The 71,465-nt window shown below is 37.1% G+C and overlaps 3 protein-coding genes and 2 pseudogenes across 3 annotated transcripts; 3 read left to right on the top strand and 2 right to left on the bottom strand.

Moving 5' to 3' along the window:
* Positions 24,126-27,462, top strand: Gm13722 (predicted gene 13722; annotated as a pseudogene).
* Positions 27,463-31,755: 4,293 nt separating this feature from the next.
* Olfr1037 (olfactory receptor 1037) lies at positions 31,756-32,880 on the top strand. Its single transcript, NM_001011532.2, has one exon. The coding sequence runs from the start codon at positions 31,835-31,837 to the stop codon at positions 32,798-32,800; it is 966 nt and encodes a 321-aa protein (NP_001011532.1). The 5' UTR covers positions 31,756-31,834; the 3' UTR covers positions 32,801-32,880.
* A 9,011-nt stretch (positions 32,881-41,891) lies between these two features.
* Positions 41,892-42,906, bottom strand: Olfr1036 (olfactory receptor 1036). The gene has a single exon (NM_207142.2). The coding sequence runs from the start codon at positions 42,866-42,868 to the stop codon at positions 41,936-41,938; it is 933 nt and encodes a 310-aa protein (NP_997025.1). The 5' UTR covers positions 42,869-42,906; the 3' UTR covers positions 41,892-41,935.
* On the top strand, positions 60,646-61,611 carry Olfr1035-ps1 (olfactory receptor 1035, pseudogene 1; annotated as a pseudogene).
* Positions 70,144-71,166, bottom strand: Olfr1034 (olfactory receptor 1034). The gene has a single exon (NM_001011872.2). It carries the CDS (start codon positions 71,124-71,126, stop codon positions 70,194-70,196), a length of 933 nt encoding a protein of 310 aa, NP_001011872.2. The 5' UTR covers positions 71,127-71,166; the 3' UTR covers positions 70,144-70,193.
* Positions 71,167-71,465: the final 299 nt, after the last annotated feature.

Genomic DNA, 71,465 nt, shown 5'->3' with positions numbered 1-71,465 from the left:
AACAATTAAATAGTTCCTTTAGACCTAAGGAGCTGAAGGGGTTTGCAGCCCCATAGGAGGAACAATATGAACCAACCAGACCCTCTAGAGCTCCCAGGAACAAAATCACCAACCAAAGAGTACACATAGTGGACTCATGGCTCCCCCTGCATATGTAGCAGAGGATGGCCTTGTCTGGTATCAATGGGAGGAGAGGCCCTTGGTCCTGTGAAGACTTGATGCCCCAATGTAGGGGAATGTCAGGAAAGGAAGTGGGAGTGGGTGGGTTGGTGAGCAGGGGGAGGGGAGATGGGATAGGGTGTTTTCACAGGGGAAACCAGGAAAGGGTATAACATTTGAAATGTAAATAAAGAAAATATCTAATAAAAATTGTCTTTACACAATGATTCAATTTATTTTGGATTTAATTCCAGCCATGGTTCAGAGAAGAATACTCTTGAGTATTACCTTCCACTATGTATACATGGTTCTTCAAATTTTTAATAAAAATGTGTTTTAAAAACAAAAAATATAGTACATTTAAAGCAAATGTAAATGTTACAAATGAAGAAATCATAATAAAATGAACTGTTTTACTCATGATCACTATGAATTCTAGCTTTGTAAAATCAGAAGTAATTATTAGATTTTGGACAAAATGCACAAAGCCATTCATGACTACGTTAAAACATTCTATTGAGAAACAGAATACTTTGCATTACTAGCTGAATCACATCTGAAATATAAAAACATCATATAATGTTTCATTCTTTGTCTTTCATGACTTTGTGATACTATTGAATAGTCTATTTTTCTCCCATCTCACTAATTTTAAATTTGGACTCATTCTTTTCTTTTTAAGTATCTACACACACACACACACACACACACACACACACACACACACACACACACACACACACATACTGGGAGCCAAAATCAGGATTTCTGGGAGAGCCATAAACAATCATTTCACCCCAACTCTCCTCTTTTGAGCTATGTCTCCATTTATCATTTTATAATCAATTTTGCTAGCAACCACAATTAAAATAACTACTAGTAATGTATTCATATTTTTATTAACTTATTTATTTACTTTACACCCCAATCATAGCTTCTCCTCCCAGTCCCGTCTTGTCACCTGTCTTCTTATACTAAACTCTTTCCTTTCTCCTCAGAGGAGAGGCTTCCAGTGTCCTGAGAGTTAGAGTTTTCTTTTTTCTTTTTTGGCTTGTTGGGTGAGTAGCAACAAAGGAAAGGCCTAAGTATAGGCACATACAGTATTTTGGTTTATTTCATTTGTTTTAGATTGCTTTAATTTTCAAAGTAGGTGTGATGTTGAGTTTTGTGTTTATATTATGTCTCTGGGAGAGAGGTCAAACTGAAGGTTTTTGTGGTTACTGGCTCAAGGATATGCTGATTTGGGAAAAAAGATTTTGTCTTTGTGTTTTTAGGAAAGGTAATTAGGTTGAGCAGTGGTGGCACACGCCTTTAATCCCAGCACTTGGGAGGCAGAGGCAGGCAGCTTTCTGAGTTTGAGGCCACCTTGGTCTACAGAAATAGTTCCAGGGCAGCCAGGGCTACACAGAGAAACCCTGTCTTGAAAAAAACAAAGGAGGAGGAAGATGATGATGATGATGAGGAGGAGGGGGGTGGAGAAGGAGGAGGAGGTAGAGGAGGAGGATGGGGAGGAGGAGGAGGAGGAGGAGGAAGAAGAAGAAGAAGAAGAAGAAGAAGAAGAAGAAGAAGAAGAAGAAGAAGAAGAAGAAGAAGAAGAAGAAGAAGAAGAAGAGATTAGAAGAAAAAAGAAAAGAAAAGAAAAGAAAAGAAAAGAAAAGAAAAGAAAAGGAAAGGAAAGGAAAGGAAAGAAAAGATAATTAAGGTATTGTTGGAGTTCGCCAAAACACCCTCACTCACAAAGACCACAGAGACCAAGATCACTGCAAACTGCAAGAGGTATTTTTTATTAGGTATTTTCCTCATTTACATTTTCAATGCTATCCCAAAGGTCCCCCATACCCACCCCCCCAATCCCCTAACCACCCACTGCCCCTTTTTGGCCCTGGCGTTCCCCTGTACTGGGGCATATAAAGTTTGCAAGTCCAATGGGCCTCTCTTTGCAGTGATGACCGACTAGGCCATCTTTTGATACATATGCAGCTAAAAACAAGAGCTCCCGGGTACTGGTTAGTTCATATTGTTGTTCCACCTATAGGGTTGCAGTTCCCTTTAGCTCCTTGGGTAATTTCTCTAGCTCCTCCATTAGGCGCCATGTGACCCATCCAATAGCTGACTGTGATCATCCACTTCGGTGTTTGCTAGGCCCCGGCATAGTCTCACAAGAGAGAGCTATATCTGGGTCCTTTCAGCAAAATCTTGCTAGTGTATGCAATGGTGTCAGCATTTGGAAGCTGATTATGGGATGGATCCCTGCATATGGCAATCACTAGATGGTCCATCCTTTCGTCACAGCTCCAAATTTTGCCTCTGTAACTCCTTCTATGGGTGTTTTGTTCCCATTTCTAAGAAAGGGTAAAGTGCCCACACTTTGGTCTTCGTTCTTCTTGAATTTCATGCGTTTGGCAAGTTGTATCTTATACCTTGGGTATCCTAAGTTTCTGGGCTAATATCCACTTATCACTGAGTACATATCGTGCGAGTTCCTTTGAGATTGGGTTACTTCACTCAGGATGATACCCTCCAGGTCCATCCATTTGCCTAGGAATTTCATTAATTCATTTTTTTAAATAGCTGAGTAGTATTCCATTGTGTAAATGTACCACATTTTCTGTATCCATTCCTCTGTTGAGGGGCATCTGGGTTCTTTCCAGCTCCTGGCTATTATAAACAAGGCTGCTATGAACATAGTGGAGCATGTGTTCTTCTTATCGGTTGGGACATCTTCTGGATATATGCCCAGGAGAGGTATTGCAGGATCCTCCGGTAGTACTATGTCCAATTTTCTGAGGAACCGCCAGACTGATTTCCAGAGTGGTTGTAAAAGCTTGCAATCCCACCAACAATGGAGGAGTGTTCCCCTTTCTCCACATCCTCGCCAGCATCTGCTGTCACCTGAGTTTTTGATCTTAGCCATTCTGACTGGAGTGAAGTGGAATCTCAGTGTTGTTTTGAGTTGCATTTCCCTGATGATTAAGGATGTTGAACATTTTTTCAGGTGCTTCTCTGCCATTCGGTATTCCTCAGGTGAGAATTCTTTGTTCAGCTCTGAGCCCCATTTTTTAATGGGGTTATTTGATTTTCTGGAGTCCACCTTCTTGAGTTCTTTATATATATTGGATATTAGTCCCCTATCCGATTTGGGATAGGTAAAGATCCTTTCCCAATCTGTTGGTGGCCTTTTTGTCTTATTGACGGTGTCTTTTGCTTTGCAGAAGCTTTGCAATTTTATGAGGTCCCATTTATCAATTCTTGATCTTACAGCACAAGCCATTGCTGTTCTATTCAGGAATTTTTCCCCTGTACCCATATCTTCAAGGCTTTTCCCTACTTTCTCCTCTATAAGTTTCAGTGTCTCTGGTTTTATGTGAAGTTCCTTAATCCACTTAGATTTGACCTTAGTACAAGGAGATAGAAATGGATCAATTCGCATTCTTCTACATGATAACCGCCAGTTGTGCCAGCACCATTTGTTGAAAATGCTGTCTTTTTTCCACTGGATGGTTTTAGCTTCCTTGTCGAAGATCAAGTGACCATAGGTGTGTGGGTTCATTTCTGGGTCTTCAATTCTATTCCATTGGTCTACTTGTCTGTCACTATCCCAGTACCATGCAGTTTTTATCACAATTGCTCTGTAGTAAAGCTTTAGGTCAGGCATGGTGATTCCACCAGAGGTACTTTTATCCTTGAGAAGAGCTTTTGCTATCCTAGGTTTTTTGTTATTCCAGATGAATTTGCAGATTGCTCTTTCTAATTCGTTGAAGAATTGAGTTGTAATTTTGATGGGGATTGCATTGAATCTGTAGATTGCTTTTGGCAAGATAGCCATTTTTACAATGTTGATCCTGCCAATCCATTAGCATGGGAGATCTTTCCATCTTCTGAGATCTTCTTTAATTTCTTTCTTCAGGGACTTGAAGTTTTTATCATACAGATATTTCACTTCCTTAGTTAGAGTCACGCCAAGATATTTTATATTATTTGTGACTATTGAGAAGGGTGTTGTTTCCCTGATTTCTTTCTCAGGCTGTTTATTCTTTGTGTACAGAAAGGCCATTGACTTGTTTGAGTTAATTTTATATCCAGCTACTTCATTGAAGCTGTTTATCAGGTTTAGGAGTTCTCTGGTGGAATTTTTAGGGTCACTTATATATACTATCATATCATCTGCAAAAAGTGATATTTTGACTTCCTCTTTTCCAATTTGTATCCCCTTGATCTCCTTTTGTTGTCTAATTGCTCTGGCTAGGACTTCAAGTACAATGTTGAATAGGTAGGGCGAGAGTGGACAGCCTTGTCTAGTCCCTGATTTTAGTGGGATTGCTTCCAGCTTCTCACAATTTACTTTGATGTTGGCTATTGGTTTGCTGTAGATTGCTTTCATCATGTTTAGGTATGGGCCTTGAATTCCTGATCTTTCCAAGACTTTTATCATGAATGGATGTTGGATTTTGTCAAATGCTTTCTCAGCATCTAACGAGACAATCATGTGGTTTTTGTCTTTGAGTTTGTTTATATACTGGATTACATTGATGGATTTCCGTATATTGAAACATCCCTGCATCCCTGGGATGAAACCTACTTGGTCAGGATGGATGATTGTTTTGATGTGTTCTTGGATTCCGTTAGCAAGAACTTTATTGAGGATTTTTGCATCGATATTCATAAGGAAAATTGGTCTGAAGTTCTCTATCTTTGTTGGGTCTTTTTGTGGTTTAGGTATCAGAGTAATTGTGGCTTCATAGAATGAGTTGGGTAGAGTACCTTCCATTTCTATTTTGTGGAATAGTTTGTGAAGAACTGGAATTAGGTCTTCTTTGAAGGTCTGATAGAACTCTGCACTAAACCCGTCTGGTCCTGGGCTTTTTTTGGCTGGGAGACTATTAATGACTGCTTCTATTTCTTTAGGGGATATAGGGCTGTTGAGATCATTAACATGATCTTGATTTAGCTTTGGTACCTGGTATCTGTCTAGAAACTTGTCCATTTCATCCAGGTTTTCCAGTTTTGTGGAGTATAGCCTTTTGTAGAAGGATCTGATGGTGTTTTGGATTTCTTCAGGATCTGTTGTTATGTCTCCCTTTTCATTTCTGATTTTGTTAATTAGGATGCTTTCCCTGTGCCCTCTAGTGAGTCTGGCTAAGGGTTTATCTATCTTGTTGATTTTCTCAAAGAATCAGCTCCTTGATTGGTTGATTCTTTGAACAGTTATTCTTGTTTCCACTTGGTTGATTTCACCCCTGAGTTTGATTATTTCCTGCCTTCTACTCCTCTTGGGTGAATTTGCTTCCTTTTCTTCTAGACCTTTTAGGTGTGTTGTCAAGCTGCTAATGTGTGCTCTCTCTAGTTTCTTTTTGGAGGCACTCAGAGCTATGAGTTTTCCTCTTAGGAATGCTTTCATTGTGTCCCATAAGTTTGGGTATGTTGTGGCTTCATTTTTATTAAACTCCAAAAAGTCCTTAATTTCTTTCTTTATTCCTTCCTTGACCAAGGTATCATTGAGAAGAGTGTTGTTCAGTTTCCACGTGAATGTTGCCTTTCTATTATTTTTTTTGTTATTGAAGATCAGCCTTAGTCCATGGTGATCTGATAGGATGCATGGGACAATTTCAATATTTTTGTATATGTTGAGGCTTGTTTTGTGACCAATTATGTGGTCAATTTTAGAGAAGGTACCATGAGGTGCTGAGAAGAAGGTATATCCTTTTGTTTTAGGAAAAAATGTTCTGTAGATATCTGTTAAGTCCATATGTTTCATCACTTCTGTTAGTTTCACTGTGTCCCTGTTTAGTTTCTGTTTCCATGATCTGTCCATTGGTGAAAGTGGTGTGTTGAAGTCTCCCACTATTATTGTGTGAGGTGCAATGTGTGCTTTGAGCTTTACTAAAGTTTCTTTAATGAATGTGGCTGCCCTTGTATTTGGAGCATAGATATTCAGAATTGAGAGTTCGTCTTGGAGGATTTTACCTTTGATGAGTATGAAGTGCCCCTCCTTGTCTTTTTTGATGACTTTGGGTTGGAAGTCAATCTTATCAGATATTAGGATGGCTACTCCAGCTTGTTACTTCATACCATTTGCTTGAAAAATTGTTTTCCAGCCTTTCATTCTGAGGTAGTGTCTATCTTTTTCTCTGAGATGAGTTTTCTGTAAGCAGCAAAATGTTTGGTCTTGTTTGGGTAGCCAGTTTGTTAGTCTATGTCATTTTTTGGGGGAGTTGAGACCATTGATATTAAGAGATATTAAGGAAAAGTAATTGTTGCTTCCTGTTATTTTTGTTGTTAAAGTTGGCATTCTGTTCTTGTGGCTGTCTTCTTTTAGTTTTGTTGAGGGATTATCTTCTTGTTTTTTCTAGGGCGTGGCTCCCGTCCTTGTATTTTTTTTTTTTTTTCTGTTATTATCCTTTGAGGGGCTGGATTCGTGGAGAGATAATGGGTGAATTTAGTTTTGTCGTGGAATACTTTGGTTTCTCCATCTATGGTAATTGAGAGTTTGGCTGGGTATAGTAGCCTGGGCTGGAATTTGTGTTCTCTTAGTGTCTGTATAACATCTGTCCAGGCTCTTCTGGCTTTCATAGTCTCTGGTGAAAAATCTGATGTAATTCTGATAGGCTTGCCTTTATATGTTACTTGACCTTTTTCCCTTACTGCTTTTAGTATTCTATCTTTATTTAGTGCATTTGATGTTCTGATTATTATGTGTCCGGAGGAATTTCTTTTCTGGTCCAGTCTATTTGGAATTCTGTAGGCTTCTTGTATGTTCATGGGCATCTCTTTCTTTAGATTTGGGAAGTTTTCTTCAATAATTTTGTTGAAGATGTTTGCTGGTCCTTTGAGTTGAAAATCTTCATTCTCATCCACTCCTATTATCCGTAGGTTTGGTCTTCTCATTGTGTCCTGGATTTCCTGGATGTTTTGAGTTAGGATCTTTTTGCATTTTCCATTTTCTTTGATTGTTGTGCCAATGTTCTCTATGGAATCTTCTGCACCTGAGATTCTCTCTTTCATCTCTTGTATTCTGTTGCTGATGCTGGCATCTATGGTTCCAGATTTCTTTCCTAGGGTTTCTATCTCCAGCGTTGCCTCACTTTGGGTTTTCTTCATTGTGTCTACTTCCCTTTTTAGGTCTAGTATGGTTTTTTTCATTTCCATCATCTGTTTGGATGTGTTTTCCTATTTTTCTATAAGGACTTCTACCTGTTTGTTTGTGTTTTCCTGTTTTTCTTTAAGGACTTGTAACTCTTTAGCAGTGTTCTCCTGTATTTCTTTAAGTGAGTTATTAAATTCCTTCTTTATGTCCTCTACCATCATCATGAGATATGCTTTTAAATCCAGGTCTACCTTTTTAGGTGTGTTAGGATGCCCTGGACTGGGCGAAGTGGGCGTTCTGGCTTATGATGATGGTGAGTGGTCCTGGTTTCTGTTAGTAGGAATCTTACATTTACCTTTCGCCATCTGGCAATCTCTGGAGTTAGTTGTTATAGTTGTCTTTGTTTAGAGATTGTTCCTCTGTTGATTTTGTTACCCTCTATCAGCAGACGTGGGAGACTAGCTCTCTCCTCTGAGTTTCAGTGGTCAGAGCAGTCTCTGCAGGCAAGCTCTCCTCTTTCAGGGAAGGTGCACAGTTATCTGGTGTTTGGACCTCCTCCTGGTTTAAGATGAAGGCCCAAAACAGGATCTTTCCCAGAAGCTGTGTTGCTTTGGCCAGGAAGGTGGCCGGTTGTCTGGAGCTGAAGATGGCGCTGCCTCAGAAGCTCTGCGGCTCTCGCCTGTCCCAGAAATGGCTGGCCTCTGTATTCCACACAGTCACCCGTGCAGCCTGCCCTCCTTGGAGTCCCGGAGCCAAGGAGGCTCCCACCGGGGCCTGAGGCAGAAACCATTCGGGCGGGCGGACCCCTGTGCTCTCACCAGGAAGGTGGCCTGTTGTCTGGAGCCGAAGATGGCGCCGCCTCTCTGTCTTGGATTCAAAGAAGAAATTGAGCATCTATGAGTTACTCCTGTTATGGTGAGACAACTAGACAAGAATTGCCTCTTTTCATCTACAGACCTAATATTGTCCAAAGATAGGACACAATTACAAGTTTAGGATAGATTAATTCTGCTGAGACAGAGTAGGCTAGTCCTTAATATTCCTGTTTCTCTAGGTCTGTCAGATGACCCTGGCCAGAAGCTAAATACCAATGCTTCAATGTTTTGAAGTAAAGGACTGTCCAGGTGTTCAGCAGTCTCTATCAATTGGCTAAGTTTTGGAAGCTGTGTTAGACTTTTTACTTTGAGAGGAACAGATTTGAAAGGATGGAAATATTTACATTCTTCTGCATACGAATAGCCAGTTAGACCATCACCAGTTGTTGAAGATGATGTCTTTCTTTTTTTGTTCTACAGTTTTGCCTTCCTTTTCATAAATCAAGTGTACATACACACACACACACACACACACACACACACACACACACACACACACACACATATATATATATATGTAAGTTTATTTCCGGTTTTATTATTCTATTCCATTTATCAACATGTCTGTTTCTATACGAATACAATGCAGTTTTTATTACTATCTCTATAGACTCACTTGAGGTCAGAGATGGTAATACTTCCAGATGTTCTTTTAGTAGTCAGAATTGTTTTAGCTGTCTTGGGTTTTTGTTTTTCAATATGACATTGAGAATTGCTCTTCCAAGGTCTGTAAAAAAAATGTGTTGGATTTTGATGGGAATTGTATTGAATCTGTAGGTTGCTTTTGGTAAGATCACCATTTTTACTATCTTAATCCTATTAACCAATGATCATGGGTGATCTATCTTTTGATGTCATCTCCAATTTCTTTATTCAGACACTTGAAGTTCTTGACATCTAGGTCTTTAACTTGACTGATTAGAGTTACACCAAGGTATTTTGCATTCTTTGTGGCTATTTTGAAGGGTGCTGTTTCTCTAACTTTTAATTATAAAAAGGAGGGTTATTGATTTTTTTTTATAAAATTGGGTATCCAGCCTCTTGCTGAAAGTGTTTATCAGCTGGAGGAATTCTCTGGTAAAATTTTGGTGGTCACTTATATATACTGTCATATCATATGCAAATACCAATACATTGACTTTTTCTTTTTGATTTGTATCCCCTTAATCTCAATTTGTTGTCGTATTGGTCTAGCTAGAACTGCAAGTCCCATACTGAATAGTGAGGGAGAGAATGGGAAGCTTTTTCTTGTCCCTGAGTTGCTTTAAGTTTCTCTCCATTTAATTTTATGTTCTCTATTTGCTTGCTCTGTATTATTTTCATTATGTTTAGGTTATGTGCCTTGTATCCCTGATCTCTCCAAGACTTTTAGCATTAAACATTGTTGTATTTTGTCGAAGATTTTTCAACATCTAATGAGCTTATTATGTGATTTTTTTCTTTCTATTTGTATATATGGTGGATTATGTTGTTGGATTTTTGTGTATATAACCATTCTCTCATAGTGAATAAAGTTTTTGATGTGTTCTTGGATTTGGATGTGAGTACTTTATTGATTATTTCTTACATCTGTGTTTATGACAGAAATTGGTCTGAAATCCTCTCTCTCTCTCTCTCTCTCTCTCTCTCTCTCTCTCTCTCTCTCTCTCTCTTTATTGCGTTCAGGCTGACTATGGCTTTGTAGAATGAGTTTAACACTGTTCCTTCTGTTTCTATTCTGTGGATTAGTTTGAGAAGTATTGGAATTAGCTCTTCATTGAATGTCTGGTAGAATTCTGCACTAAAATCATGTGGCCCTATGATTTTTTTTTCTGGGGGGAGAGGGGAGGAGAGACTTGAATGACTGTTACTTGATCTTGAATTAAGTTTGGTATGTGGTATATGTCTAGAAATTCATCCATTTCATTTAGATTTTCCAGTTTTGTGGATTACAAATTTTTGGAGTACAAGTAAGATCTTATGATTTTTTTTTAATTTCCTCAGTTCCTGTGGTCTCCCCTTTTGTTTCTGATTTTGTTAATTTGGATAATGTCTCTTTGCTTCTTAGTTAATTTGGTTAAGTTTTGTATATCTTTTTTATTTTCTCAAAAATATCTACTCTAGGTTTAGTGATTTTTTTTTATATTGTTCTCTTTGTTTCTAACAGATTGATTTCAGACCTGAGTTTGGTTATATCCTTCCCTCTACTCTTCTTGGGTATGTTTGCATCTTTTTTTCTAGTTTTCATGTTAGCTTATTGTTGCTAGTATGATGCCTCTCTTATTTCTTCATGAAGTCATTTAGTGTTATGAAATTTCCTCTTAGCACTGCTTTCATTTTTTCCCATAAGTTGTGCCTTCATTTTCATTTAATTTCAGAATGTTTTTGATTTCTTTGTTTACTTCTCTTTTTTGACTTAGTGATCATTGAACAAGAATGTTCAGTTTTTATTAGTTTGTACATTTTGTGTTGTTTCTGTTGTTTTTTAATTCAAGCTTTAACACATGGTGGTCTGATAAGATACAGTGGGTTATTTCAATTTTCCTGTATCTGTTGTGAGTTGCTTTGTTGGAGAAAGTTCTGTGAGTACCTCAGAAAATGATATATTCTCTTGTGTTTGTGTGAAATGTTCTGTATATATCTGGTAAGTCCATTTGATTTGTAACATCCTTTAGTTTTATTATTTCTCTGTTATTTTCTGTTTTGATGACCTGTCCATTTGTGAGAGTAGGGTATTGAAGTCTCCCACTATTACTGTGTGGAGTTCAGTCAGTCATTTAAGCTTTGGTTATATTTCTTTTATGAATGTAGTACCCTTGTATTTGGGGCATAGGTGTTCAGAATTGAGACATTATCTTGGTGAATTTCTATTTTAGTAAATATGAAGTATCCTTGTCCATTTCATTTGATTAATTTTGGCTGAGAGTCTATTTTATTAGCTCTTAGAGTGAATAGTCTAGCTTGATTCTTGGGTACACTTACTTTAAAACTCTACTCCAGCCTTTTACTCTGAGGTAATACCTATCTTTGATGCTGAGGTATGTTTCTTGTATGCAGTAGAATGATGGGTCCTCTCTGCATTCATTCTGTTTCCAGTACCAAGAAGGGGTTTTACATCTGTAAACAAGTTTTAGCAAAAGAAACTTCATGGGAACCCTCAGACAACTCAGGCTTTTGTCAAGGTTATACATTGTTCTCCAAAAACTGTCAGTAAGGTCTTATTGAACATGGAGAAAACTACTTTATTTCTACTTAGGACTTTTTCACCCTTATTGACTATTGTTCAAGATACTGGAAGGTTCTTTTAATATTAACAAAGAAGAAAGGTATTAACCAACACAGCTAATATTTTGATCTACTGGCTGCTTTTCTGTGACAACTTGACACAAGCTGGAGTTATCACAGAGAAAGGAGTCTCCCTTGAGAAAATGACTGTATAGGCATTTTCTCAATTAGTGATCAACAGTAGGAGGGCACATTGTGGGTGGTGCCATCCCTGGGCTGGTAGTCTTGGGTTCTATAAGAAAACAAACTGATCCAGCCAGGGGAAGCAAGCCAGTAAAGAATATCCCTTCATGGCCTTTGCATCAGCTCCTGCTTCCTGACCTGCTTGAGTTCCAGTCCTGACTTTCTTTGGTGATGAACAGCAATGTGGAAGTATAAGCTGAATAAACCCTTTCCTCCCCAACTTGCTTCTTGTTCATGATGTTTTGTGCAGGAATAAAATGCTGCTTAAGGCAATCTACAATAGTAAACTCTGGCAGAAAGCATGTGGGAATGACAGATGTCTGATTTGATTTCACATACATTCCTTGAGATCAAGCCTATTCCTGTCACTACTTGGGTGTTTAAGGACCTGAGATAAGATAGTCCAGAGACCTAAGAGAAAACAAAACAAAACAAACAAACAACAACAACAACAACAACAACAACAACAACAACAACAAAACCTTCCCATTCTGGTCAAGGAACAAGGCAAGAAGATGACTCCTAATGCTATTCTACTATACTCATAGATAAGTGTCTCACTCAGGCATCACTGGAGAAGCTTCCTTCTGATGTAGATGATAATAAAACAGAGACCCATAGCTCCATAATGTGCAGAGAGTGAAATACCTTAGAACACTCCGTCCTCAATTGGATTTACCCATCAAATCTCTTCTCACAGCTCAGGAAGCCTTGTGGAAGTGGAAGCAGAAAGAATGTAAGGGCCAAGGGCATGCAGACCACCATGATAACAAGGTACTTCAAAGATAATTGGACCAATGAATACCTGAATTCACTGTGCAAGGTATAAATGATCTTCATAGCTCTGGGCCTGATGTGGTCCCAACACTAGAGGCAAATAGTCCTTCATCCCTAGCCCAGAAGGTATCTCCAATTGATAACCACTTGCAAGTGAAAAATTAATTTTATATAATAGAGTTTCACTCAGCATACAAATGACTTTTAAGGCTAAGCCCCATGCCCTGGAGTAGATAGGTAAAACAATGTAAACTCAATGTAATTTTGGGAGTTGTTAATTATTATTATTTTATCATCATCATCATCATTCAGTTTACAAGCCAATTGCAGTCCCACTCCCTCTTCTCCTCCCAATCTCACCTCACACAGATCGTCCTTCCATTCCCTCTGCCCTTCTCCTCTGAGAAGGGGAAGACCCCTGCCCCCTGGTATCAACCCTCCATTCCCCAGAACATTAAGTTGTGGCAGAACTAGCTGCATCCTCTCCCACTGAGGCCAGACAAGGCAGCCCAGCTAGGGGAAAGTGATCCAAAAGCAGACAACAGAATCAGAGATTGCCCCTGCTTCAATTGTTAGGGGACCCACATAAACACCAAGCTGCATGTCTGTTGCCTATGGATAAAGGGACCTAGGTACAGCCCAAGATGCATTTTAGTTGCTGGATCAGTCTCAATGAGCCCCCATGATGGATTTTTCTTATATATTATGATTTATGATTTTGTTTTATTAGGGAATTGCTCTGTGTGCCAATATGTGTCTCTGTGACTGTATTGTTTCTTGCGTCTCCTCTTTCCATCATTGTATGTTTGCTTTGTCCTGTTCTGTTTTGTTTTTATTTTACCTTACTTTATCATCAGTTATTTTTTATTTTTTCTTATGTATCTGTTCTTTTAAAAAATCTATTCTTCTTTATTTTAAAAAATATTTTATTTACTTTTTTATTCATATGAGTACACTGTACCTGTTTTCAGACACACCAGCAAAGCAGATCATATCTCATTACAGATGGTTGTGAGCCACCATGTGATTGCTGGGAATTGAACTCAGGACCTCTTGAAGAGCAGTCAGTGCTCTTCACTGCTGAGCCATCTCTCCAGCACTATATCTTTTCTTTTTATATTAAGAGATCAAGAGAGGGTGTGGGTTAGTAGGTGAGAAACCCCACTTTCAATAAAAATCAAATAAATATAACAAAATTTTTATATCTACCTTTAATTAAATATTTTAGTCTATATAAAATATAAAAAGCACCTTCAAAATTCATAACACATAGGAGAAATTTGTGTTTTACTCTTTCATATGGAATTCTTAGTGTCTCATGAATCATTATTTTTATTATGTTTTCTCTGGTATATTATTTTAGTTATTTCATTATAAGTAATATAACTTTTGTTTATTAAATGTCTATATTCTGTTAAAGAAGCATTGACTCTTCAAATTGACTCAATTACCTGTTAGGCTGCAAAAACAATCAGTGTGGAATAAAATAAAATCATGTTATTAATTGCAACAATATTTATAGTTTACTATGTCACTCATATTGTGACAGACAACATTTCAAGATCTATTGAGATTACAGCATTTGGTCTTGTTAATGGATTATAAATATTGTATTTATTACTATTTTTAGGGGACAAAGCTGAAACATAGATGTTCCAAGAACCTTTTTGAAGTCACATCCCAACAAATGAGTAAAGCCTGAACTTTAAGTCAAAAAAACATAATCACATCTCAATCTTCTTCCTTGATTTCTAATTGTAGAACTGACTCCCATAGACTGCATCTGCCAGGGATGTGTGATACCTGAGTTACATTGAGTGTGGCCACTAAGAAATATCAGAGCCAAGGACACCAGGAAGAGAACACAGGGTACTTTATCTTCTTTCTCACCCTAATATTAGAGTGAGAAAGAAGATATATATATATATATATATATATATACATATATATATATATATATATATATATATATTTTATATGTATAAGTATATATATATATATATATATATATATATATATATATATATACTTATACATATAAGAATTCCATATATAGACTTGGCAGGTGTTTCTAGCCAAGTCTGCCTTCACAGAACTCCTTTCAGCTGTATTTTAGTCATGAGACAATTCTTATCAGTTTTCTCCATTCTCTGCATCCCCTTTACCCACTGAGCTGGTGATAAGTTAAGGATGTATTTATGATTCCACTTGCTCACAACTCTTTGTTTGAGGAGTAGTATTCATCGATCCTTCTCGAAAATCTGATAATTCTCCAAGTGCATTAAATTTCTTTACATTTTTCTTGATAATAATATACTATGACAATTTATGGGAAGGAAAATTCTCTCCTAATCCTTTGGTGAAGATCTAAAACCTTTTATGAAATGTGACATTTTAATATTTTTAAAAGTTGTTGGGACTGGGTGCTTGAGAGTTGGCTGTGGTTAAGAAAATGGGCTGTTCTTCCAGAGGATCAGGGTTTGATTCCAAGCACCCACACCCACAAGGGCCCATAGTCGTCTGTAACTTCAATTCCATAGAATCTGAAGCCATCTTCTGGGCCTCACATGCACCACATGCACATTGAAATATATACATGCAGGGGAAAAAAACCCAGATTTATAAAATAATAAAACAAAAATGTTCTTAAAGTTTGTAAAAACTGATAGAATTTCTCAAGAAATGATAGATACTTTGAACAGTGCTTTGATAATTACACTTTAGTATGTTTAATCTTCATTTTGTCTTCATATGGGCAAACATATAAACTTGATATGAAACAGATTTAGATGTGCAAGAGAAAAAGTGTAGGAACTATATTTATGTTTTAGTTAGTAATCATCTTCATAGCATTATAATGTAGTACCTGAAATAGCGAAAATCTATAAGAGAAATGTTTATTTTAGCTCATGGTCCTGGATGCTCCAGTAGCCTGACTGATCTGGGCCTCCTAACATTGCAGGGGAACATGGTTCAGCAACTGCTTATTGTATAATTCAGAATAAAACAAGAGTAAGGATTTCTGAGGACCTACAAGTTTCTTAGGTGACTTAAGGACTTGAAATAAGGCTCTATTTCCTAAATATCCAGGTTTTACCTGGTGACCATATCTCTCAATGACTATGTAAGAGCTACCATATGTGGCATTTTTTCTTTTTTATTAGTTATTTAATTTATTTACATTTTAAATGTCATCTCCCTTCCCAGTCACGCCCCCACGAGCCTCCCACCTCATCCTCCCTCCCCTTCAACTTTGAGAGGGTGTTTCCCCACCCACACATCCTCTCCCACCTCACCCCTCTAGCATCCCCCTTCTCTGGGGCATCAAGCCTCCATTGAACGAAGCACATCCCCTCTCAGTGAGGTCAGACAAGGCAGTCCTCTACTATATATGTAGCAGGGGCCACAGCCCAGCCCCTGTATGCTCTTTGGTTGGTGGCTTAGTCTCTGGGAGCTTTGAAGTGTCTGGTTAGTTAATACTGTTTTTATTCCTATGTCCCCTTCAGCTCTTTCAGTCCTTCAGATTATTGCACAGGGTTCCCTGAGCTCAGTGGTTAGCTGTAAGTGTCTGGATCTGTCTCAGTGAGGTGCTGGTAGAGAGATCTCCCATACTCATGGATCAGTAGGATTAACATAGTAAAAATGTCCATCTTACTAAAAGCAATCTATAGATTCACTACAAATTCCCACTAAAATCTTTGTAGGCAATTCTCAACTTTATATAAAGTAACAACAACAAACAAAAAATAAAAAAAATAATAAAACAGGCTAGTGAAAACAATTTTCAACAATGAAAGAATTTCTGAGGAAATCACCCAAGCTGTACTACAGAGCAATAGTGATAAAAAACCATATGGTATTGATATAGAGACAGACAGGTTGATCAATGGAATAAAATAGAAGATAGAGAAATAAACCTACACACCTTTCTAAACATTTTCTAAACAATGAGATTTTCTTAAAACAGACAAACAAACAAACAAACAAACAAAACCCATGTAAAGTGTTGACCAACTTTTCTTCCTAGGGCTGATGTTTGAACATGTGTCCTATCACATATTTGCAATTACATCAAACCAAACTGTATCTCATGCCCTTGTATTTTTTTCCTACTAGTAATCTAGTAAGGGAAAAATGATTAAATAAAGTAACTTATCCCCTAGGTGTGAACTTAACATCTTGAATCTCAATGTTAGTACCATAGACATTGAAAACCACTTTAGACTGTATACTCAAATTAATAGTTTTAGAACTAGGATTTACAAGTAAGAGAGAGAACATAGGAGCACTTGTCTTTTTATACTGGAGATACTCAATTTAATATAATATTTTCAGTTTTTCTGTGGCATTAAATAGAATCTCACTATGTATATGTAGCATACCTTCAGTGATATGTTAAAGGATATTTGGTGTGTGTGTGTGTGTGTGTGTGTGTGTGTGTGTGTGTGTATGTGTGTGTGTGAGTGTATAACAAGAATAGTTAAATAAAAAGAGATCATAAATATGACAACAGCATATGTAAGAATTGGGGAATAGAGAGATGGAAATGATATAAATTTAATAGCAAATTCTCAAAACCTAAAAAAAAAACCATAATGTAAATTATAAATTAAAAGCAATATAATTATGTGGCCAACAGGAAAATAAAAAGAATTTCAGTGACATAGTTGAGGAAAAGACACAAGTCCAGGTGCCTCCAATGAATGACAAAGGAGGGGGAAATAGCAGAGAGGAACAGGCCATGGGATTCATACAGCCATATAAGTCATATACATCTTATGTAACGCCTGTACTGGAGAAAAACAATGCAAATGCATTGTAAGAATGTTATCAGAAACGTTTTCAAAATGTCCTTTAAATTTTTAAGTAGGAAGCCTAACTTTGTGTAATGCTATGCCAAGATTTGAAAAACTAAATGGGAACAGTAACATGGAATTAATAAAATGACAAATTAAAGAAAAAAATTCTGGTGTCTATGTGAGAAACTAAAAGAAACAAGAAAAGGAGTTTGTTGTCTGGGTGATTAAGAGCACTTGTTACTCTTGCAGAAGACACAAAATTTAATTCTTTGTACCCATATGGCAGCTCAAATCATTTAGTTTTGGGTGATCCAGTGTCCTCTACTTGCCTCCATAGGCACCAGACACACATTTGGTGCATATAAGTATATTCAGATAAAACATCCATATACATAAAATAAAATAATAAAAAATACAATTGAAAGACTGGCCTGTTTCACTATATTGGTAGGTTGAAAAATGGAAATCTTAGTTAAAATTAAAGTTGCCTTGGCTAAGATATTTGATCTTAATAATTATATGGTAGAAAGAAAGATATATCAAGCCACCATAGTAGATACAGGGGAGATACCATAGCTTATTCCAATGTGGGTAAATATCATGCTCCACTCTGAAATAATATGGAGAAGTGGTGCTCTAATCCTAAGGATAGAGGGAATATTAATCGATTTAAAATGACTGTAAGAAAACAGGAGGAATAAAGTGGATTCTGGCTAAACAGAACAGACTGAACTGTTAATAAAAACAGGCTATGCTGATCACCTGGGGTGAAGGATGAATAAGCTGCTTGTATATTAAGAGTGGGTAGGGAGGAGTGTTCAGAGGTCCTTGATAAACTGACTAGGCAAGGTTGTTTCTAACATAGATTTTTAAGAACATAGACGGGCTTATAAAGAAGCTTGATGTACGAAGTAAAATGCCCTCAAGTAAATAATCTTACCCTATCTTTTATCTATACTTCTATCCTTCCATCTATCTATTTAAACAATACAATACTCATTATTTCTTTATTTATACTGGTTTGCTATTGTTACTAAACATATAATATAGTGTGTGTTTAATTATAATTTAATAAGTAAATACATATAATTTTTCCTATATTTGTATGTAATACAGTGACTAAAAGCATCAATCTTGCACGTAGGCAAATTATATACATAATTTGGGCCTTCCTTTTCTTAACTGAAATATTAAAAAATTTAGCAAAACTTATATAGTACTTGTGAGAATCAATGATAGAGTGTATGGGTATGCTTTTAAGAAGATACTTAGGACATACCATAAGCACTCTTATTATTAATGTTGACATTAAATAGTCCTGTGCTGCAAATAGTATTTTCATTTTGCAATTGAGGCTTGAACTTTATAATCTTCCCAAGAGTGCCCAGGTAAATTGTGAAAGACTCTAGGCACAAACTAAGTGAAAGTCAGCTCAAAAATTTCCCACTAAACTGTTCTGTTTCCCAGAGGAATAGGTTTCAACATAGAAGAAAGAACCATCCTTGGAGAATCACAATTATCTCAGTATATTCAAACTAAATTCATTAATCTTAATGAAAAAGTTGAAACTTTATGTTTGCTGAGACTGTTTTCAGTTAATATGTCCCCATGAAAAAGCTAAAGAAACCTCCACTTTAATAAGGCCCCTGGAAACTGATTAGCAAGTAAACTATAGTTACAGTATAGGGAACTCTCTTTGCTATGAGTAGTTTTATAATAGGACCCAGAGAGAGTATTTCATCATCAAAACTATACAAACTATGGCTTCAGTTTCGTTCCCCAAATGACCAGTAATTATTAATTAGAATCAAGAAATGAAAATCAGCACTTAACGAAAACAGCACTTTGCTTACTATCTTAGATCCTCTGAAGTTTTGACATCTGATGAGAATTAGAATTACTAAACTCTCTGTTTTCCTATTTTACAATATAGTCAGCAGCTGCAGGAATTCAGGAACCCCTAAACTTTGAGATATTAAAATGCACCACATAATTAGAGAATACACTCACTCGCTAAAACTTTTCAAAATCACCTAACTAAAATGTTTGACATTTCTGCTGGACATAATACGTTCAGGGAAACTAAGAGACAGATCCTCCTTTTCTCAATAGAGTAATACAGGTATCAAGCAGTCAAGCATAAAACTCAAATATGCACCTGCACATCTTAACACTGAACAGTGTTTTATTGTGTATGTGCAGCTTAAATAAGTGTGATAGTCTGTAAGCTTCAATAATTAAATAGATCACTATTTTCTGCTTATGCATAACATGCATTTTGAGCTGTGCTCAAATAAGATGCTTATGACTATGATCATTTCCTACAGGACCAATCAGCCTCAAATACTAATTTTTTAATAGCTCTTCCTGGTTGAAAACCCCTCACATAAATTTGCTTAAGTGGGAAGTATGAAAATTTTGGTATAGAACACTAAGAAATAATATCATGCATACTTGTTTACAAGGGGAATCATCACAGAGGATATCTGCACACAGGCATTAGGCCCTTGAATTTCACAAGGAACCCTGAAAGTCGTCATTGTGAGAATTAAGTGAAGAAAGTCTATGCTCAATGGAATTTGGATTAAAATGAAAGGGGAAGTGAATAAACAGAAATCATTATGGTATACACTGAATAAATTCATATTTGTCAGTTTTTAGATAAGAGAAAAATGCTATCTTGTTTTCTAATTTTGTTTACTATACTATACAAAGTTGCAAACACAAAATTGAAACAGAAGTCATAGCTTGTCAGTATTGAAACCTAAGTCAAGAATTGTTTGTGTTCATTGACCCAATTCATAAACAGACCTCCAAAAGAGAGCTTGCTACCTTGCTGTGTATAGTGTAGCAGAAGTTCAAATTAGAAATTGTGATTTCATGTTCAGCAGTGTTTATAAGTTATAAAGAAAAGGTATGGCCACAGACAAAATGGGCACTACAAATACAATGTGTAGAATTAGTGGACAGCTTAAACTTTTTGTCAGGATAATGTGTCCATTTGCATTACAATTTTAAGTTATAAAGATGATTCTGATGAGTTTTTTACAGCTTGTGGTTATTAGTTTGAGTCAATACATTAAGGAAAAGAAAGAGGGGGGGGGGGCTGAGCATTTGCTCATCTTGCAGATGATCAGAATTAGCGTTTTGGAATCCACTTCAGGGGTGGGTCACTGTAGCTAAGCTCCAGGAGATGTGACACCCACTTCTGGCCTTTGTAGATCCCTGCACATGTATGCACACATAGACACAGACACAAGCACATATACATACATAAAAATAGAAAATTAATCTTAAAATATAAAAAAGAAAGACTTTCTTTAAATTTAAGCTTTTAAGTATTTATTAAAAATAAAAATAAATTCAGGATTAGGAAAGCAACAATTAGAAAATACAACATAATAAAGCTTCCATATTTTGAATCACCTTTAATTATCATATAAGTGAAATAGAGAAATAGAAATCTCTTTTGTCATCATTACTTCCTCCAAAATACCTTGTGTAGAGGGATCTTTGGTAGGGTGACAGATAATGGGACACATAGTAGATATAGAAAGCTATCAAAACCTGAGATGAAAATCTAAAGTATTAGCAAGAGGAGAGAGTCCTATTATTTCTGAAGATTGTGCAAGAAGTACCTGTGGAAAATGTTTGAGTAATGACATGGTATTAGTGAGGTCAGTTACAAATATTCATGTGTACAAATAAATGCACCTATGCTTAATGGTTTAACCATACATCACATCAATCACAAAATCCTACTGACTATAACACAGAAAGGAAAGAGCAGGTTCTAGGGAAAAGCTAAGTGGCTGAAGTAATTGCTGCATAGTATGAGGATCTAAGTTCAAATTCCCAACACTCATGTAAAGCTAGTGGGCATGGTGGCACTAAAATCTCAGAACAGAGTAGGCAGAGACAACTGGTACCGAACACATGCTGGCTAGCAAGATCAGCTAAATGTGTGAGTTTAGAGAGACTCTGCTTCAGTACATAATGTGGAGAATAATCAATGAAGACACTGGATATCAATTTCTGAGCTCTATACTGAAATGCACACACATGTTCATGCAATCACATATAAAGCACACATACATGAAACATGTGCATACTCTCATATATACCACACACATGTATTGTCATAAAAAGAAAAGGTTTAGAGAATGGCTATAAAATATAAATACTTGATAAAATTCAATATAGGGCATTTTAATTTCATAAATAAAAGTTACTCCTAATATTTCAAAAAAGTCAATTCTCCCTTCAAACTAAATTACAAATATAATGCATTAAAGTCAAATGGACAGTGGCTTTTCTTAATATATATTCTAAATGTATGTGTACAGATACAAATGTACATAGATATGTAATATATATGTATAAGTTATAAAATGTGTGCATTATGAAATATGAATAATTTCACAGTATTTTTTAAGAATACATAATATAAGAAAATAGTTTGTCTTATGATAAGATTTGTTAAATATATAATAATCTTAACAACACAATACAAAATGGTGTATAAAAACTCCATTAATCAACCCATGCAGAAACTAGAGAAATTCACTAGGTTTATACTAGTATTAGATAGTATTTAATTATTAGTATTTAAAACCATCTATACTGGACTAGTATTAGATAATATTTACATATTCTTTTAATCTTTCCTATATATAATTTCAATAAATTAATGACAAATTCTATTTAGAGCAGGTTCCTATGCTACAACTTCTCATATAGTCATAGATTTTCTTCCTAGTGGAGTATAGTTTTGGAAAACATGTTTTGCTCTGCATTTATATCACACTCCTCCACCATAGCATACTCCTTAAAATCATGAATTTTATCTACATTTACTCACTACTGTGTCTCAAGTGCATTGGACAATATTTTTAAATTAGGTATTTTCTTCATTTACATTTCAAATGCTATCCCATAAGTTCCCCAGACCCTCCCTCCCCCACTCCCCTACCTGCCCACTCCCACTTCTTGGCCCTGGCATTTCCCCGTACTAAGGCATATAAAGTTTGAAACTTGTAATTTCTTGGTGTTCTCCATTCCCTCTGGCTCCCACACTCTTTCTGCTTCATCTTCTAGAGGGTTCCCTGAGGTCTGAGAGAAGAGTTTGATAGAGAAATCCCACTTAGGGATATGGGTTCCAAGGCTTGTATTGTTATATTTTTTAAAATGAATGAATGAGTGAGTGAATAAATGAATGAATGAATGCATAAATGCATGAATGAATGGAAACCTAGCTACTGGAATAATAGCTCTCAACTTAAGTGCCACTTATACCTGCTGGAATAGGAAGAACAGTTTTCTCCAATAGAGTGACAGCAAGTATGTTAACAATCCAGGATAGTCCTCATGTTCAGTAGTAGTTGATGGACATATAATGTACACCACAGTTTTTTGTTTGCTATTATATTATTACACGTTGACCGGGAGAGGATCTATAAGGACTTGGAGGAGAGAAAGGATATTTACCAAAATACACTTGAATTTTTAAATTCTTTTAAATAATAAAAATATAAGTACCATAAAAAATGTAAATGTCATAATTTTAATTAGTGACAAAAACAAGCTGCCCAGCTATAAAGCAAAAAGGGGATGACATGACACTTTAGGCTCTGGTTCTTCAGAATCTACTGCTGAGATCAGTGAAGAATCTCTGACAGCATAATTGACACAAAAGCCAAGTTATCTGTAACTTTAAAAGTAGCTAGAAAGAGTAGATGATTTATTTTGTTTTATGAGTATAAACATGCAAGAATACATATACTTTATTTTTACACATACACTTTATGTCATGAAAGATTTTTTTGCAAAATCAAAGATTACAGTGAAATATCTCATATCTATTATTTTTTTAAAACAATAATAAAGCAAACACAGAAGAGGATGCTCACAGTCAGCTATTGGACGGATCACCGGGCCCCCAATGGAGGAACTAGAGAAAGTACCCAAGGAGCTAAAGAGATCTGGAACCCTGTAGGTGGAACAACATGATGAACTAACCAGTACCCTGGAGCTCTTGTCTCTAGCTGCATATTTATCAAAAAATGGCCTAGTCGGCCATCACTGGAAAGAGAGGCCCATTGGACTTGCGATCTTTATATGCCCCAGTACAGGGGAACGCCAAGGCCAAAAAGTGGGAGTGGGTGGGTAGGGGAGTAGGGGGGAGGGTATGGGGGACTTTTGGGATAGCATTGGAAATGTAAATGAGGAAAATACCTAATAAAAATAAAAAAATTTTAAAAATTATAAATTTTTTAACCTTATAGGGTAACTAGCTGATTTTTAGGTTCTTTTATGAGATTATAACTACGTATTTTCTCACATCCATTTCCTTACTACAAACCCTCTCATGAGCTCTTATTTAAAATCTGGGCCTCACCTTTTATTAATTAATTGCATATATATATGAATGAATAAAACAGATAATTTATTCAATTCCCTAGTTGATAAATTGTTTAGACAACCAGTTTAAGCTTGCCTTGACCTTATTCCACTTATGAGGAATTTAAATTTCTCAAAGTAAATGCTTAAATGTATGCACATGTTTACTTGTATTCATATCCATATATATGTAATAAAAAATAGGGCATGGATTTGTGAGGGAGATTACATGAAAGAGTATGAAATGCATTAGATGGGTGGAAAGGATATAAATATAGTGCTAATATATGAAGTTCTCAAAAAATATTTCTAGAGCCGGGCAGTGGTGGCACACGCCTTTAATCCCAGCACTTGGGAGGCAGAGGCAGGCAGATTTCTGAGTTCGAGGCCAGCCTGGTCTACAGAGTGAGTTCCAGGAGGGCCAGGGCTACACAGAGAAACCCTGTCTTGAAAAAACAACAACAACAACAACAAAATAAAACAAAAACCAAAAAACCAAAAAATTTTAGAGGGGTTCCTGAGTCCAGTTTGTATATTGGAATAGGGATTTCATCTTAACCCCAGTCTGGGGCCTCAATTAACAGAATGAGCAGCTCTCAAAAAAGGCACAAAATCAGAAGCATGGATACAGTCTCATCTGTTAGAAGAAAAATAAGGAAACTAGAAGTCTCAGTATAAATTCATCTAGATCTGGAGGACTGTGAGTCAAACAAACCTGAACAGTGGCGTGTTCGGGTTTAGCTTGAAGATCCACATAAACCCTGACAACAGAGGGTCTGAATTGCATGGAGCAGACTCTATGGACATTCCTCTGTCAGGTGTTAGAGAGCACCGACAGCAAAGACCATCAAGTCCTATGGCTAGGCGAACCCGAAGCCAGACCTGTGTGAGTTCCAGTGGTAGAGTCTCCAGTGTTCCTGTGGGGAGCAGGCGTGGTGTGAGGAGGCAGGGTTCTGTGCAAGGATTGTTCACAGCACTGGGAAGGTTAAGGAATAGAATTAGAGCAGCATTTGGCATTCCCAGAGTTAGTGTCCCTCGCACTAATGTTCTTAACACCCACACAAACTAGTCACTTTACTCTCAGGCAAAGTGAATGGCAGCGGTTTGGAGCAGCACATATTTGGGAAAATGGGGCTAGAAGTAATGTTACAGTGAGGAACACAAACCAAAGATTAGAGCCAATAAGAATACGTCCTGCTTTCAGAAGTCAAAGCCTGCTCCCTATTCAGAGATCCAATGGTACTGTTCATTATAATTTCCAAAGGCAGGGTGGACAGATACAGCAAACAGGAAGAAACAGGTCTGTTAGGCAAGGAGTGTAACTCGGGTCTTTTTAGAACAAGGTAGAGAACACAGAGGTACCGATTATACCCCGATGTCAAACTCAAGACTTCTCTCAAGAATAACTGCAAATTGTATCTTATATCTTGGTTTTCCTAGGTTTTAGGCTAATATCCACTTATCAGTGAGTACATATTGTGTGAGTTCCTTTGTGAATGTGTTACCTCACTCAGGATGATGCCCTCCAGGTCCATCCATTTGGCTAGGAATTTCATAAATTCATTCTTTTTAATAGCTGAGTAGTATTCCATTGTGTAAATGTACCACATTTTCTGTATCCATTCCTCTGTTGAGGGGCATCTGGGTTCTTTCCAGCTTCTGGCTATTATAAATAAGGCTGCTATGAATATAGTAGAGCATGTGTCCTTCTTACCGGTTGGGACATCTTCTGGATATATGCCATGAAACTCAAGAAGAATGAAGACTGAATGCCCCTCCTTAGAATTGGGAACAAAACACCCATGGAAGGAGTTACAGAGACAAAGTTTGGAGCTGAGACGAAAGGATGGACCATGTAGAGACTGTCATATCCAGGGATCCACCCCATAATCAGCTTCCAAACGCTGACACCATTGCATACACTAGCAAGATTTTATCGAAAGGACCCAGATGTAGCTGTCTCTTGTGAGACTATGCCGGGGCCTAGCAAACACAGAAGTGGATGCTCACAGTCAGCTATTGGATGGATCACAGGGCTCCCAATGGAGGAGCTAGAGAAAGTACCCAAGGAGCTAAAGGGATCTGCAACCCTATAGGTGGAACAACATTATGAACTAACCAGTACCCCGGAGCTCTTGACTCTAGCTGCATATGTATCAAAAGATGGCCTAGTTGGCCATCACTGGAAAGAGAGGCCCATTGGACATGCAAACTGTATATGCTCCAGTACAGGGGAACTCCAGGGCCAAAAAAAAATGGGAATGAGTGGGTAGGGAAGTGGGGGGGAGGGTATGGGGGACTTTTGGGATAGCATTGGAAATGTAATTGAGGAAAATATGTAATAAAAAAAATAAATAAAAAAAATAAAATACAAAAAAAAAAAGAATAACTGCAGAATTCTATTCTATTGACTTCCCTGCCAGTCTCTGTAACAAAACTTTTTTCCCCCTCCCACTATTGCTCTGTGATACAGCTTGAGGTCATGGATAAAGACTCCCCCAGAATTTCTTTTATTGTTGAGAATAGTTTTCACTATTCTGTTTTTTTTTATTCCAAATGAATTTGTAAATTGCTTTCTAACTCTGAAAAATTGAGGTGGAATTTTGATATGGATTTCATTGAATCTGTAGATTGCTTTTGGCAAGATGGCCATTTTTACTATATTAATCCTACCAATCCATGAGCATGGGAAATCTTTCCATCTTCTGAGATCTTTGATTTCTTTCTTCAGAGACTTGAAGTTCTTGTCATACAGATCTTTCTTGGTCCTGTGAAGGCTGGATGCCCCAGTGTAGGGGAATTCAAGGGTGGGGAGGTGGGAGTGGGTGGGTGGGGGAACACTCACATAGAAGCAGAGGGAAGGGGGAATAGAGATTTAAGGTGGGTAATGGGGAAAGGGGATAACATTTGAAATGTAAATAAAGAGAATATTCAATAAAATGCAGAAATCTCAAAAAAAAAATAGCAGTAGAACAAAGAGAATCCAGCAGGTACTCAGCTGCCACACAGTGCTGCCATCCAGCAATCATACTAGACCTGCAAGTCAGAAGAATTCTTTCTGGAGAAACTAGAGTTTATCTTCGTAGGATTTCTGTGAATGAGGTGGTTGAGTCATCCTCCATGGCTCTTCGTTCAATTTTAAGGCAGATCATGACTGGGTTTGGAGAGCTGAGTTCTCTAATGGAGTTAGCGCCAGCATCAGATCATCAAAGCAATGATCAGAGTTTACCAGAGGTGTACCTAGAACTGAGTAATGGAGATGCAGCTAATGACAGTGGTCAGCATGGTTCCTCACAGGCCAGGCAGGCCCAGGAGGACAGTACTGAAATGCTAGCTGTGAGTGAGCCCACCCTGCCCCAGGCTTGCACCAGTGGCCATAGAAGTAGAAGGCAGTTATGAAGGAAAGACAATGTAGTCGAGGCTGGAACATTACCCATTCTGCACTGTGCTCATTTCTTCTTACTGTGTGAAGGCACTGATGATCCAATTCATGGTTTAACCAAAAGGTAGACTGACAATCTTTCTACCAGGAGTTAGGAGCAAAACGGGGTTGACAGTGAGTTAGGTCAAGTATGTGGCATGTGCATCAGTGACTATGTGGCTGGGAACAAGCTCCGGAAGCTGCCTTATCTGCTTGAGTTTCATATTCACTGGATTGATTGCTGGTTGTCAGAGAACTGCACCTGCCCCATCTATCAATGGCCTGTCTTAGAATTCAGGGCCACAAACAATGGGTGACATATACGAGGTGTTTAGTGCTGTGTGTTACTGGAGCCACATAGTCAAACAATTTTCTGGAGTTACTTGTGATGAGGTAAACAAAACAAAACACCTATCAGATTATAGTTAGCACTATTTTTTGTGTGCTCTTTATTTTAAACTTGTTACAAAGAGTTTGTTTATACAGAAATTTAAAATGCAGATTTTAAATTATCCAAAAGTAAATAATAGTTAATATTGCTAGAACCAAATAACCTTTAAAATGTTTTAATTCTGGTAATTTTATCATGTTAAGCACTTTTGTATCTGCACAACTCAATATGTTAGGGATCTTGATTCTTTCTCCTAATACTGCAGTAGGTTTTTCTGGGAATTCCACTTTCAGCTCAGTGCTTCATTTAGACACTACAGTCTGTGTTTTTGTAGACGGTCAGGCTGAATGTCTGCTAGATATACTTGAAGTTACTATAAATCATAATTTAACATGTGATAGACTGTGTGTATGTATGCAGGTGTGTAACTGTGGGAACACATCCAGGCTAAGAGACACAAGCTTGAGACTTAAGCTTTGAGGCTTAGACTGTACACGGCACAGTATTAACACTGACAAGATTATTAGATTATTAGATTGTACATGGCACAGTATTAACAGTGACAAGATCATTTCTAAGAGGAAGTGAATTAAGATACAGTTTTAAGATAGAGATTGCTTACTGAAGCGTTTTTGACAATCGTACTAGAGATGGAGCAATGTATAATAATGAACCTAGCGATTTTTATTCATGGAATGTGGAAATTTTATGACAGATAGTTTAAGTTCGTCTTTTTTGTGATTTTTCTTTTAGAAGTACAAATACTTCTTGGGTTAGGTAGGGTTTACAACATGCTTGATTTTTCAAATTTAGTTTTAAAATTTAAAATACTTTAAAGTCTGTAAAGTAGTAAAATACATAGAAAATAAGTAAATTTGGATGCCAAAAAGCACCAAAGATGATAAAATCCTTTTAAATAACACAGTTTATATAAACACAAAGTATGTATTAAAGTCTATTTCTACCAGTATATATATGCATATACCCACACATGGATAAGTATTTTAAAATACTTATGCATAGTATAAATTAAGATAATTTTAATAATTTTCACTTTTATACTTGAAAAGATGAGGTAAACTGTCTATTTAAAAATTCATAGATGAAAAAGCACAAAGCTAAGATCTAAGAAAAGAAATGATTCATTTTGGAAACCTTCCAGGTAGACTGGAAAGTAAATAAGAGACAAAGAAAAACACAAAGTTACTACATTACAAAGGGATGTGTTCTTCCATGGTTTACTACTTATTCAGGCCTAGTCTTTTACTATTTGCACAGATTATAATTTATCCATATGAGCAAATCTTGTTAATCTATGGTAGTGAGATGATTCTGATTCAAATATGATCTCATTGCTACCCCCAGTTCCCCATCCCAGATGCCAGGAAAGCAAAAGCATCCCAGTACATCATGGAGATGACATTAGCTGAAATACCCCACAAAGGGGAAGGAGAACATTTCAAGACCATATCCAGAGGTTAGGCATGGCCCCTCGTTGAGGGATGGACCCACCCACCCACATCCAAAATTTTAACTCAGAATTGCTCCTGTCTAAATGAAAACCAGGGACAAAGAGGGGAGCAGAGGCTGGAGGAAAGGCCATCCAAAGACTTCCCCACCTGGGGATCTATCCCACATGCAGACACCAAATCTATACTCTATTGTAGATGCCAAGAAGTGCTTGCTGACAGGAGCCTAATACAGCTGTTTCCTGAGAGGCTCTGCTAGATCCTGTCTAATAAAATGGGGATGCTCACAGCCAACCATCAGACTGAACACAGGGATCCCAACGGAGGAGTTAAAGGAAGAACTGAAGGAGCTGAAGGGGCCTTATCTGGCATCAATGGGAGGAGAGGCCCTTGGTCCTGTGAAGGCTTGATGTCCCAGTGCAGAAGAATGCTAGGGCAGTGAGGTAGGAGTGGGTAGGTGGCTGTGGGAGCATCCTCATAGAAGCAGGGTAAGGAGGGATGGGATAGGAGGTTTTCAGGGGAAAGGGAATAACATTTGAAATGTAAATAAATAAAATTTCCAATGTAATATCCAAAATGAATTCAAGACTACCCAGTACTTTCCCCCCTCAAAAAGGACTTTCCAAACTGTACTAGTAGGCCAAGTGCAGAGCCAGATAAGGAAGCTGGCTGACTAAACAAGTATAAAAACATAGTTTTAGCAGTCAAAATGCTTAAGCCTGCAGCTACCAAAATAATATTATCTGTTCTCAGATACACAACCATAACAAGATTGGCAATTATCCTGCCACCCAGCCCACAGTGAATTCTGAAAAGACCACAAACCACCCTGACCTTGTCGCTAGAACCCCCATAAAGTTGATAGCTGTGATGTTAATAGCTAATCCATGAGTTCAAAATGTACTATTACTTTGCTGACCAAATCATAATAAGCCACCATGGCGCCTGGCAAAGTGAGTCATTATGCCAAAGGGTTACTTAGTCACTATACAAACCAACCAATGTCTGAAAGGGTTATTTGGTATACCAATGAGAACCCTGTTGTTCAAATCTGCCCATTACAAAGGTATAAAAAGTGTGTTCTTTCTTTGTTCTTGGTCTCTCCTCTGGCCTGCTTGCTGAGAAGGGAGTCCCCAACATGTTGGATCAATAAACATCCTCATGCTTTTGCAGTGATGGCGCCGGGCTCTGTAGTCTTTGTGAGTAAGGGTCTTTTGATGAACTCCAACACCAATTAAAAAATATATGATCTCATGATACCTTTTCCTTTGGTGAGCAGTCATTTTCTCTTTAGCATTTCCACATGGCAGTTAGACCCTGGAGAGCCAGTGACCTTAGAGACTACTATGCAAAGAATACTAGGAATTAAAACTGACTAAGAAACATCCCAGTAGCATATATACTCTATCTTCACTCACAAACTTAGAAAAGAGACTTGTAGAGAATTGCAGCATTTATGCTAAGATTTCTTCTGTAATCAGGTAAGAAGAGAAATTCTGCTGATTGTTAGCAATAGAAGTCGTCTTCAAGCCTTCCATTAATTTTTCTACTAAGAAGTCCAACTGTGCTGAAATTACACAACACTGATGTCTACAAACATAATATGTCAATAATCATATGCATAAAGTAAGTATTCCCTTGTAACTGTTCCAAGTAACTGTTCCTTGGTTCTTAAAAATGGTAGAGAAAAAAATAAGATTAATAAAAGAAGCAGATCTTGTGCAAGAATGGATATTTGTTTGACTAAGAATTCTTTGTATTATAGGAGGAAAACTGAATGAATTAAAATAAAGTATAAATCAAATACAGACTTGTGGGTGGAAGCAACACACAAAAATGAGAACAATCTTTTTAAGATGTGAAATTCAGAAACCATATATAATTTGAAGAGATTTCATCCAAGTGTTTTGAAACTTTTCCTTTTACTATGAATACATCAGGAAAGAAATTGTCTTATCTTGGTAATCTTCTAAAGGAAAGTAGCTTACGCTAGTAAAGCCCCGATTGTTTCCTTCACAGCATCTCAGGAGAGTTTTGTGACAGAGATCTGGAAATGGTAGTGCAGTCTCTACATTCTCATATTGGAAAGTGGATCAGTATTCATTTAGTCTGATTGTTCTCTTCCATTTGACACCTGAAATGTGAATCTGAGTTATTAACATTTTTCTAAATACCAGGTGAGTTCACAAGCTTAATTCTAACACCATTCTTTCAAAATGGGCTTTGGTCTACCAATTACAAATTAGATGGTTGATAGAGTAAATTTATGGTAGCATAGATGTATGGATAGATGAATGGGTAGATAGATAGACAGAAACATAGTTAGATAGATGATAGATGGATGATGGGTAGATGATAGATATAACTACATATAGAAATATATCATATATATGAATGTACAAACTTATATCTGCATAACTGCATGTGTGTGTGTGTGTGCGTGCGTGCGTGCGTGCGTGCGTGTGTGTGTGTGTGTGTGTGTGTGTGTGTGTGTGTGCATGTACCAAAATAGTAGTAAATGTATATGACTGGTATCTAGGTGCATGTACCAAAATAGTAGCAAATGTATATGATTGGTATCTAGGTTTTCAATAACACATAGAGTAAAAATATAGTATTAAGTTTAGGTTAAAACGAAGGACAGTAAATTAAAATGATAAATTTTCAGACTACACACACAAAACTATTAGAAAAATTCTGTCTACAAAAGATATAAGTAGTACTCTTTCTGTTTCTAAGACTGTTTGCTAGGCAAATAATCAACCATTAAACAAAACCACACAGCCCAATAGGTTTCTATTTCTAATATTTGAAATTAATTGCTTGCTTTAGAAAATTAGAATCCACTAGAGGAGTGAAAATTTTATTTTCTTGCTAGGCTACTGTATTGACATCAACTCATAAACCATAACACATAAGAGCAGCATTTAATTACAATGCCTTTGCCTCACTGATAATTTCTATTAGTCTTATCTTATTTCATTTTACTTTGCAGCTGTTAAGACTTGATGAAATGGCTGGAAGCAATGCCACTGGTGTGACAGAATTCATTCTCTTGGGGTTTGCAGTCCAGAGAGAGGTAGAAATCATTCTCTTTCTGCTCATTCTAGTGGTCTACAGTCTGACTTTAGTGGGAAATGTAGGGATGATTTCACTAATCAGGATGGATTCTAGACTTCACACTCCCATGTACTTTTTCCTCAGTAATCTGGCCTTTGTAGACCTTTGCTATTCCTCTTCGGTAGCCCCCAAGTTTCTGGAGACTCTCCTCAGTAACAGAAGGTCTATATCTTTCTACGCCTGTGCAACCCAACTCGGTTTTTTTCTGAACTTTTTGATTTCAGAGATGTTTCTCCTTGCAGTAATGGCTTATGACCGCTATGTGGCCATTTGTAATCCTCTTCTGTATATGGTGGTCATGTCCCAGAAGGTATGCCTACGACTTGTAATGGGCCCTTATTTTTACAGCTTTGCTGTTGCTTTGCTCCACACAGTAGTTACTTTCAAACTGATTTACTGTGGCCCCAATATAATCAATCACTTTTATTGTGATGATGTCCCTTTGATGGCTCTTGCCTGCTCAGACACCAGCCTCAAGGAGATTTTAATATTCATTTTTGCTGGATTCAACATGATCAGTTCTTTGACCACTGTCCTGATTTCTTACTTATACATTGTGGCTGCTATCTTAAGAATCCAGTCCACAGAAGGAAGGTGCAAAGCCTTCTCAACATGTGCTTCCCATCTGACTGCTGTGACTATATTCTATGGGACACTCATTTTCATGTATCTGCAGCCAAAATCAAGCCACTCTCTCGACACAGACAAAATGGCCTCAGTATTCTACACGATTGTAATTCCAATGCTCAATCCTATGATCTATAGCTTAAGAAATCAGGAGGTAAAGAGTGCTCTCAGGAAAGCTCTTGAAAAATGCTACTTGTTACCTCTAATGCACCTCAAGAAAGGAATTTCTTGACTTTAAATCTTTGAAATAAATTCATTTTTATCGTACTCCTGACGAGAAAAGTGCTTTCATTCACGTTTTGCATGCTAGCGTTCTCTAGCAAGACAAGAATAATGAAAGATAGGTAAAAAATAGATCAGATCATAGATAGATAGATGATAGATAGATAGATAGATAGATAGATAGATAGATAGATAGATAGATAGATAGAAGATAGATAGATAGATTATAAATAGATTTGCATCTAGGAGATGATTTAGTGAATAAAACACCATACAAGCCTGATTTTATGACCTTGAGTTCCAGTATTTCTGGGTAAGATGGGATTCTGAGATAGAAAAATCCCTGAAGCTCATTGGCCAACTAACATGTCATAAGTGATGACTAACAGTAAGAAAACTTGTCTCAAACATGTCTCATAACAGACTGCACCTGTATCTTTGACCTCCACATAAATGTCATGGAACAGGCTTACCTTTGCTTACACATGAACACAAACATGAACACATACGTACAGGCACCCCCCATACACACCAGAGAGAGAGAGAGAGAGAGAGAGAGAGAGAGAGAGAGAGAGAGAGAGATCAGATTTTTTTCAAAAGAAACTATATTAAGATTTTAAAAGTATTATTTACTGCATAGGTAGCTCTGGTGTCATTAATTTTCAGCTCCTATACAGCTGAAATAATATATCTTTTGGTTTTCTATTTTTCTGTTTATTATATTTAAAAGGTAATGGATGAAGCAAAAATGTGATCTTCCAGGAAACTCTTCTAAAATTTGCTTATTTTGCTTTATGCAAATGAGTGGTTTGCTTGTTCGTATGTAAGAGCATCATGTGCATGTGTAGTATGCTTTTTGCTAGAAGAATAATGATGACAGATTCTCAGACCAATTATTTGGTACTGAATCTCTAACCCAGCCCCTATGTAAAAGAAGTAAGTGCTCTTAACTACTGAGGTGTCTCTTCAAACCCATGGATATCTTATGATCCTATGTAACTCCTTGCTTGTCTATAGCAGATATGTTTATCATTTCTTTTAACTATACCTCTAACAACCACAATAGTGTTTAATTTCTGAAGTTACTTGATGTAGCAATTAATTTTATGTGCCAAGTGGACTATGCAATATCTACATAGCTGGCAATACTTTATTTCTAAGTGTGTCCATGAAGATACTTCAAGAATTGGTTAGCATTTATAGTCAGCAAAGTAACCCATATTAATGGGTGCAAGCATAACATGAACTATTGAAGACAAAACCAGAACAAATAATGTAGTAAAAGTTTGGTTTTCTCTTGATTCTTTAAACTGAGGCATCAGTTTTTCTTCCCTCTTATGTATCAGTGTAAAAGTCACTTTTATGTTTCTGATATAATTGTCATCTCCGAGGCCTCTTTTATGTTTCTGGTGTAATGGTCATTTCCAAGGCATACTGTTCAATAAGCTCACCCTTTCTTGTTTTCTCTGAACTCTTGCTGGCTGGTTCTACTCAAGTATTCTAGCTGAAACTTATGTCCAAGCTGACTGATTCAAACTGGTTTCTCTCAGCTTCTCACTGAATTGTTCTGCCTGGCCACAAACTAATTTACCAATCTGTTCTAATCTTCTAACTCCTTCTCATTCTCTGTTTCATTCTCTCTTTACCTGTGTTTATCTTGTTTTTTTTGTAACCTGTCTGATGCCAGGAGCCTTCCTGGCTAGAGATGGTAGTAACAGGGGGCAGAGTGGGATAATTTGTGTACCCGAATATCCACTAGAAGTAATTGTCTGACTAAACATCCATCATCTGTCACAGCTCCACAGGTTCAAACCATAGCTAAGTTAAAAACCTTAACTAAGTTATTAGTGAAGTTTTGCATAGATAAACCCAGTCAATATTTCATCTTCTGTCCTAACACCTATAATAAATCATTAGTTCTCTTTTTATGACCTTTGGTTAATTGTTCTACAATCTCTTGGAATGTGATCTGAGTAGTATAAAGTCTGGTTCCTATCTAGAAGCAAGTAACTGATGACTCATGGGAGACTGGCAGAGTTCTCATTGCAGATTTGACTATCAGAAAAGGATCTCATAGTAGTCACACTATAAAAGAGCTTATCTTGTTTTGTTTGGTTGGTTGGTTTTTAAATGTAATTTTAGTTGTAATTCATTTTTTATACTCCATATTCCATTTCGCCCCTCCGCATCTATCCTCCAACTGCTCCACATCCCACACCTCCTTCCCACCACACCCCTCTCCATGTGGATGTCCACATTCCCCACCACACCTGACTTCTAAACTCCTTGGGGCCTTCAATCTCTGGAGGTGTGACTGTGAGAAGGCAACCCCATCCCACACTTGATGTCCTGTCTTCCTGCTGGAGGTGGGCTCTATAAGTTCTCCCTTCCTACTGTTGAGCATTTCATCAAAGGTCCCTCCCTATGAGTCCTGGGAATCTCTCACCTTCCAGGTCTTTGGTGCATTCTGGGGGTCCCCCCCAACCTCCTATTTCCTGAGGTTACCTATTTACATTCTTTCTGCCCTCAAGGCTTCAGTCCTTTTCCCTCTTCCAGTACCAGATTAGGTTCCCCTCTACTCCCCACTGGGCCTGTCCACTTTCCCTCCCAAGTCTCTCCCTCACTCCTCAATTCTGATTGCTTTCTTCTCTCTCCCAAGTGGGACTGAGGCATCCTCACTTGGGAACTTCAGGTGTTGAGCCTTTTGAATTCTGTCGACTGTATGTTTTAGTTTTTTTCTTTTTTCTTTTTTTTTTCTTTTTGGCTAATATTTACTTATTAGTGAGTACATGTCATTCATATCCTTTTGGGTCTGAGTTACCTCAATCAGGTTGATATTTTCTTGTTCTATCCATTTGCCTGCAAAACTCAGGAAGTCCTCGTTCTTAATACCTGAGTATTATTCCATTGTGTAAATGAACCAAATTTTCTGTACACATTCTTCTATCCTGGGACATCTAGGTTGTTTCCAACTTCTGGCTATCACAAATAAGATTGTTATGAACATAGTAGGTGCCCTGTGGTATGGTGTGGTATATTTTGGGTATATTCACAGAAGTGGTATAGCTGGGTCTTCAGGTATCTATTTCCAATTTTCTATGGAACCTCCAGATTGATTTCCATAGTGATGGTACCAGTTTGCAATCTCACCAGCAATGGAAGAATGTTTCTCTTTCTCCACATCTTCCCCAACATGTGTTGTTACCTGAGGTTTTGTTCTTAGCCATTCTGACTGGTATAAGGTGGACTCTCAGGATCATTTTGATTTGTATTTCTCTGATCACTAAGGACTTTGAACATTTCTTTAGGTGTTTCTCAGACATTCAATATTCCTCAGTTCGGAATTCTCGGTTTAGTTTTATACCCCATTTTTTGATTGGGTTGTTTGGCTTTTTGGTGATTAACTTCTTGAGTTCTTTATATATTTTGGATATTTGCCCTCTATCTGATGTGGGGTTAGTGAAGATTTGTGATGTAACTCAGAGCCAGAAGGACATGCATGATATGTACTCACTAATAAGTGGATATTAGCCAAAAAAGAGAGTTTAACAATCACTGATATAATTTTAGAAACTCTTAAAGGATCATCATTAAGAATTAAGAAGGAAATAGGGACCGCCACTAAAGGGTCACAGACACCAGGGAAAAGAGAGGCTTTCAGGACCCAACAGGGATGACTCTAGTGAAAATGTGCAGGGAAGGGGGACCTAGAACCTGTACAGACCATTCCACCTTATAGGCATGACCCCCAGTTGAGAGATGGGGCCACACATCCATCTCAAAATTTTTAACCCATAAATGTTCCTATCCAAAGGAAGATAAGGGACAAAAAATGGAGCAGAGACTGGTTGGAGGAATCATCTGGGATAGCCCCACTTAGGTATCCTTCCTGCCTGCATACACTAAACCTTGCACATTTGTTGTGGTCAAGAGGGCTTAGAAACAGTAACCTGGTGTGGTTGCTCCTTGAGAGGTCCTATGATGGCTCCTTGTGGGACTGGGTACTAGAGGTTTTCCATAGAGATCTCTGGCCAGGCCTGGTGAGAGGGTTCCAGTGAAGGGAAGTGAATGAGGGCAGGGAGAGGAAGTCACTTCCCCCACTTCTGCTGTGCCAGTTGGCTCCACCTCTATCTCTATGGTGCCTTAATTCTGTGCTGCCCTGCACTGAGTCTGGTCTGGCTGGGCTGATAAGAAGCCAAATAGCCAGTGAGGAGTGTGGCATGGCCTCAGGTGGCACTTTGGGAGAGCTGATCTCTCCCCAAGTGTTACAGCTCTTAGGACATAGGCTCAGATGAAGGTGTAGTTCTAGCACACCTTTATTCCCTGGATCGAACTTATATATAGTTTTGGTGGATGATTCAGAGTTTGACAGCAGGTACTTCTCATTTGCTTGGACTGAGAGTTTGGGGAAATTTTATTTGCATGTGGGAGGGCTTGGTGCAGCTACTATGTGATTGATGCCACATACCTCTCTGCAGGGGGGGCTGTGGGAAGTTGTAGCAATGACAAGAGCCAGATGCCCAGGAGTCCTGGCCTAACTCTTGCTGTCACATTCATGTGGAAATCTCAGCCCACCAGGGCTCCAGGGTTCAAGACCTATGGACTGGAGACCAGGCTGTCTGTGTGCTGCCTATTGCCCTACAGCTCCTGACAGTCTGTAAACTTTCTTCTAAAACAAACAAACAAACAAACAAACCGGAAAAAAACAAAAAACAAAAAACAAAACAAAAAAACAACAAAACACCTTCCTTTTTCTTTCCCTGCTCATAGCTAGACTTTTCCCTGTTTCTTCTCATGAGAGTTGGATATATCCTATCTCTGATTCTTTCTGTCAAATCCTTCTCTGATTCATCACTTTGCTTGCCTTTCAATTATAAGTCACTTTTAAACATGGCAACTTCCTTCTACCAGATAATTTTACCGATGTTGTTTGAGACTAAGGTGTGTTCTATCCATATCATGATATAATTATACAGGGCCTGTCTACATTCAATATCAATCAAATAGTTCTAGAAAGTTTTTGTTTGTTATTTCTTGCCAAAGTAACCATGTTGCTGGATTAAATTTCCTCTATATCTCAGATCTGGGGATATATGCCAACACATCTTCATCAGCCTCAGTTTTCACGTCTTCAGACTGAGGCTGGAAGTAATACAATAAACTCATATTTAATTAAATTATTCTCTACCAATGTATTTGTTTTAAATTAAATTAATGTATTTTGGAATATGTCAACCACCACATATATATGATCCATCTGTCTACCTATTATATATATATATATATATATATATATAGAGAGAGAGAGAGAGAGAGAGAGAGAGAGAGAGAGAAATGATAGATAGTCTATCATTTAGGTTTAGCATTCTAGAAAGTACTCACATGGAACCAATTAACATATCTCTTGACAAGTTATCATTTTCATTTTGTAAATCTGTTTCTGGAGGCTGTATTTCTTTCTTTTAACTATCTCAAGCAAAATTGAAGATAATGTCTCAATTACTTAAGTGAAGGAGTGATTTCAAAATGTCTTTTGAAATCTTGAAAAATGAAGATATTAGAATAGAATAAATGTATAGTAAAATATCTTAAAACCAAGTGGCCAATATTGTGGCTGTCAATAGTCTGAGTTGAACTGTGTTTGGGAGTAATTAAGGAAAACTGACTCAAAAACTCCTTAAACACATAATAAGATAGCTCATAACTGTGGGAATATAGTATTTCATTCCTTCTATACTCAACAGTGTCTACTGCTAAGGAATAACTGTACAATCTCCATTTTTAAATTGTACTTTTAATTAGTTTAGAAACTAGTAGGTCTTCACAGTCTTATTCATATAAGGTTAGTTTAGTTTCATTTAACTCACCATTTGCATACTCCCTATCTCCCTTCCTCCATTCTACACAAACCTTTAAACACAGTTTAAATAATAAACTCATGCTTTAATATCTCAAGTATTCTACAATCTCCCCCAAATATATTTGTGTCTTGAGAGAGCAGGTTTACATGTATTTTTTCATATGCATTTCATTTTGATTAATACCTCCTTCATTTTGCACCTTGATTTACATGACCTATGCCTGCCACACAGCTTTTTCTGCTTCCAGGTGTCCCCTTTCTATTTTCACTTTATCTCTCTTGCATTATACAGGTCTCTAAATGAGGTCTCTTTCTAGTTTCTTAGTTTCGACATGTGCCATATCCTTAAGTAAAACACAAACAAATAGGAGATTGGAAACTTGGGTCTACACATGAAAAAAATTGCAGCATTTGTCTTACTCTTAGGTAGGCATTCATCTTTGAAAACTGTATGGTCTTAATTTATTTCACACTATTTTAAAATAGATGTCATATTTAAATTTAAATTTTAGAAATTCCTGACATGACACTTTATCACATGGAGCCATGTTTTTGGGGATTTTAAAATTTAAAAAGCCTTTTGAGTATTAAAATTTAAATCCTGTCATTTATTCCTGTGTTGTATAAAATATTAAATTCCTTTCCAAACTTTAAATATTTATATTAGGTCCCAGGCTTCTTGCAAACATAAAGCTAACAGTGGGCCAGTTTTAGCCCATTATCACTAATTAGCCAAACTCCAATCTGAGTAAACAATGTTAGAAAATTTCTCTGCCAATATATTTTTATTTTCTGAATCATTATTATTATTTTATTATAATTTAAAAAATTATACACAGTTAAGTTTAATTTAATATTTTGATATATGCCTGAATTTTATATTCATTAAAGCAGCATAATTAGCATACTGTCATCTAAACATTTGCCCATTTTCTGAGTTGAAAAATTCAAAATAGTCTTCAATATATTTCATAGCATAAATATTATTGATTATAGTCATTTTACTATATAGTGCAAAGCTAGGAATTGCTTATGCCTTCTGAGTACTTTGAATATTTTGAACAACTTTCTTTTCTCTCTCTTTCTCTATACATCAAAGAAAGCATTACATATTTTTGGCAGAAAAGTAAATCAGTAACAACTCATGACAACCACAGAGAGGTTTTCCCAAATGAGTCATGGAGCTACTATAGGACCCAAAAATCTTGTAATGGATAACTTACTCGAAGGAAATAACATCAATATGCTGATATAGTTCAGTTCTCTTCAGAGTAGCAAAGGGTAATAAACATGTAAACTAGTGTTCTTCAATGGATGAATAGATCATAAAGCCATATATGTAGCAATGAAACATTATTCATCCAACAAAATATGAACGTCTATCATTTTCCTAATAAAATCGATATGGAAGTATCAATATTGGGTGAAAGACATAATTACTAGAATACTTGTATAAAAAGATGTGGAAAAACTAGGCACAAACTTGTATATGGAAGAACAGAGGATTTGGGGGAGAGGAAAAGTAGGAGATGAGGATGGGCAGAGTGGAGGGAAGGAAAGTTGTGGTATGAGAGAAAAATTTAAAAAAGGAAACGAAAAATGATATTTATGTTACCTGAGCTCACTTACTGCATAAAGAGAATGAGGTAAAATAATTAACTATATATTAATTTTCAAATGTTCAAACTAATGGAGAAAACAAGCATAAAGAAGGAATGATATATTTAGGCTCACAGTCTCAGAGGTCTTAGTGCATGATTCTTTGGACATAGTGCTGACAGCCTGTAGCAAGGAAGAACATCATGATATTTCTGGTACAATAGACGCAAGCAGACTGAGAAAGGAACTGGAATCAAAAGCTCCTCTTCAAAGGCATAACTCAGTGACTTCCTTCTTTCATCCAGGCCCATATCCTAAGTTTTCCTCACTTCTAACAACGCCAACAGTTGATCGCAAAGTGTTCTACATGTGCTTTTATTGCAATTATGATTCAAACCATAACACAGCTATTTGATTCCATACCTAGATTTATTTTTATATATGACTCAGAAAACTTCATTAATCACTATCTTAAATATTAAGCATCCATTCATGGTAATCATTAATGCAGTGGTGAGGTACTCCAACAGGATTTTCTTAACATACTAATCTGACCACAGTAGAGCGTCACAAGTTCAAGTAACTGATAATACAGAAAAGATAAAAGACATAACACATGCTAAAAAATTATAGTCATTAAAAGGGACCTTTATGGTGTCCTAATTGTTATAAACGATTCACCTTTAAATACAAAGATATAGTAAGATAGGTGTTAGAGTGTGGGTAATATATTATCCTAAACATATGCTTTTATATCTTGATTTAACATAACCATTTCAGTGACCACAATTCTCTTTATTCTATGACCATTTCAAAATATATATAATAAATTGTAAGTACTTTCAATCCCATTATGTTCTCTCATATCTCTCCTACTGATACTTTTCATCTTCCAACAACTTTTTTACTTTCATTTCATGTGTGGTTGTGCACACATGAATGTGTGTGTGTTCACCTTCTTAGTTTCATTAACTTTAACTGTATGTGAACAAGTAGGAAATTATTTATTGGAACAATCAAAAGAATCAGAGGGGACATCATTGGAGAACACAATGGCCTTTTCTTCAGCAACCAGTTACTATCAGTAGTCCCTTGGGGAATAGAGGCATATATTTAAGAATAGGTATTTTATCAGTAAACTGAAAAATGAACCAATATAAAACATAAACAGTATTATCTAAGGAAAATTTATATTGAGTGAGAAATCTTAGGTTATGCTAAGATACTTCATATTCTCAATGCAGTAACATTGCTAAAATTTCATTTATATATAAACATTTAATAATATCATTTGCATATAAGATCATCAAATTTCTATACTCTGAAAATAAGTTAGTTCTGTTATTCCTACTGAAACTATAGATTTTATAGTGAAGACAAATATGGATATCAAAAGCCTTAAGTCATGATATTTAACTCTACTAGGGGACTTATACTTTAATAGTTGTTAATCCAAATTAATTTGCAAATACCCCCAATAACTAAATAATATTGGTTTTCATAATATAGTTGGGTATTTAAGAAAACACATGCTTAATAAAGAGCAATCATGCTGTAAAGCATCACTGTGGATAACTGGATCTTATGAGTTTGTTTAAGGGTTCTATGTAGAAAGATTTACAAGCTAAGAATTCTATGATTGTTCAACACATTTGGTTAAACACGCTTCTAAAATATGTTTTGATTTCATTTCCTTAAGTTTGCCTTGGCAACTATCTTGCAGACTGCTTCTTTCACATCTTTGTTCCTGAGACTGTAGATCATGGGGTTCAGCATAGGAATCACACTGGTATAAAAGACAGCAACCATCTTTCCCTGCTCCACAGACTCCTCCGTTGGCCTTCTCAGATACATGAATATGAGGGTTCCATAAAACATGGATACAGCTGTTAAGTGGGATCCACAGGTGGAGAATGCCTTTCTCCTGCCATCAGCCGAGTGCATGCGTAACACAGCTACTACAATGAGCACATATGAAATGAGAACCACTGACAAGGAATATGTGAAGTTAATGCCAGCAATGACAATCATTGTGTACTCTTTGATATGCACTCCTCCACAGGCAATCTTGATGAGAGGAGGATCAGCACAATAGAAGTGGTTGATTTTAACGTTTCCACAGAAATATAAACCATATGTCCACAGAGTGCAAATCAGACTCACAGAGAATCCATAGACATAAGGCACAGAAATGAGGCGGATACAGACAACCCTGGACATCTTGCTGCTGTACAACAAAGGGTTGCAGATGGCCACGTAGCGATCGAAGGCCATCACTGCCAGAATAAAAACCTCCACGAGCACCAGAGCAATGAAAAAGTAGCACTGTACCAAGCATCCAACATAAGAAATAGTTTTTGATTCTGATAATAAGTTTTCCAGCATTTTGGGGGTAACATTTGAGGAGAACAACACATCCACAAAGGACAAATGACTTAGGAAAAAATACATAGGACTCTGAAGCTGCAGGCTGATGCTGATCAAAATTATCATACCAATGTTGCCCAACAGAGTGACCATGTAAACAACCAAGAACACCACAAAAAAGAGAACCCGGAGTTCCTGACGCCTTGTCAATCCAACAAGAAGGAATTCGGTTACATCTGTAAAATTTGGCATTGCCTTAATATAGTGTCTGTTTTCTGCAAAGAAAAATGTATATATAAATACATTTTTTCATTCTTAAAGCATTTTGATTTAAAATTTTCTTATGCTTACTAGATACTTTATGAAACAATATATTTTTATATGTTTAATAATGAGTTAAATAGGCGATATGTAAAATGGTTTGTTTAATCATGCCACAAAATAATGTCTAAATGTTCAAATGTGTTACAGGGTAGCCTATTATACATTTTAGTTAGTGTATTGTGGTTGAATTTAGATGTTTTAATTTGTTAGAATAGTGAAACTTGCAGTAACTTACATATCAAGTTTTCTATAGTCATCCTTTGTTGAATGAACATTTTCTATTTAGCGTGACTTATCTGAAATACTCAGTCATACAATGAAAATTGACATGGAATCACTCATACTGTGATGAAATTCTTTTAATTCAGTAATTGAGGGGAGTTTGCAAAAAAGTTTGAACTTATATTCACGTGAAAATCTCTTACAAGAGGAAGGAGGGGACACTATGGTTAGGATTTTTTGTATGATCAATGGATAAATAAAGAATTGATTATTATCTTAGGGCAATTAGTATGATTATTTTTTCTTTGTAAATTTTGTAAAATTTAAAGTTTCAGCATGAGAACTAAGTAGAACTATTTATTCCCATACTCATTGTGAAGAGGATAGATATTTTATCATTTTGATATACACAAGATATAGTAAAATTCACATATACAAATGACTTTTTAATCAATGAAACTTCATTGAGAATGTGCAAAATACCCTAGTAAGAGCTTAAGTTTCTCTCAGTTTGTGAATTAGAGCCAAAGTTAAGGGCTTTCAAATCTACAAAAACTTTGACCAAACTAAGTAGTCTATATTTTCTAATCAGAATTTAATTTTCCAGTACTTATAAATAGTATGCCATTTTTACATATAAAATATAATATCTTAACATTAGAAAACATAAATTAAAACTGAGTTTGTTCAGTCATGACTAAATGTGTGCTCTTTTATGGCATGTAATTATTACTCTGTAATAACAGAGGATTTCTTGATTATGGAATTCCTTAAATTGCCCATGTCTGTAACTACATGATATGTATATATATATATATATATATATATATATATATATGTGTGTGTGTGTGTGTGTGTGTGTGTGAATCAAACTGTCACACATACAATTTTAAAAGTGTTCTGATTGTTGCTACACCATTGTATTCCATATATATTTTTCCATTAAATATTATTTCAACAGTAAAAATTTGTAAAAAGAAATTTCTAGTGACATTGTACCAGTTTTATAATATTTGTATAAATTAAAATAACTTCATTTGCATGAATAGTGTTATAGAACTTTTCTCTCTGCATATTTGATTTATAAATGACAAAATAGAAGCAGTTAGAGGTTTAGCTGATCTCCCTGGGTCAGAAGTCTGCTAACTTTAGGCCCACACTACTAAGCAATTGATTTGACTTTTGTACATTTAATATAGTTCTTTCAATCTTATTTGATAACTTACCCTACTAGCATACTAATTCTAATATTGTTGATTATTCTCCAACACAGATACAACCATTCATGTTATACATAAACTTCTATTAATTAATTTAGGCTTTTATAACCTCAGAGTGGTATAGGCTTTAGACACAAAGGCCCTTACTTTATTCTACCCTAAATTCTGATGATCTCTCTGAAAATTGATAAATCACAAGTGACCTCAGTAAGAACAATGCTTTATTACAGAAAAGAGTATCATCTAGAAAAACGATAGAGTCTATAATTTACAGAAAAGAAAATTTTCTTGAATTAACATTTAATTTTTTCATAAAGATAAACAACAAATTGTACATTGTTGAATTACTTGCTCCAATTTTGTTTTTAAAATATACCCAAATCCATTCTTGTATATTTTAAAACAAGCTGGACAGTGGTGGCACACGCCTTTCATACCAGCACTTGGGAGGCAGAGGCAGGTGGATTTCTGAGTTTGAGGCCAGCCTGGTCTACAAAGTGAGTTCCAGGACAGCCTGAGCCACATAGAGAAACCCTGTCAAAACAAAACGAAACAAAACAAAACCAAACAAACACTAAAACAAAACAAATAATAAAACAAAATAAGCAGCCCAACAAATTCCTTTGATAACAAATAACTCCATTAAAATGTACTAATTTTCTTTGCAAACTATAATTCCTACATCCAAATGTTACAGTCTCTACTTCAACTATCCCAAAACACACTGACCTACCTTGACAGAGAAAGAGAAAAGAAAATGATAATTTCTCAATATTTATTCTATAGTCTTGCTCATTAAGAACACTGAGATAATCTCCCAAAGGTACTACTAAAATAATTATGAAAGGAATGATGACTGAAATACTAGCAATGTCTCCTGGGTAGAAGTGGAGTAGACTTGTTAGAATAACTGCTCTGAAAGCTGAGAGATCAATATTCTTGACATCATCCTGTTTGTCTCCCACTAGCACGTGCTTCTGTCCACTTTCCTTCATAAAATGGCAATAATGGATCCAAAAAATGGATGTTCATCCTTCTATGTAACTATTCTGAAAAGCACAGTGTTCAAAGATAAATGATTTTAACAATACTTGCTAGAGATATCTTTGTGTCAATTTCAGATGTCAAATACAGGTTCGAAGTATGAAGTCACTTGGAAGAATTTAGGTAAATGGACAGAACTACAAGTATTCAGTTGTAGTTTTTCCTCTCCCAGCCTGAAACCTGCTTGCTCAGGGGTGGAGCTTCTTGCTCATTTGTTTTGCCATGCCCACTGCTTGACCGTGCCGCTTTGCTGTTTGGAGCCACACACGTGCTCACTCCTAATTTATTGGATGTTGCAGCCGACCAGCAGCTCCCAACGAATGGTTTAACTGAGATGGCAACTCGGGCTGTAAGAGAGTTTGGCGCCTGAACAGGGACCTGAAGAATGGCAGAAGGGCGCTAAAAAAACGCTGTTGGTGTGGAGCTCCACGGGAAAGGCAAAGAATCTTCATATAGGGCACCGGAGCAACGAACAGGTACACATGCTAGCGCTAGCTTAAAATTTCATTTTTGTAAGGTGTTGCTGAGGGTGCTAACCCAACGCTGGTTCTGCTTAGGTCAGCAGCGTGTTAATCGGAACTAGAAACGGGAATCAGGCGGTCGTCCGCAGCTTTTTAGGAAGCTGCTTCAGGCAAAAGAAGGAAGAGTTTAAAGTTATAGATCAGGCGGTTGCCCTTAGTTTTCAGGAGTTGTTTCAGGCCAGAGGAGTAAGGCTTAAAGTACAATTAGTAAGAAATTTTTTAGGTAAGATAGATAGCTGTTTCCCATGGTTCAAGGAAGAAGAAACAATAGATTGCGGTACCTAGGAAAAAGTTGGTGAGGCCTTAAAAATCGTTCAGGCAGATAATTTTACCTTAGGCCTCTGGGCGCTCATAAATGATGCTATAAAAGATGTCACTTCTCCAGGGCTAAATTGTCACCAGGCGGAGCTTGTGGTATCTTAGGAGGAGTGCCTATCAGAGAGGGCCTCCTCAAAAAAAGATCTTCTTAACTCAAAAATTGATAAATGGGAAAACTCAGATGATAAACTGATTTTTAACAAAAATCACTCAAATAGAAGAGCTGCCCGTTATTTAAATGAGAATTGGTTCTCTTATAAATCTCCCGCTCCACCTATAGTCCCCACTTCAGGAGGTGCTACTCATAGGGACACACAACTAAACAAGTTAGATTTTAAAATTGAGCTTCAGAGGCTAACTAATGAGCTTTGGGAACTAAAAAAGATGTCAGAAACAGAGAAGAGTAACTCTTCTGTAGTTCACCAGGTGCCGCTAGAAAGAGCTGTAAGTCAGGCTCGTGGGAAAAGACAAAATATGTCTAATATGCTAGCCTTTCCTATGATCGAGGTAGTTGATCAACAAGATACTAGGGCCAGACATTACCAGACTTTAGATTTCAAATTGATAAAAAAGTTAAAGGCGGCTGTTGTACAATATGGCCCTTCAGCCCCATTCACTCAAACATTACTGGACACAGTTGTAGAGTCACACTTAACCCCCTTAGATTAAAAGACTCTTTCTAAGGCTACCCTGTCAAAAAGAGATTTTTTTGCTTTGAGATTCTAAATGGCGAGACGCCAGTAAAAAAACTGCTGCTTCTAATGCTCAGGCTGGTAATTCAGACTGGGATAGCAACATGCTTTTAAGAAAGGGTCCATATGAGGGACAGACAAATCAGATTGATTTTCCCATTACAGTGTACACACAAATTGCAACAGCCACATGCCGTACTTGGAAACGGTTGCCAGTCAAAGGAGATATTGGTAAAAGTTTAGCTAACATTCTACAGAGTTCTGATGAACCATATCAAGACTTTGTAGACAGACTATTGATTTCAGCTAGTAAAATCCTTAAAAGTTCAGACACGAGAAGTCCTTTCGTTATGCAATTGGCTTATGAAAATGCTAACGCAAAGTGCCAAGCTGTGATTCAACCACATAAGGGACAGACAAATTTGACAAAATATGTCCGTCTTTGCGCAGACATCGGGCCTTCCTACAAAATCTCACAAAAAACCCATGCACAAACAATGTTCTCAAAAGAAATGAGAAAATAATGCATACTTTAAATGTAAAAGTTTAGATCATTTTAAAAGTAATTTTCCTAAAAACAAGAGTGCCAAGGTTAGACAAACAGGCCATGCCCCAAAAATATGTCCCTGGTATAAAAAAGGCCGCCACTGGGCAAAAAAATATAAACATAAACCAGGGGTTTTAAGCCGCCCAGTGCCGGGAAACAAAAAAAGGGGTCAGCCCCAGGCTCCAAGTTACTCAATAAAAAAAAAAAAAAAAAAAAAAACAGCTTATGAGGCTATAAATCTACTGCCCAGCCAACAAAATCAGTTCTTGAGCTTGTCAGGTCAAACCCAAAAAACACAAGACTAGACCTCTGTTCCACTGTCCACACAGTATTAACCCCAAAAGTGAGAGTCCAAACTCTGCCTACCTGAGTCTTTAGACCGCTACCTGTAAAAACCTGTGGCTTTCTCTTAAGACAAAGCAGTTCTATTGTAAAAGGCCTACAGATTTATCCAGTTGTTATAAATAATGATTATAAAAAAATTAAAATCATAGCCGCTTGCCCTCATGGTGTTATAACTCTACCCACTAATCAAAAAATTGCTCAACTTACTTTAATCCCTTTACACCAGTCACTATACAAATTCTTTAAAAATAAAAAAGACAAAGTAACTTTAACTCCTCTGGCATAAATTAGGTAAAATCTATCACTAATCAAAGACCTAAAAAAAGACCTGGCTCTTTTTTTAAATAAGTCAATGTCTGCCTTTTTCCAGTGATAATCATCTGAGCCACTGCTTTGTGATATGGCAATATATTACGTTTGGGAGAAATCCTCGAATGTATCTACATTATAGGAAATTTTTGCCATAGCAGTCCCGTAGGCACATGAGTCGTATTAAAAATTAACTGGTGTAGCGGCAAGGAGTAATCTATATAAGTGACAAACTGCTCTTTAATAGCCTTTTTCACTAGCTGTAAGGCCAGCAATCTTTCTGAGGTTAGGGATCTAGGGGAAGTGGGATTAGAACTCCCTTTAAGAATATCAAATAAGGGTTTCAACTCCCCTGTAGTAAGCTTTAAATAGGGGCGAAGCCAATTAATATTACCTAACCATTTTTGAAAATCATTTAAGGTCCTTAAGTTATCTCTACGAATAACAATCTTTTGGGGAAAAACAGCTTGATCAGTGAGTCTAAAACCCTTAATACAACTCATGTGCCTAGTCCCTTAGCTGGCCTCTGGCTTTTCACCCTTACTGTTACTACAAGGTGTCCTTAGTTCCTCAGACTATAAAAATAACAGAGATAAAGAAAAACAACTTCCAGCTCCTATTTTAGCCCCAAATCGTGGTGTTACTAATGACATAATTCTTGCCTAGGCCTTGCTAAATCTAAGTTTAACAATTCTCCTTTAAAAGCTGCACATTACTCAAAACTATACATACTGGTTTGTGATCATACGAATACAGTATCGATATCACTTAGTACAAAAAGCTACTACAAAAAAAGGTCCAGCTTGACCATTTCTAAGTTTCCTGTGGGTTATACCCGGTTTAAAATGGAGGTTGATATCTAATTCCAACTAAAAAACAAACAAACAAAAAATATCTACGGCTCTGCCTCCCCTCCCCAAAAGATACCAAAAGCCACAGGTGTAAGTCGTGACAACACCCACAAAAAAAATCAGGTCAATGTCCACCCAAGCCAAGGTTAAAAGCCTTCTACATCTACAGATAAAAAAATCATTTGATCACCTCAGTTAAGTGTTGCCTTATTAAACTTAATTAATAGGGGAGAGAGAGGTTGGAGACCGTATTGTTGGAAGGGCAAGCCCTTCACTGCCTCCCACCCAAATAATAAGCCAATTGGCCTTGTACTACGGAGCCAGTTGTCACCCCCTTCTCCCTGTTTCCCACCTGTCATCCAAAAATGCAGAGGAATATCAACTCAGTGTTATTCTTAATAAAGTGTATTTCAAATTTGTTCAGTTAAATTTAGCCAGGGTTCCAACGCCCTACTTAAAATTCAACTAGGAAGTTACCTATTCAGCACAAATTAACATTATAAAGTCAAAGCCTACATCCCAGGGCTTTTCTGTTCGTTTTTTTACTAGGATAGAAAGGACAGTCTTAGCCAGATACAGTTTACCATAAAAAAAGTTAGAAAATCCCACGGAAACAGGTTTTTTCTTTAGCCCCAGAATTCAGGCAGAACTATTGAGCATAGATAAATTTTTTTGCCTCAGGCCAGCCTTTTCTTTTTTTTTTTTTTTTTTATTTTTGTCAACAACAGGGAGGAGATGTAGTCTCTCCTCCCCCAGCCTGAAACCTGCTTGCTCAGGGATGGAGCTTCCTGCTCATTCGTTCTGCCACGCCCACTACTGGACCGTGCAGCTTTGCTGTTTGGAGCCACACACGTGCTTACCCTGCTACTGGATTCCGAGATTATTTGGCGGGGTCCCCTCCCCCTATCTTCATAACTGAGTGTCGCAACAGTAAAAATGGAGCTTTGACTTGGCTTCATTCTTTCTTCTTCCCATCTAGTTCCTCTCTTACAGCCCGAGTTGCCATCTCAGTTAAACCGTTCTTTGCGAGCTGCTGGTCGGCCGCAACATCCAGTAAATTAGGAAAGGAACTATTAGGTGAAGCACGTCAGTAATCAAAACTACAGTTCTAATAATTTATATGAAATTGTGCAAAAAATATCCTTTTATAAAATTTTGATAAAGAACTTAAAATTTTTTCATAGTGTGTTTGTGATGATCTCAGCATGTCTGACTATCCTTCTCTTTCAACATTAATTGCATATGAAGAATGAAAAACATAATCTCACTTTAACAGATTTCAATATCTAAGTTCCTTTATAGGATTATGTCTAGTATATCCTGAAATTTGAGAAAAATATGAATATATAAAATAACTATGAGGGAATATCTTTAAGCCCAGTTTAAGCTGATGACAAGCTGAAAAAAATTAATGCTCTTCATCAACTTTTAACTATATTCTATGTCAGTCTTGTCTCCTAAGCTAAGGAAAGAAATGTACTTAGCCAGTTTTTTCCTCTGCATCCTTCAAAATCCAAAACAGAAATGTCTTAAACTTCTTCATGCCTATTATAAGTAAAGTTTATTGTATGACCACATTTGCACCAATAGATTATGACATAATATGTAATAGCTCAAGAAAAACTGAAAAGAAGAAAATATGCAATATAATTTACACGTGTTTATCTGTGTATTTCTATACCACAAAGCTGTTTTAAAAATAATATAGATTTGAATAAAGTAAGTTGTTAAATTATCTTCACATTCTTGTATTATTTAAGTGAACAATATGAAATATATAATTCTGCATTAAATTTGTTTGACAGATTCCAATACAGTTTTTAAAACATTAATAATTCTGAATATTTTTTCAAATTTAAGTGCAAAACTTAAGTTAGTACCAGAGACTGACAAAACATTCTACAAGAATGCCAGCTTAATTTACTAAGTTAATTCAAAAGGACATATTTTAAAGAAGTACATATCCACTGTCAACTACTACCTGCCTTTTTATCAATCTGAATATAGATAGCACAAAGTGACTTGAGAAAAGAAATATATGATGTCATGAATTTTAAAAATGGAAGTATAGAAAAATAATGAGAAACCTACTGTGTCTAAAAATACCTATGAAAGCATTAGACAGGTCACCGTCTTAATTTTAAAATTATACTAATTAAATGAAACTTACCATAACTTAAAAAAAAATTGTGAAGGAAAACAAGCCAATAAGCATAATACAAAATTACTCCTGTTCTCGTATAGGAACATAACTTAAATATGCTATCTTATACCTGCCAAAATCACTTTCTAAATAGAAAAACCTCAGAGACTTACCTAATACAAATTTAAATAAGAAATAATGTATTATACATTATTATTTAAGCATATTAATATTTAACCTACTTGCCAAAGAGTTACAAATAGAGTCATTACATGTATATTATCCATTGGAATCAATATTCTTTTTATTTTATTTTATTTTATTTTATTTTATTTTATCTTATTTTATTTTATTTTATTTTATTTTATTTTTGGCCTTCGGGGGCACTGCACTCATGCAGAATACAGACATACATCCAGGTGAAGCACCCATATATATATAAAGATAATGTTTTTCTTTTTAAATATTTTTTATTAGGTATTTTCCTCATCTACATTTCCAATGCTGTCCCAAGTGTCCCCCATATCCTCCCCCCCCCATCCCCCTACCCACCAAACTTTTTGGCCCTGGCATTCTCCTGTACTGGGGCATATAAAGTTTGCCTGACCAATGGGCCTCTCTTTCCAGTGATGGCCAACTAGGCCATCTTTTGAAACATATGCAGCTAGAGACAAGAGCTCCGGGGTACTGGTAAGTTCATATTGTTGTTCCAACTATAGGGTTGTAGTTCCCTTTAGCTCCTTGGGTACTTTCTCTAGCTCCTCCATTTGGGGCCCTGTGATCCATCCAATAGCTGACTGTGAGCATACACTTATGTGTTTGCTAGGCCCCTGCATAGTTTCAAAAGAGACAGCTATATCAGTGTCCTTTCAGCAAAATCTTGCTAGTGTATGCAATGGTGTCAGCGTTTGGAGGCTGATTGTGGGATGGATCCTTGGATATGGCAGTCGCTACATGGTCCATGCTTTTGTCTCAGCTCCAAACTTTGTCTCTGTAACTCCTTTCATGGGTGTTTTGTTCCCAATTATAAGAATGGGCAAAGTGTCCACAATTTGGTCTTTGTTCTTCTTGAGTTTCATGTGTTTTTCAAATTGTATCTTATATCTTGGGTATTCTAAATTTCTGGGCTAATATCCACTTATCAGTGAGAACATATCGAGTTCTTTTGAATTGGGTTACCTCACTCAGAATGATGCCCTCCAGGTCCAACCGTTTGCCTAGGAATTTTATAAATTCATTCTTTTTAATAGCTAAGTAGTACTCCATTGCATAAATGTACCACATTTTTTTGTATCCATTCCTCTGTTGAGGGGCATCTGGGTTCATCCCAGATTCTGGCTATTATAAATAAGGCTGCTATGAATATAGTGGAGCATGTGTCTTTCTTACCAGTTGAAACATCTTCTGGATATATGCCCAGGAGATGTATTGCAGAATCCTCCAGTAGTACTATGTCCAATTTTCTGAGAAACCGCCAGACTGATTTCCAGAGTGGTTGTACAAGTTTGCAATCCCACCAACAATGGAGGAGTGTTCCTCTTTCTCCAGATTCTTACCTGAATTTTTGATCTTAGCTATTCTGACTGGTGTGAGATGGAATCTCAGGGATGTTTTGCTTTGCATTTCTCTGATGATTAAGGATGCTGAACATTTTTTCAGGTGCTTCTCAGCCATTCGGTATTCCTCAGGAGAGAATTTTTTTTAATATTTTTTTATTACGTATTTTCCTCAATTACATTTCCAATGCTATCCCAAAGTCCCCCATACCCACCCCTACCCCCATACCCACCCACTCCCACTTTTTGGCCCTAGTGTTCCCCTGTACTGAGGCATATAAAGTTTGCAAGTCCAGTGGGCCTCTCTTTCCAGTGATGGCCGACTAGGCCATCTTTTGATACTTATGCAGCTAGAGTCAAGAGCTCCGGGGTACTGGTTAGTTCATAATGTTGTTCCACTTATAGGGTTGCAGATCCCTTTAGCTCCTTGGGTATTTTCTCTAGCTCCTCCATTGGGGGCCCTGTGATCCATCCAATAGCTGACTGTGAGCATACACTTATGTGTTTGCTAGGCCCTGGCTTAGTCTCACAACAGACAGCTATATCTGGGTCCTTTCAGCACAATATTGCTAGTGTATGCAATGGTGTCAGCGTTTGGAGGCTGATTATGGGATTGATCCTTGGATATGGCAGTCTCTAGATGGTCCATCCTTTTGTCTCAGCTCCAAACCTTGTCTCTGTAACTCCTTCCATGGGTGTTTTTAAGAAGGGGCAAAGTGTCCATACTTTGGTCTTAATTCTTCTTGAGTTTCATGTATTTTGCAAATTGTAACTTATATCTTGCGTATTCTAAGTTTCTGGGTTAATATCCACTTATCAGTGAGAACATATCATTTGAGTTCTTTTGTGATTGGGTTACATCACACAGAATGATGCCCTCCATGTCCAACCATTTGCCTAGGAATTTTATAAATTCATTCTTTTTAATGGCTGAGTAATACTCCATTGTGTAAATGTACCACAATTTTTGTATCCATTCCTCTGTTGAGAGGCATCTGGGTTCTTTCCAGCTTCTGGCTATTATAAATAAGACTGCTATGAACATAGTAGAGCATGTTTCTTTCTTACTAGTTGGAACATCTTTTAGATAGATGCCCAGGAGAGGTATTGCTGGATCCTCCGGTAGTACTATGTCCAATTTTCTGAGGAACCGCCGGACTGATTTCCAGAGTGGTTGTACAAGCCTGCAATCCCACCAACAATGGAGGAGTGTTCCTCTTTCTCCACATCCTCGCCAGCATCTGCTGTCACATGAATTTTTGATCTTAGCCATTCTGACTGGTATGAGATGGAAGCTCAGGGTTGTTTTGATTTGCATTTCCCTGATGATTAAGGATGCTGAACATTTTTTTCAGGTGTTTCTCAGCCATTTGGTATTCCTCAGGTGAGAATTCTTTGTTTAGCTCTGAGGCCCAATTTTTAATGGGGTTATTTGATTTTCTGGAGTCCACCTTCTTGAGTTCTTTATATATATATTGGATATAAGTCCTCTATCTGATTTAGGAAAGGTAAAGTTCCTTTCCCAATCTGTTGGTGGCATTTTTGTCTTATTGAAGGTGTCTTTTGCCCTACAGAAGCTTTGCAGTTTCATGAGGTCCCATTTGTCAATTCTCGATCTTACAGCACAAGCCATTGCTGTTCTATTCAGGAATTTTTCCCCTGTGCCAATATCTTTGAGGCTTTACTCAATTTCTCCTCTATAAGTTTCAGTGTCTCTGGTTTTATGTGGAGCTCCTTGATCCACTTAGATTTGACCTTACTACAAGGAGTTAGAATGGATCATTTCGCATTCTTTTACATGATAATCACCAGTTGTGTCAGCGTTATATGTTGAAAATGCTGTCTTTTTTCCACTGGATGATTTTACCTCCCTTGTCGAAGATGAAGAGACCATAGGTGTGTGGGTTTATTTCTGGTTCTTCAGTTCTACTCCATTGGTCTACTTCTCTGTCGCTATACCAGTACCATGCAGATTTTATCACAATTGCTCTGTAGTAAAGCTTTAGTTCAGTTGAGTCCATTGATTTTAAGAGATATTAAGGAAAAGTAATTTTTGATTCCTATTATTTTTGTTGTTAGAGTTGGCATTCTGTTCTTGTGGCTGTCTTCTTTTTGGTTTGTTGAAGGATTACTTTCTTGCTTTTTCTAGGGCGTGGTTTCTGTCCTTGTATTATATTTTTTCTGTTATTATCCTTTGAAGGGCTGGATTCGTGGAATGATAATGTGTGAATTTAGTTTTCTCGTGAAATTCTTTGGTTTCTCCACCTATGGTAATTGAGAGTTTGACTGGGTATAGTAGCCTGTGCTGGTGTTTGTGTTCTCTTAGTATCTGTATAACATCTGTCCAGGATTTTCTGGCTTTCATAGTCTCTGGTGAAAAATCTGGTGTAATTCTGATAGGCCTGGCTTTATATGATATTTGAACTTTTTCCCTTCCTGCTTTTAATATTCTATCTTTATTTAGTGCATTTGTTGTTCTGATTATTATGTGTCGAGAGGAATTTCTTTTCTGATCCAGTCTATTTGGAGTTCTGTAGGCTTCTTGTACGATCATGGGCATGTCTTTCTTTAGGTGTGGGAAGTTTTCTTCTATAATTTTGTTTGCCATGTGCTCTGGTTGAGTCAGCTTAAGCCGAGAGACTTGAAAGTCACTCATGAGGCAAAGAGCTTCAAGGAAGCTCTCCTCCTGGAGTCTGGCGTTCCCTCTAGCCCATACATTAATTTTCCATTCACGTGTTAGTCTAGTGTATGCATCCATGTGCTCGCTTTCAGTATTTCCTATTGTAAGTGCCTTTTAAGATTGATTTCTGACAATGCTAAAGCCTTCCGCCAGAGTTCCAACACTCCTAGAATGTTCTTGAGCAAGACCATGGGCTTGAAATTCAGTAAGAATGTTACTAATCAGAATAGCCTCTGGTACTACACTATCACTTTGAATAAAAGCTAGGTCACTCCCTTACACAGGAATTTACCATCACTAAGGAAGAAGGAAGTTTCAGTCCGAAGGAGAAACCAGAATAGATACTTAGAACTATAGCAGAGTTACACACATACACACGTATTTACAATGGCCTAAGGGGAAGGTGGACTATACAATGGACTAAAATAGGAACTATGGCAAGGGCACGAAGCCCTTGACCCTGGCTTCTAAGATTAAGCGAATCTTAGGTGGAGCCCTTTTTGATCTCAGTTGTTAACAATGAATTCTATCCCAGGTGGTTCCTGTTAGACCTTTTGTGTTTGCATTCCTCTGTTTTATGTAAGATTCTGGTTACCTCATTTGTACCTTGCAAATATGTCACCCAACTTCCTTATTGTCTTCTGCATTAAAAAGTCTGATGCTTGATTTGAGAAATACATTCAGATTCAAAGCAACCTCTCCTGTGTGCATCTGTCTGTCAAATTCATCTGATGCTTTGCCCACACACAACTAGAGACCCATTCCATGCAGACAAAGGGGCCCAGAGGGTCTGTGGCATTTGTTGAAGATATTTGCTGGCCCTTTAAGATGAAAATCTTCATTCTCATCTACTCCTATTATCTGTAGGTTTGGTTTTCTCATTGTGTCCTGTATTTCCTGGATGTTTTGAGTTAGGATCTTTTTGCATTTTGTACTTTCTTTGATTGTTGTGCCGATGTTCTCTATGGAATCTTCTGCACCTGAGATTCTCTCTTCCATCTCTTGTATTCTGTTGCTGATGCTCACATCTATGGTTCCAGATTTCTTTCCTAGGGTTTCTATCTCCAGCTTTGCCTCACTTTTGGGTTTTCTTTATTGTGTCTACTTCCCCTTTTAGGTCTTGGATGGTTTTATTCAATTCCATCACCTGTTTGGTCGTGTTTTCCTACAATTCTTTAAGGGATTTTTGTGCTTCCTCTTTAAGGTCTTCTATCTGTTTAGCAGTGTTCTCCTTTATTTCCTTAAGTGAGTTATTAAAGTCCTTCTTGATGTCCTCTACCATCATCATGAGATATGCTTTTAAATCCAGGTCTATCTTTTTGGGTGTGTTGGGGTGCCTAGGACTGGGTAGGGTGGAAGTGCTGCGTTCTGATGATGGTGAGTGGTCTTGTTTCTGTTAGTAAGATTCTTACGTTTGCCTTCTGGTAATCTCTGTAGTTACTTTTTATAGTTGTCTCTGGTTCCTCAGGTGATTATGTTAGCCTCTATCAGCAGACCTGGGAGACTAGCTCTCTCCTGAGTTTCAGTGGTCAGAGTACTCTCTGCAGGCAAGCTCTCCTCTTGCAGGGAAGGTGCCCAGATATCTGGTGTTTGAACCTGTCTCCTGGTAGAAGTTGTGATCCACTCACCAGAGGTCCTAAGATCCCGTGGAGAGTCCTCTGGGAACCTTGTGTCCACAGACTGCGCCCAAGGTGCCCTGGTGCTGGTGCTGGTGCTGGTGCCAACTGGGAGGGACTTGTGTCCCTGGTCAGGTCAGTTTTCTGCTTTCTTAATTAATGCTGTCTCATGTCCCGCGTGATTGGATGGGTGCAGCAGTTGTGTTCCACTCACCAGAGGTCCTAAGGTCCTGTGGAGAGTCCTTCAGTTCTTTAAAATAGCTATACATAGTATAAATAAAGGTAATTTTAATAATTTTCACTTTTATACTTGAAAAGATGAGGTAAATTGTCTATTTAAAAATTCATAGATGAAAAAGCACAAAGTTAAGATCTAAGAAAGAAATGATTCATTTTGGAAACCTTCCAGGTAGACTGGAAAGTAAATAAGAGACAAAGAAAAACACAAAGTTACTACTTTACAAAGGGATGTGTTCTTCCATGGTTTACCACTTATTCAGGCCTATTCTTTTACTATTTGCACATATTATAATTTATAATTTATCCATATGAGCAAAGCTTGTTACTCTATGGTAGTGAGATGATTCTGATTCAAATATGATCTCATTGTTACCCCCAGTTCCCCATCCCAGATGCCAGGAAAGCAAGAGTATCCAAGGACATCATGGGGATGACATTAGCTGAAATATCCCACAAAGGGGAGGGAGAACATTTCAAGGGCATATCTAGAGGTTAGGCATGGCCCCTCGTTGAGGGATGGGCCCACCCACCCATCTCCAAATTTTTAACTCAGAATTGCTACTCTCTAAAGGAAATACAGGGACAAAGAGGGGAGTAGAGACTGAAGGCAATGCCATCCAGAGACTGCCCCACCTGGGGATCTATCCCACATACAGACACCAAATCCAGACTCTATTGTAGATGCCAAGAAGTGCTTGCTGACAGGAGCCTAATACACCTGTTTCCTGAGAGGCTCTGCTAGATCCTGTCCAATAAAATGGGGATGCTCACAGCCAACCATCAGACTGAACACAGGGATCCCAATGGAGGAGTTAGAGGAAGAACAGAAGGAGCTGAAGGGGCCTTTTCTGGCATCAATGGGAGGAGAGGCCCTTGGTCCTGTGAAGGCTTGATGTCCCAGTGCAGAAGAATGCTAGGGCAGTGAGGTAGGAGTGGGTAGGTGGCTGTGGGAGCATCCTCATAGAAGCAGGGTAAGGAGGGATGGGATAGGAGGTTTTCAGGGGAAAGGGAATAACATTTGAAATATAAATAAATAAAATGTCCAATGTAATACCCAAAATGAATTCAAGACTACCCAGTACTTCCCCCCCTCAAAAAGGACTTTCCAAACTGTACTAGTAGGCCAAGCACAGAGATAGATAAAGAAGCTGGCTGACAAAAAAGTGTAAAAACATAGTTTTAGCAGTCAAAATGCTTAATCCTGCAGTTACCAAAATAATATTATCTGTTCTCAGGTACATAACCATAACAAGGTTAGCAATTATCCTACCACCCAGGCAACATTGAATTCTGAAAAAGACCACAAACCACCCTGACCTTGTCGCTAGAATCCCCATGAAGTTGATAGCTGTGACGTTAATAGCTATTCCATGAGTTCAAAATGTACTATTACTTTGCTGACCAAATCATAATAACCCACCATGGGAGCTGGCAAAGTGAGTTACTATGCCAAACTGTTACTTAGTCACTATACAAACCAACCAATGTCTGAAAGGGTTATTTGGTACACCAATGAGAACCCTGTTGTTCAAATCTGCCCATTACAAAGGTATAAAAAGTGTGTTCTTTCTTTGTTCTTGGCCTCACCTCTGGCCTGATTGCTGAGAAGGGAGTCCCCAACATGTTGAATCAATAAAAATCCTCATGCTTTTGCAGTGATGGCGGCAGGCTCTGTAGTCTTTGTGAGTAAGGGTCTTTTGATGAACTCCAACACCAATTAAAAAAATATATGATCTCATGATACCTTTGCCTTTGGTGGCCAGTCATTTTCTATTTAGCATTTCCAAATGGCAGTTAGACCCTGGTGAGTGGGTGACCTTAGGGACTACTGTGCAAAGAATACTAGGAATTAACACTGACTAAGAAACATCCCAGTAGTATATATACACTATCTTCACTCACTAACTTAAAAAAGAGACTTGTAGAGAATTGTAGCATTTATTCTAAGATTTCTTCTGTAATCAGGTAAGAAGAGAAATTCTGCTGATTGTTAGCAATAGAAGTCGTCATTAAGCCTTCCATTAATTTTTCTACTAAGAAGTCCAACTGTGTTGAACTTACACAATGCTGATGTCTACAAACATAATATGTCAATAATCCTATGCATAAAGTAAGTATTCCCTCAACTGTTCCTTGGTTCTTAAAAATGGTAGAGAAAAAATGATTAATAAAAGAAGCAGATCTTGTGCAAGAAAGGATATTCGTTTGACTAAGAATTCTTTGTATTGTAGGAGGAAAACTGAATGAATTAAAATTAAGTATAAATCAAATACAGACTTGTGGATGGAGGTAACACACAAAAATGAGAACAATCTTTTTAAGATGTGAAATTCAGAAACCATATATAATTTGAAGAGATTTCATCCAAGTGTTTTGAAACTTTTCCTTTTACTATGAATACATCAGGAAAGAAAATGTGTTATCTTGGTAATCTTCTAAAGGAAAGTAGCCTGTGCTAGTAAAGCCCCGATTGTTTTCTTCACAGCATCTAAGGAGAGTTTTGTGACAAAGATCTGGAAATGGTAGTGCAGTCTCCACATTCACATAACAAAAAGTGGATCAGTATTCATTTTGTCTGATTGTTCTCTTCCATTTGATATCTGAAAGGTGAATCTGAGTTATTAACATTTTTCTAAATACCAGGTGAGTTCACAAGCTTAATTCTAACACCATTATTTCAAAATGGGCTTTGGTCTACCAATTAAAAATTAGATGGTTGATAGGGAAAATTTATGGTAGCATAGATGTATGGATAGATGGATGGGTAGATAGATAGACAGAAACATATTTAGATAGATGATAGATGGATGATGGGTAAATGATAAAGAGATATAACTACATATAGACATATATCATATATATATGAATGTACACACTTATATCTTCATAACTGCATATGTGTGTGTGTGTGTGTGCATGTACCAAAATAATAGTAAATGTATATGATAGGTATCTAGGTTTTCAATAAGACATAGAGTAAAAATATAGTATTAAGTTTAGGTTAAAACGAAGGAAGGTAAATTAAAACAATAAATTTTCAGACTACACACACAAAACTATTAGAAAATTTCTGTCTATGAAATCTCTTGTGGCTCAGAGGGTAGTACTCTTTCTGTTTCTGAGACTGTTTGCTAGGCAAATAATCAACCGTTAAACAAAACCACACAGCCTAATAGGGTTCTTTCTGTTTCTAATATTTGACTTTAATTGCTTGCTTTAGAAAATTAGAATCCACTAAGGGAGTGAAAATTTTATTTTCTTGCTAGGCTACTGTATTGACATCAACTCATAAACCATAACACATAAGAGCAGCATTTAATTACAATGCCTTTGCCTCACTAATAATTTCTGTTAATCTTATCTTATTTCATTTTTCTTTGCAGCTGTTAAGACTTGATGAAATGGCTGGAAGCAATGCCACTGGTGTGACAGAATTCATTCTCTTGGGGTTTGCAGTCCAGCGAGAGGTAGAAATCATTCTCTTTCTGATCATTCTAGTGATCTACACTCTGACTTTAGTGGGAAATGTAGGGATGATTTCACTAATCAGTATGGATTCTAGACTTTCACACTCCCATGTACTTTTTCCTCAGTAATCTGGCTTTTGTAGACCTTTGCTATTCCTCTTCAGTAGCCCCCAAGTTCCTGGAGACTCTCCTCAGTAACAGAAGGTCTATATCTTTCTATGCCTGTGCAACCCAACTCGGTTTTTTTCTGAACTTTTTGATTTCAGAGGTGTTTCTCCTTGCAGTAATGGCTTATGACCGCTATGTGGCCATTTGTAATCATCTTCTGTACATGGTGGTCATGTCCCAGAAGGTATGCCTACGACTTGTAATGGGCCCTTATTTTTACAGCTTTGCTGTTGCTTTGCTCCACACAGTAGTTACTTTCAAACTGATTTACTGTGGCCCCAATATAATCAATCACTTTTATTGTGATGATGTCCCTTTGATGGCTCTTGCCTGCTCAGACACCAGCCTCAAGGAGATTTTAATATTCATTTTGCTGGATTCAACATGATCAGTTCTTTGACCACTGTCCTGATTTCTTACTTATACATTGTGGCTGCTATCTTAAGAATCCAGTCCACAGAAGGAAGGTACAAAGCCTTCTCAACATGTGCTTCCCATCTGACTGCTGTGACTATATTCTATGGGACACTCATTTTCATGTATCTGCAGCCAAAATCAAGCCACTCTCTCGACACAGACAAAATGGCCTCAGTATTCTACACAATTGTCATTCCCATGCTCAATCCTATGATCTATAGCTTAAGGAACCAGGAGGTAAAGAGTGCTCTCAGGAAAGCTCTTGAAAAATGCTACTTGTTACCTCTAATGCACCTCAAGAAAGGAATTTCTTGACTTTAAATCTTTGAAATAAATTCATTTTTATCGTACTCCTAATGAGAAAAGTGCGTTCATTCACGTGTTGCATGCTAGCGTTCTCTAGCAAGACAAGCACAATGAAAGATAGGTGAAAAATAGATCAGATCATAGGTAAATACATGATAGATAGATAGATAGATAGATAGATAGATAGATAGATAGATAGATAGATAGATAGATCTATAGATAGAGATAGGTATGTAGATAAATAAATAGATAGATAGATTATAAATAGATTTGCATCTAGGAGATGATTAAGTGAATAAAACACTCCATACAAGCCTGATTTTATGAACTTGAGTTCCAGTATTTCTGTGGTAAGATGGGAATCTGAGATAGAAAAATCCCTGAAGCTCATTGGCCAACTAGCATGTCATAATTGATCATTAACAGTAAGAAATCTTGTCTCAAACATGGTGGAAGGTAACAGATTTCACCTGTATCTTTGACCTCCACATAAATGTCATGGAACAGGCTTACCTGTGCTCACACATGAACACAAACATGAACACACACATACAGGCATCCCCCCATACACACCAGAGACAGACAGACAGAGGGAGAGAGAGAGAGAGAGAGAGAGAGAGAGAGAGAGAGAGAGAGAGATCAGATTTTTTTCAAAAGACACTATATTAAGATTTTAAAAGTATTATTTACTGCATATGTAGCTCTGATGTCGTTAATTTTCAGCTCCTATACAGCTGAAAGAATATATCTTTTGGTTTTCTATTTTCCTGTTTATTATATTTAAAAGGTAATGGATGAAGCAAAAATATGATCTTCCAAGAAACTCTTCTAAAATTTGCTTATTTTGCTTTATGCAAATGAGTGGCTTGCTTGTGCGTATGTAAGAGCATCATGTGCATGTATAATATGCTTGCTGCTAGAAGAATAATGATGACAGAGTCCAAGACCAATTATTTGGTACTGAATCTCTAACCCAGCCCCTATGTAAAAGAAGTAAGTGCTCTTAACTACTGAAGTATCTCTTCAAACCCATGGATATCTTATGATCCTATGTAACTCCTTGCTTGTCTATAGCAGATATGCTTATCATTTCTTTTAACTATACCTCTAACAACCACAATAGTGTTTAATTTCTGAAATTACTTGATGTAGCAATTAATTTTATGTGCCAAGTGGACTATGCAATATCTACATAGCTGGAAATACTTTATTTCTAAGTGTGTCCATGAAGATACTTCAAGAATTGGTTAGCATTTATAGTCAGCAAAGTAACCCATATTAATGGGTGCAAGCATAACATGAACTATTGAAGACAAAACCAGAACAAATAATGTAGTAAAAGTTTGGTTTTCTCTTGATTCTTTAAACTGAGGCATCAGATATTCTTCCCTCTTAAGTATCAGTGTAAAAGTCACTTTTATGTTTCTGATATAATTGTCATCTCCGAGGCCTCTTTTATGTTTCTGGTGTAATGGTCATTTCCAAGGCATACTGTTCAATAAGCTCACCCTTTCTTGTTTTCTCTGAACTCTTGCTGGCTGGTTCTACTCAAGTATTCTAGCTGAAACTCATGTCCAAGCTGACTGATTCAAACTGGTTTCTCTCAGCTTCTCACTGAATTGCTCTGCCTGGCCACAAACTAATTTACCAATCTGTTCTAATCTTCTAACTCCTTCTCATTCTCTGTTTCATTCTCTCTTTACCTGTGTTTATCTTGTTTTTTTTGTAACCTGTCTGATGCCAGGAGCCTTCCTGGCTAGAGATGGTAGTAACAGGGGGCAGAGTAGGATAATTTGTGTACCCGAATATCCACTAGAAGTAATTGTCTGACTAAACATCCATCATCTGTCACAGCTCCACAGGTTCAAACCATAGCTAAGTTAAAAACCTTAACTAAGTTATTAGTGAAGTTTTGCATAGATAAACCCAGTCAATATTTCATCTTCTGTCCTAACACCTATAATAAATCATTAGTTCTCTTTTTATGACCTTTGGTTAATTGTTCTACAATCTCTTGGAATGTGATCTGAGTAGTATAAAGTCTGGTTCCTATCTAGAAGCAAGTAACTGATGACTCATGGGAGACTGGCAGAGTTCTCATTGCAGATTTGACTATCAGAAAAGGATCTCATAGTAGTCACACTATAAAAGAGCTTATCTTGTTTTGTTTGGTTGGTTTTTAAATTTAATTTTAATTGTAATTCATTTTTATACTCCATATTCCATTTTTGCCCCTCCCCATCCATCCTCCAACTGCTGCACATCCCACACCTCCTTCCCACCACACACCTCCCCATGTGGATGCCCACATTCCTCACCCCACCTGACTTCTAAACTCCCTGGGGCCTTCAATCTCTCGAGGGCTAGTTGCTTCATCTCTGAATGAATACAGACCTGGAAGTCCTCTACTTTACATGTGTTGAGAGCCTGATATCAGCTAGTGTATGCTGTCTGTTTAGATGGTCCTGTGTTTGAAAGATCTCAGGGGTCAAGATTAATTAAGATTGCTGAACCTCTTACAGAGTCTCCCTTCTCCTCAACTTCTTTCAGCCTTCCCTAATTCAACAACTGGGTTCAGCTGCTTTTGTCTTTTGTTTGGGTATAAATAACTGCATCTGACTCTTTCAGATGCTTGTTGGGTCTTTTGGAGGGCAGACATGGTATGTCCCTTTTTGTGAGCACTCCATTAGCTGCAGTAATAATGTCAGGCCTTGGGATCTCCCCTTGAGCTGGATCCCACTTTGGGTTTCTCACTGGACCTTCTTTTCCTCAGGCTCCTTTCCATTTTCATCCCTGTAATTTTTTCAGACAGAAACAATTATGGGTCAGAGGTGTGACTGTGAGATGGCAACGCCATCCCTCACTTGATGTCATTTCTTCCTGCTGGGGGTGGGCTCTATAAGTTCTCCCTTCCTACTGTTGAGCGTTTTATCAATGGTCCCTCCCTATGAGTCCTGGGAATCTCTCACCTTCCAGGTCTTTGGTGCATTCAGGGGGTCCCCCCCCCCCAACCTCCTATTTCCTGAGGTTGCCTGTTTACATTCTTTCTGCTCTCAAGGCTTCAGTCCTTTCCCCTCATCCAATACCAGATTAGGTTCCCCTCTACCCCCCACTGTGCCTGTCCACTTTCCTCCCAAGTCTCTCCCTCACTCCCTACTTGTGATTGCTTTCTTCTCTCTCCCAAGTGGGACTGGGGACATCCTCACTTGAGAACTTCAGGTGTTGAGCCTTTTGAATTCTGTGTGTGAATTTGTATATCCTGTATGTTTTTTTTTCTTTTTGGCTAATATTCACTTATTAGTGAGTACATGTCATTCATGTCCTTTTGGGTCTGAGTTACCTCAATCAGGTTGATATTTTCTTGTTCTATCCATTTGCCTGCAAAACTCAGGGAGTCCTCGTTCTTAATACCTGAGTATTATTCCATTGTGTAAATGAACCAAATTTTCTGTACCCATTCTTCTGTCTTGGGACATCTAGGTTGTTTCCAACTTCTGGCTATCACAAATAAGACTGTTATGAACATAGTAGAACAGGTGCCCTGTGGTATGGTGTGGCATCTTTTGGGTATATTCACAGGAGTGGTATAGCTGGGTCTTCAGGTATCTATTTCCAATTTTCTATGGAACCTCCAGATTGATTTCCATAGTGATGGTACCAGTTTGCAATCTCACCAGCAATAGAGGAGTGTTCCTCTTTCTCCACATCTTCCCCAACATGTGTTGTTACCTGAGGTTTTGTTCTTAGCCATTCTGACTGGTATAAGGTGGACTCTCAGGGTCATTTTGATTTGTATTTCTCTGACCACTAAGGACTTTGAACATTTCTTTAGGTGTTTCTCAGACATTCAATATTCCTCAGTTCGGAATTCTCGGTTTAGTTTTATACCCCATTTTTTGATTGGGTTGTTTGGCTTTTTGGTGATTAACTTCTTGAGTTCTTTATATATTTTGGATATTTTCCCTCTATCAGATGTGGGGTTAGTGAAGCTTTGCGAGGTAACTCAGAGCCAGAAGGACAAGCATGTTATGTACTCACTAATAAGTGGGTATTAGCCAAAAAACAGAGTTTAACAATCACTGATATAATTTTAGAAACAAAGGATCATCATTAAGAATTAAGAAGGAAATGGGGACAGCCACTGAAAGGTCCCAGACACCAGGGAAAGGAGAGGCTCTCAGGACCCAACAGGGATGACTCTAGTGAAAATGTGCAGGGAAGGGGAAGCTAGAACCTGTAGAGACCATTCCAGTTTATAGGCATGACCCCCCAGATGAGGGATGGGGCCACACATCCATCTCAAAAATTTTAACCCATAAATGTTCCTATCCAAAAGAAGATAAGGGACAAAAACTGGAGCAGAGACTGGTTGGAAGAATCATCTGGGATAGCCCCACTTAGGTATCCTTCCTGCCTGCATACACTAAACCTTGCACATTTGTTGTGGTCAAGAGGGCTTGCAGACAGTAACCTGGTGTGGTTGCTCCTTGAGAGGTCCTATGATGGCTCCTTGTGGGACTGGGTTTTCCATAGAGATCTCTGGCCAGGCCTGGTTAGAGGGTTCCAGTGAAGGGAAGTGAATGAGGGCAGGGAGAGGAAGTCACTTCCCCCACTTCTGCTGTGCCAGTTGGCTCCACCTCTATCTCTATGGTGCCTTAATTCTGTGCTGCCCTGCACTGAGTCTGGTCTGGCTGGGCTGATAAGAAGCCAACTAGCCAGTGAAAAGTGTGGCATGGCCTAAGGTGGCACTTCGGGAGAGCTGATCTCTCCCCAAGTGTTACAGCTCTTAGGACATAGGCTCAGATGAAGGTGTAGTTCTAGCACACCTTTATTCCCTCCATCAAACTTATATATAGTTTTGGTGGATGATTCAGAGTTTGACAGCAGGTATTTCTCATTGGCTTGGACTGAGAGTTTGGGGAAACCTTATTTGCATGTGAGAGGGCTTGGTGCAGCTACTATGTGATTGATGCCACATACCTCTCTGCAGGGGGGCTGTGGGAAGCTGCAGAGTCCTGGCCTAACTCTTGCTGTCCCATTCATGTGGAAATCTCTGCCCACCAGGGCTCCAAGGTTCAAGACCTATGGACTGGAGACCAGGCTGTCTGTGTACTGCCTACTGACAATGTCTACTGCTAAGGAATAACTGTACAATCTCCATTTTTAAATTGTACTTTTAATTAGTTTAGAAACTAGTAGGTCTTCACAGTCTTATTCATATAAGGTTAGTTTAGTTTAACTCACCATTTGCATACTCCTTATCTCCCTGCCTCCATTCTACACAAACCTTTAGACACTGTTTAAATAATAACCTCATGCTTTAATATCCTAAGATTCTACAGTCTCCCCCAAATATATTTAAGTTGTGTCTTGAGAGAGCAGGTTTACATGTATTTTTTCATATGCATTTCATTTTGATTAACATCTCCTTCATTTTGCACCTTCATTTACATGATCCATGCCTGCCACACAGCTTTTCTGCTCCCAGATGTCCCATTTCTATTTTCACTTTACCTTTCTTGCATTATGCAGGTCTCTAAATGAGGTCTCTCTCTAGTTTCTTAGTTTCCACATGTGCCATGTCCTTAAGTAAAACACAAACAAATAGGAGATTGGAAACTAGGGTCTACACATGAAAAAAATTGCAGCATTTGTCTTACACTTAGGTAGGCATTCATCTTTGAAAACTGTATGGTCTTAATTTATTTCACACTTTTAAAATAGATGTCATATTTAAATTTAAATTTTAGAGATTCATGGCATGACACTTTATTACATGGAGCCATGTGTTTGGGGATTTTAAAATTTTAAAAGCCTTTTGAATATTAAAATTTAAATCCTGTCATTTATTCCTGTGTAGTATAAAATATTAAATTCCTTTCCAAACATTAAATATTTATATTAGTGGCCAGGCTTTTTACAAACATAAAGCCAACAGTGGGCCAGTTTTAGCCCATTATCATTAATTAGCCAAACCCCAATCTGAGTAAACAATGTTAGAAAATTACTCTGCCAATATATTTTTTATTTTCTGAATTATTACTGTTTTATTATAATTTTAAAAATTATACAAAGTTAACTTTATTTTAATATTTTGAAATATGCCTGAATTTTGTATTCATTAAAGCAGCCCAGTTAGCATACTGTCATCTAAACATTTGCCCATTGTCTGAGCTGAAAAACTCAAAATAGTCTTCAATATATTTCATAGCATAAATATTATTGAATATAGTCATTTTACTATATAGTGCAAAACTAGGAATTATTTATGCCTTCTGACTACTTTGAATATTTTATACAACTTTCTTTTCTCTCTTTTTCTCTATAAATCAGAGAAACCATTACAAATTTTTGGCAGAAAAGTAATTCAGTAGGAACTTTATGAAAACCACAGAGAGGTTTTACCAATTGAATGATGGAACTACTATATGACCCAAAATCTTGTAGTCGATCACTTACTCAAAGGAAATAACATCAATATGCTTAATTATTTCAGTTCTCTTCAGAGTAGCAAAGAGTAAGAAACATGTAAACTAGTGTTCTTCAATGGATGAATAGATCATAAAGCTATATTTGAAGCAATGAAATAATATTCATCCAACAAAATATGAACATTTATCATTTTCCTAATGAGATTGATATGGAATTCTCAATATTGAGTGAAAGACATAACTACTAGAATAATTGTATAAATAGATGTGGTAAAATGAGACACAAACCCTCGTGTATGGAAGAACAGAGGATTTGGGGGAGAGGAAAAGTGGGAGATGAGAATGGGCAGAGTGGAGGGAAAGAAAGTTGTGGTCAGGGTATACTGTATTAGATAAAAATAAATAAAAGGAAACAAAAAAATGATATTTGTGTTACCTAAGCTCACTTACTGCATAAAGAGAATGAGGTAAAATAATTAACTATATATTAATTTTTAAATGTTCAAACTAATGGAGAAAACAAACATAAAGAAGGAATGATATATTTAGGCTCACAGTCTCAGAGGCATGATTCTTTGGACATAGTGCTGACAGCCTGTAGCAAGGAAGAACATCATGGTATTTCTGGTACAATAGACGCAAGCAGACTGAGAATGAACTGGAATCAAAAGCTCCTCTTCCAAGGCATAACTCAGGGACCTCCTTCTTTCATCCAGGCCCAAATCCTAAGTTTTCCTCACTCCTAACAATGCCAACAGTTGATCGCAAAGTCTTCTACATGTGCTTTTATGGCGACTATGAGTCAAACCATAACACAGCTATTTGACTCTATACTTTAGATTTATTTTTATATATGACTCAGAAAACTTCATTAATCACTATCTTAAATATTAAGCATCCATTCATGGTAATCATTAATGCAGTGGTGAGGTACTCCAACAGGATTTTCTTAACATACTAATCTGACCACAGTAGAGCGTCACTAGTTCAAGTAACTGATAATACAGAAAAGATAAAAGACATAACACATGCTAAAAAATTATAGTCATTACAAGGAACCTTTATGGTGTCTTAATTGTTATAACCGATTCATCTTTAAAATTCAAAGATATAGTAACATAGGTGTTAGAGTGTGGGTAATATATTATCCTAAACATATGCTTTTCTATCTTGATTTATCATAACCATTTCAGTGACCACAATTCTGTTTGTTCTATGATCATTTCAAAATGAATATAGTAAATTTTAAGTACTTTCAATCTCATTATGATCTCTCATGACACTTCCTTTCCTACTGATACCTTTCATCTTTCAACAATTTTTTTTACTTTCATTTTATGTGTGGTTGTGCACACATGAATGTGTGTGTGTGTGTGTGTGTGTGTGTGTGTGTGTGTGTTCACCTTCTTAGTTTCATTAACTTTGATTGTATGTGAACAAGTAGGAGATTATTTATTGGAACAATCAAAAGAATCAGAGGGGACATCACTGGAGAACACAATGGCCTTTTCTTCAGCAACCAATTACTACCAGTAGTCCCTTGGGGAATGGAGGCACATATTTAAGGATCAGGAAAAAGGTATTTTACAGTGAACTGAGAATTTGAACAAATATAAAACATAAACAGTATTATATAAGGAAAATTTATAATGAGTGATAAATCTTAGGTTATGCTAAGATACTTCATATTCTCAATGCAGTAACGTTGCTAAAATTTCATTTGTATATGAACGTTTTATAATATCATTTGCATATAAGATCATCAAACGCCTATACTCAGAAAGTAAATTTGTTCTATTATTCCCACTGAAACTATAGATTTTACAGTGAAGACAAATAGGATAACAAAAGCCTTAAGACAAAATATTTAACCTCTTCTAGGGGACTTACATTTTAATAGTTGTTAATCCAAACTTATTTGCAAATACCTCCATTAACTGAGTAAACACAAATTAGTAAATAATATTGGTTTTCATAATATAGTTGGGTATATAAGAAAACACATGCTTAACAAAGAGCAACCACGCTGTAAAGCATCACTGTGGATAACTGGATCTTTTGAGTTTGTATAAGAGTTCTATGTAGAAAGTTTTTCAAGCTGAGAATTCTATGCTTGTTCAACACATTTGGATAAACACGCTTCTAAAATATGTTTTGATTTCATTTCCTTAAGTTTGCCTTGGCAACTATCTTGTAGACTGCTTCTTTCACATCTTTGTTCCTGAGACTGTAGATCATGGGGTTCAGCATAGGAATCACACTGGTATAAAAGACAGCCACCATCTTTCCCTGCTCCACAGACTCCTCCGTTGGTCTTCTCAGATACATGAATATGAGGGTTCCATAAAACATGGATACAGCTGTTAAGTGGGATCCACAGGTAGAGAATGCCTTTCTCCTGCCATCAGCTGAGTGCATGCGTAACACAGCTACTACAATGAGCACATATGAAATGAGAACCACTGACAAGGAATACGTGAAGTTAATGCCAGCAATGACAATCATTGTGTACTCTTTGATATGCACTCCTCCACAGGCAATCTTGATGAGAGGAGGATCAGCACAATAGAAGTGGTTGATTTTAATGTTTCCACAGAAATATAAACCATATGTCCACAGAGTGCAAATCAGACTCACAGAGAATCCATAGACATAAGGCACAGAAATGAGGCGGATACAGACAACCCTGGACATCTTGCTGCTGTACAACAAAGGGTTGCAGATGGCCATGTAGCGATCAAAGGCCATCACTGCCAGAATATAGACCTCCACGTGCACCAGAGCAATGAAAAAGTAGCACTGTACCAAGCATCCAACATAAGAAATTGTTTTTGTTTCTGATATTAAGTTTTCCAGCATTTTGGGGGTAACATTTGAGGAGAACAACACATCCACAAAGGACAAATGACTTAGGAAAAAATACATAGGACTCTGAAGCTGCGGACTGATACTGATCAAAATTATCATACCAATGTTGCCCAACAGAGTGACCATGTAAACAACCAAGAACACTACAAAAAAGAGAACCCGGAGTTCCTGACGCCTTGTCAATCCAACAAGAAGGAATTCGGTTACATCTGTAAAATTTGGCATTGCCTTAATATAATGTCTATGTTTTCTGCAAGGAAAAACGTATTTATAAATACATTTTTTTTCATTCTTAAAGCATTTTGATTTAAAATTTTCTTATGCTTACTAGATACTTTATGAAACAATATATTTTTATACGTTTAGTAATGAGTTAAATAGGCGATATGTAGAATGGTGTGTTTGATCATGCCACAAAATAATGTCTAAATGTTCAAATGTGATACAGGATAGCCTATTATACATTATAGTTAGTGTATTGTGATTGAATTTAAAATGTTTAAATTGTTAGGATAGTGAAACTTGCAGAAACTTACATATCAAGTTTTCCATAGTCATCCTTTG

This window comes from Mus musculus, chromosome 2 (assembly GCF_000001635.26).
Source record: "Mus musculus strain C57BL/6J chromosome 2, GRCm38.p6 C57BL/6J".
NCBI lineage: Eukaryota > Metazoa > Chordata > Mammalia > Rodentia > Muridae > Mus > Mus musculus.
This window is presented reverse-complemented; position numbering and strand designations above follow the sequence as displayed.

Excerpts from the sequence above, each read along its gene's own strand:
- Olfr1037 (NM_001011532.2), top strand. The coding sequence starts at position 31,835 with ATGGCTGGAAGCAATGCCACTGGTGTGACAGAATTCATTCTCTTGGGG.
- Olfr1036 (NM_207142.2), bottom strand. The coding sequence starts at position 42,868 with ATGCCAAATTTTACAGATGTAACCGAATTCCTTCTTGTTGGATTGACA.
- Olfr1034 (NM_001011872.2), bottom strand. The coding sequence starts at position 71,126 with ATGCCAAATTTTACAGATGTAACCGAATTCCTTCTTGTTGGATTGACA.